The sequence below is a fragment of the Erpetoichthys calabaricus genome, chromosome 3 (genome assembly GCF_900747795.2).
Source record: "Erpetoichthys calabaricus chromosome 3, fErpCal1.3, whole genome shotgun sequence".
NCBI classification, from domain to species: Eukaryota; Metazoa; Chordata; class Cladistia; order Polypteriformes; family Polypteridae; genus Erpetoichthys; species Erpetoichthys calabaricus.
In genome coordinates, this window is record NC_041396.2 from 147,677,753 (window position 1) to 147,749,841 (window position 72,089).

The window sequence follows — 72,089 nt, forward strand, 5'->3', positions numbered from 1 at the left end:
CACACATTACTATATGGTGACTGATCTCAGGAGCTGTCGGGTGTATTAGAAGTTCACCCATAGCTCTTTTGACATTGTAATGTGTAGTTCCAGGTAGTTCTCCTTATACCTCGTGACAATTATTTCCATAACCTTTCTATACTCCTCCTTCTGTAGATGGAATACACTGGAATGGCACTGAGAGTAAAGAGAATGGAAGAGAGGGCAGTTTCCTGGTGTGACCCTCTGTTCCTGACCATCCTCTCTGACAAACAATCCTGGACCCCCACAAATTAAAGGAAGCCTTGTTAGCTTTTTGGCTGAAATAAATCAATGTTTTCAAACTATTAAGAGAAATTGCTTGATATGGAAGAAAATAAGACAATTGTACTAAGGATAATAAAATGCTAATGAGCTTCTACACTATGTTGCACAAAAATGGTGATTTAATTCTGTTAGTCAATGAATAGCCAAATGTTTTGAGATTTTTCTGGGTTTTTTTTGCATTCTGACTTTTCTGAGATTTTTATGGTAAGTTATGCCCGCTAATCATGGCTCAGGTAGTGGTGGCATGTTATTTATTAATTAGTAACTGAAAATAAGAATTTCACTCTATACACTTTTCACTCTGTACATGTGACTATTATGAATCTACAAACCTATAATTAAAGAGTCTCTGAAAAATTGTTTTGAAAGTGAAATCATGAATCCTTCATAAGCATGACTAGAATAGTGTCCAGTATTAAGGAAAATAGGTAACTAATTTTTATTTTTGATTATTTTGGACTGGTGGGCATTTGCTTCTTACACTTTATTTTTTGGAAACAGCTATAACAAATGGCCCCAGACTAGTTTAAGGCAAATTTGAAAGGGACATATGTTTTTCTTTCAACTAAACAATGTCAGGTTTTCATGAGCTGAAGACATTAGATTACCTGGATTGCCTAGAAAACATTATTAATAATAATACATTTGGATTTCTGTAATGAAAGTGGATTTTGACCCATTATTGGTGTGACTTTTTTTGCTAGTGTAAGTTAAAATGCAGTCAGTAAAGTAAACAACGTACTTGAGGACAGAGTTCAAGGCAGGTGTTATGTAATTGATTTCTTCTTTTTTGCTCACACAAATAACAGGAAGGATTATTCTTATCCATTAGGTTGATCGCTTTTAAAGCAAGAAATGTGAAGTGTTCTTTTGAATAATGGAAACACTACTTTATTAAAGCATATTCAGTCTACATTCTCATTTGTTGTTTAATTGAGTTTTGAAGGAAAGCTGCTCTGCTGAACACTGAGTAATATGATGGAAGGTGAAAATCATTCTTTGAGAATTTTATTGTAAGGAGTTTACATATATGAGAAAGTATGATAATTCCACTTATTCATCTATCCATCCCTTATTGAAACTAGCCAGTTTAGTTCAGTGAAGTGGGACTATCTCAGTCACACCAGCCACAAAGTAGGATGGGGTGTTGGTTCAGCTATACTCAAACACATAATCATTCTCAATCATTCACATACTAATCTAATATGCACATCTTTGGGATGTGACAGGAAACCAAATCAGAAAAATGCAAACAAACACTGGGAGAATGCACAAAGTTCACACAGACTGAAAATGGGACCGGGATTAAAACACAGGACACATTCAGGTGCGTCATCCGTACAGCCCAGTCCTTCAGGAAAACTGATTTTGACACTGTTGATTGCAACTTTAGTTGCTCATTAATAACAGAGTTTGCAGTGCCAAGGAAAATATGTCAGTCTGTTTTGTGCTCTGCTTTGCAGACAGTTTCAACATAGTGATTAAGATACTTCTGGGGATGGCATCTTCTGACTGTTTTCTGTTCCTTGTGACCTCTTGCTGAAAAAATAAACTGCATGCTGCTGAGAGCTTACTGTGATCCAGCAATTTATTATTTAAAGATCCAATAATGTATACTGGAAATTCAGAGGACAGAGAAATATTTGAATTGTATTTTGTTTTTACTCACACTTTTAGAGCTTGAACAGAAATTGGAAAATGTGAATAACTGTTGCATTGTATTGGAAAGATAATCCAAATCAAATCCCATATTGAATGTTTATTGTTCCTAAATTAATTTCATACCTCAAAACACATCTCAATCATTTCATACCTCAACACATGTCTCAAGGATAATTTGCCCTAAAGGCATTGTTACCCCTATTTATTGTGCAAGTTCTCCCAACTAAGTAATTATAGGTTATGGTCATTAAACCCAGAAGAGCTGAAGACATTAGATTACCTGATTTGCCCGTAGAACATTATTAATAACAATACATTTGGATTTCTGTAATGAAAGTAGATTTTGACCCATTATTGGTGTCACTTTTTAAAGTTAAGGATGGCTTAGACAGAATAGATACACATAAACACTGTAAAATGTAAATTATCATAATGGCCAGCAGCAGGCAAGGTGAAGGCTTCAAAAGGCCATAAACACAGTACCTATGAGAACTGCAAAGCTAAATTCTGAAAACTAAGATTAATTTGCTCCTTCAATGTCTAGTTAGAGCAAGGTGCTAAAATAACAGAGTGCCTCAGGAGGGGATTGAATGACCAGTTTCAAGGATTGTTTTTGAACTTTATTATTGTACATACTATGTTGTTTGCATTTGTTCGATTGTGTTCTGTTTTGATTTCCAAATTAAAGGATTTAAAAAATATTTGGGTGCCATGTTAACCAATCAAAAAGCTGAGCCCTAGCAAACAATTTAAAGAAAATGATTATTTCAAATTCAGCTGAAGAGTTTATCCAAGGTAACACACAAGATTAGGAAACTTCTCCAAAATGATCATACTGCACAACTTGCGCAAAACGTTCAATGAAAAAAAAATCTTACTGCCACACAATGATGACAATATCCATTATCTGGGACTACTTTTTGGTGTATGGACTTGGGCAGCTCACCATTTCTGAGAGAATTATGAAGTTAAAGATATGTCAAAATTACTTGAAGAAGAAATATCTGGGTTGCTATATGGGATTTGAAGCTAAGCTCCAAATGTGGCCTCCAGCAAAAGAATGATCCTAAACAGAAACTCACCAAAAAAGACACGAGGAAGGAAAATAATCATAGTTTGAAAGTGCAGTGTCAAAATCTAGAGCCCACACCGACAGAATTCTGTGGCAAGACCTGGAGAAGCCTGCTCAACAGTTATGTAAGGATAACTCCAAGCAAATGTGAAAGACTGATTAGACTATAGGAAATACAGTGCCTTTAGAAATTAAACAGTGTTATACTTTTACATATAAGAATAATTCTATATCTCTTGTTTTATAATGAATTAAACATTGTATATTTCCAAAATGTGCCATTTATTCAAGTTATATTCATTACATTATGGAAGATTATAATTTTTATCTAGGAAAAGTAATGAAGGCAAAAGACACAATATTTTGGCTGTATAGCCTTCCTCATGTATATGTAAGTTATAGATAGATAGATAGATAGATAGATAGATAGATAGATAGATAGATAGATAGATAGATAGATAGATAGATAGATAGATAGATAGATAGATAGATAGATAGATAGATAGATAGATACTTTATTAATCCCAAGGGGAAATTCACATACTCCAGCAGCAGCATACTAATAAAGAAAATATTAAATTAAAGAGTGATAACAATGCAGGTATACAGACAGACAATAACTTTGAATAATGTTAACGTTTACCCAACGGGTGGTATTGAAGAGTCGCATAGTGTGGGGGAGGAACGATCTCCTCAGTCTGTCAGTGGAGCAGGACAGTGAATCCTTTATAGTAGTAATTGAAATTGATATAAGCATGGCTGAAAAATTGAGATCACAAGTACAAGTGGCCAAAATAAGAACCCTGCAGAGGGTTGCATGGGTCATTATCCCTGATGGATTGAGGAGCTCCGTAATATGGAAGTGTGAGATGCCCCATACACTAGCACCTCTGCACACCTTCAAACTCCAGGGAACTCATAATTTACTCAGATGAACCAGTGGTCAAATAATGGCAGCACAGACTTCAAAGACAATGTTCAAAAAACAAATGCTCTTTATTTCTAGTGCTATTTAACAAAAATTCTAGTGTCATGCAAATAATCACAGTCCTTCCTTCAGCAATGACATAGAATATTTACAACAAATATCAAAATTTAAGTGATGGTAAATTAGTAACTATTAAAGAAAAGAAAAAAACAATCCCCATGATAGAGCCTATAAAAGAGGGTTGATTTAGAAATAACACCAGGCCGGGCAATGGCAAAAGAAGAGAAACAAACTGTTAAAACCTATGGTCAAATTCACAAAACTGTTTAATTTAAGTTGATGAATTAAATAAAACAAAAAAAAAAATCAGTGTTCAAATTGATACAAACATTTTAAAAATCTAAATTACTAAAAAAGACATTGAAGGAATACTCCACCCAAACATATGCTTTTATATATTACTTCACCTGTGTATTTTGTACTTGTAGTGATGGATGAGAAAAAAGTTTAATTTCATGTTTTTATCCAGAATGAAGAGAAAAAACTTTATGATAGAATGCAAACAAATAGTGACAAATGCCTCACAATGGCAAATGACTGAAAAATGTCCATGGAAAAAGTAAAAAAAATCTTACAGACAGAAGTTTATAGATAGATACACAAAGCTTTATTTGTTCCCACAGTGAAATTTGACTTTTTATAGAAGCTCTTTCGATAGATAGATAGATAGATAGATAGATAGATAGATAGATAGATAGATAGATAGATAGATAGATAGATAGATAGATAGATAGATAGATAGATCGATCATGGGATTGCCTTTTTAAATGTAAAGTTTCCCTTTCCCTGTCATTAGCTGGTTAAGAGTCTTGTGTTTAGACAGAATGAAGACCTAAAATGATTAACTACCACAATAAACATGACATACAAAAAGTAGTCCAAAATTTCCTTATGAAGCTGTATGACGAGCAAGCAGGTAGATACCATCATTTCTAAAGCTTCATAAGTTTATAAACAGTGCTCTTTATTATAACATTTCAGTACATTTCAACACAACCAAGAAAGCATGCAACCCACAGAAGTGCTCTCCATTTACTTCCAAATGTATCTCTTCAGAATTCCCCATCTGGTAATCTAAGAATAATTTTGAGTGTTTCCGACAGGCAAGCGTTATGACACAGAAAAACCACAAAGGGCTGGAGTTGTTTCTGTGCAGCTGTTAATTAGCAGAATATCATTACCACAGGTATACTAGTGTCTATAAGCAACACTTATGATGAAATACCGTATTACCCAGAAATATAACTCATATTTACTAGGATTACATGTTAGCAATGTCCATGTATGTACGAAAACCCTCTTCATCAGTATATCTTACAGAGTAGATTACTATCTAGTCTTCAGATAAAGAAAGTCACTACTGTACAGAATAGTAAAAACTCCAAACAATAAACAAAATCCTGAAGTACAACAACTTGCTATCTAGGATTAATTTCTGCCTTATAACTGATGCTGTCAGAATAGGATCCAGCCCAATGTAACTCTATAATTGGATTAATCATAATAATAACAATACTTTTATTTATATTAAAACTTTCTCATACTCTGTCTACTTTCCAATTTACCTTTCTCTGTTGTGCATCCAAAATATATTCAATTATTTCTATATGAATCCTTGGAAAAACAATACTTCAACACCTGTACACATGGGTGCAGGAGCCACATTGTGTATGCCACAAATCAGGATGAGTCCTGGTGAGAGAAGAACATAAACAACACTGCATTTTCTCTTTTCACTTTGGACTGAGTTGCAGACTGGCGCTAGTGTGTTTGTTGACTTTCTAAGCACCTGATGCCCTTTTTATCCATCCTGTATACGGCTGTGTTGTTTTTGGCATTTGTTTATCCAAAGCACCATGTCTCTCCTGGTTTATGATTGTTTGTCTCTTATTATTTGCTTCTCTGTGAAGGACTTGCATAAACAATTCTCTGAATGATGAAAGTTTTCACAGCCCCAGTTATTTTAAGTGATACCTTCTGGCATCTGTCATTTTTAGAGGCTCCTGTCTTTTAAAGAAACACCCCAGAAAAATGAGGGAAATGAGGAGGTATTCTGGCAATAATTAGGAGGTGTCTGGACTTTCCTTTGGCTTCTCTAATGCATGTTTCATCAGATAAAAACAAAGGCAATTTCTTTACGTCTCTCTGTGAACTGTAGAGGTGAGATATGCCTGCCTTTGGCATGATGTCCTGGATCCTTCTTCATTGTTTCCTCAACATCTTTTAGTGAGACCAGACATACTGTATAAAGTCTATTATTCTCCTTTCAGTGAGCTTGTCCAGGTAACAATGGCAATGGTAAACATGAGATCACTTTTAAACAAGACTTTTGTTCTGCACAAATGTTTTACATCTTGTGGATTCAACTTTTTACTTGTGATTGAGATTTGCCTCATGCCCAGTGAGTTTGCCTCCTTTTCTGATAAGTCTCCTACTGATGGTTGCTTTTATGGTTCTCCTAGGATTGGAGGGCATGATATAAGATCATTTACTCCTTTTAAGGATCATTTTAAATCCCCACAATTCCCTGTTGATTATTAAACAAGGTTTGGGAGACAATTTTAGGGATTGTCGAATGGTAAGCCCCCAGAGCTGAGGGCTGGTGTTGTAACCTAATACATCTCCTCTTATTTTGTTTGAAGATCCGATGACTGATGGCAGAAGTGATGTTATTTCTGGTTTCCAGTCACCTGAGTGCAGCTATTCCACCTTGCCTAACTATTAACCTGGTCCTTTTGGATAATGCTGCATGATATTCTGAGGCTATTCCATTGCGACAAGCCAATTCTAAGAACATCACATGGGAACTAATGGGTGTGTATGTGTGGGTTGGCATCCCGAAAGAGGTTGTCATAGACCAAGGGACACTTTTCACCTTGGAAATGGTCAGAGAAGCTGCTAAATTACTCAAAACTAAATTGAAAATCTCAGTATACCATACTGACGGTTTAGCAGAGTAGTTTAATCAGATGCTCAATCAAATGATATACAAGATGATCACCAAGGATGGAAGGAGCTGGGATCAGCTGTTCCTTCTGATGTTATTTGCATACCAGGAAGTACCACAAACCTATACAGGGTTCTGACCATTTGAATTATTAAATGAAAGGCAGCCCCGTGGTCTTTTGAACATTCTCAAAGAAGGTTGGATTAATGAGGCACTCCATTCCACTAATGTTCTTAAATATTTCACACAATTATGTGACAGATTTGACGAGATTCATCCTATTGTTAAAGAAAACATGGAATATGTGCAAGCAGTACAGGCCTGTCTGTATACAGTAACTATGGCCCTCCATGAGTTCAGTTCTGGTGATCGTATCATGGCACTCATTCCCACGTTGCATTCCAAATTGTTGGCACATAGGCAAGGACCCTACAACATTCAAGATAGGAGAGATTTGGTCAACTGCTTGGTGAAATAACTATATTGTTGCCCAAAAAATGAGTTTGCCACGTCAACTTACTAAAGCCATGAAAGGAATAGGATACCAATCCCCACAGTCAGTCACAGTCATTTTTTTTTTTGTCTGTAGGGAACAACTAAATTTCTGAACCAATCTGACATCCAAATAATGTTGGGAGATGGAATCAGCCATCTTGTCTCTACCACGAGCAGTGGATGGGAACCATAGGTGACCTCTCTGATTGCACATGACATTGTTACAGAGTCAGATAATGGAGAAAATAAAAAAACAGCCTTATTTTCTTTTTAGGACCACCTATGAGAGAGTAGCCAGAGATACACTAAAGAATACTAAAACTAAAGGAGGATTGAACTTTGCAAAATTTGAGGAATTAGCACTCTGAAAATATACATCAACGTACATTAAGTTGACACTGGATGGATAAAGCCAAGTAAATCATATTGCCAGATACATGATGGGGGAAAATGTCAGGAGGTGGGTCTCTATAAAACAACAAGCAAAAAGCCCACTGCCCTAGAAATACCCAAGCTATATTAAAAGGCAATAGAATTAATTAAAAAATAAAATAACAGGAGAAAGAAAAAAAACAACCTTTGGAGAGATTGGAAACAGTTGAAAAAATATATCAAAGGAAAACAAAAGGTAGTGAGGATTAAAGACTTGTTTTTGAAAAGATATGAGGATCTTTGGGAAACAATAACCAAAAAAAAGGCTTCCCAGGGAACGTTGTCAAATTAGTATGGCAGGCCTATCATAATACTCTGAACATAAATGAAAGATTGGCAAAAAGGAAGGCAAAAAAGTAACTGTATTCTTGAGGCTTCAGCTTGTTTAGCTTACAGTATTGTACTTCTGTTATTCTCAGGTCATCAGACACTGATACGTTTGTTGGCAACTTTTCAAAAACACACTGCTGGATGGAACTCAATTTTAAGGTTTAGTTTTCCCACTCTATAGTGGTCAATAAGAAGGTAAGGAAAAGGCAAATTGTGGAATGAAATTGTACCTTTCTTGCATATTCTTAGAAACAATCTTATAAGAGGTGTACTGTACAGTGACCATATCTCTGACAGTAAACAACAGAGGACAACAGAAAATGAAAACACATAGTTAAAAGGAAAAGGGTATTTAGTATTTTTCTCCAAAAAAAAAACATTGATTGCAGTAGAGGCAAAGATCCAAGAGTGGATGAGACTCAGCAATAAATGTCGAAGGTGCATTGGGGTATCTTTATATATAAAGAAAGGGAGAGCACCTCTGGACTCATGTCATGATGCCCTGTTCTGAAAGGGGACCATAGGGTGTGATCCAGTTACAGAAAGATCTCACTGCAAAACCTCCCAGGAAATCTTTTGTTAGTTGTGATAATTTGGAGCTAAAATTAAACTTCAGATGGAGTGAATGCCTTATCAAAGTGGCAGACATCAGACAAAGTCAGGTGAATGCAAATTTGGCAGCAGTTAAAATTCAGATATTGAACATCATGGCAAAAGGAGATAAAGACAATTAATTTCATAAAGTTAGACTTGAAACTCTGTCCAGAAGATTTCTAATTTTTTTTCACTGTCTTTTCTTTATTTCAGAACAAAGTTCAGATGCATCTTAATGTGAGTAGTCGTCATATTAACATGGCCACTATGTTGTCACGTTTACCACTTTTCAAGCAAACTCATAGTGTGGTATCAATCAGACACATAAAATGGACACATCCATGCAAGCAAATATTCAAAATTCTGCAAATGATGTAACGCAAAAGTAATACTCAAATAATAAAACAAAAAAATGTAATATTATTTGCAAAATCCTGATTCTGCTGTGTAACCAGCAGTCAGACCTTGAATTTCTGATTGGCTGGAAAAGGGGAATTAAGGTGCAGCTTAGACTTGGAAAACTAAATCCATTATTTTTTGATAAAGATTTTGAAATTTTTTACAATCTGACTTTGATTATGTTAACAGTTTGCAGGTATGTGCTGCTTTACTTTATTGAGCATAGGTACAGTAAGTATTGTGCAGTCATTTAGTATAGAAGATAGCTAAATCATTTTAAGAAAGGATATTAAAGAGAAGCAAAGCATTATATTTTGAAAAACTATTTCAGGGTAAGGTGCTGCTTTTATTTCTTTTATTTCAGTTGAATCATTTTTTTCCCAGTGAAGACAGTGTATAAAGAGCAATAAAAAAGAGAACAGAAAAAGAGTCTTATATAGTGTGTTGTTAGCTACGGTGTCTTGTGGTGCAGAATTAGCTGTCAGCATCACTATATGTGTGTACACATGCATTTGCCTGCCATAGGTTTTATCTAGTGGATGACAAATATGATTTATCCGAGAGATAAAAATGATGTAATTCTAAAATAAACTGCAATATTAAGGAGAAGTATCTTAAGTATTGCATTAAACATAGTAACATAGATAAACAAAATTAGCATGTCACATACTGCACAGTGCTTTTTAAGAACATTTCCCATAACTCATGAATAGACTAATTGACACAGTGGCCTTGCTTATTTTACAGTTTTTACCTCAGGAGTATCAAGTATGAGGTAATGTAACAATGGGATGTTGCACAGGATATACTGAAGAATAAGCTTTAGTCCCAAGAAAGACTGAATTGCCAGACTCATCACATCCTCAATCTAGGTCAATTGTGAATTGCTGACCTACAGGAACCTATCAACTCTTATCGTAAGAATGATTAAACAAGCACTTGTTGTCTTGTTAGTCTAACAAGATATTTTTCACACAGTGAAAATCCATGTCTGTGCAAGGATACTTTGCACTTAACAAACTGGTACTATTTAAGATCATTCATGAAAACTCAACACAAAAAAATTGGACTAATGAATTAGTCACAAAATAACTTTGCATTCATCCCCAAAAGAATTCTTTAGAAATTTACATTAAGTCACACTATTTTTTTTGTTCTTGTTTATATAAATCCTGTCTCAGGTTAATTGACTGCATTTATGATCATTGTTGTCTCACAGAGCAAACTTCTTACTGATTATTTTTAATATGTGTTACATTATTTAGGAATGTCCAGGACTGTCGCAGTTCAAATTGAGGCAATATGTCTATTAAAAACGCATGGAATATTTCTAGCTATATAAATGTAATGAATTATTATTATTTTTTTTTTTTCTTATAGTGCTCACAGAAATAATGAAAAACTAAATTAGCAGCACTTTTGTCAAACAGTCACCAAGGTCACTTTCTTGACTGTGATGCAAAGTAGAGAATACATCATTAATCAGACATACTGTAATATTCCTAATAAGGTATATAAAATAATATATTTTGTCTCTGTGTTCATTGTATGTTAAAATATATTTTTTAAATATATTTAGTTATATTCACTTATAAACAATCTTTATTACAATTAAGAAATGCAAAAAACAACAAAATCACTGTTTAGATCTAATAAAATATTAAGTTCTTTTTCTGTATTTTAAAAAATATGCTTCTTTTGTATTGGAAATATAACAGATGAATAGCATACGTGTGTCACTTTTATGGACTATTTTTGATTATTTTAAGCAATGTAAAATTCATATATACAAAATAGCAAAATATTTCCTTTACTAAAATAGCTAATTTCTCCTAATTTTGACCTCCTGTACACACATATGACCATGAAAATGAATTCTTAGCTCGTTTTTGAGATACAGAGAACACTGCTAGAGTATGTGAATTTCCCCTTGGGATTAATAAAGTATCTATCTATCTATCTATCTATCTATCTATCTATCTATCTATCTATCTATCTATCTATCTATCTATCTATCTATCTATCTATCTATCTATCTATCTATCTATCTATCTATCTATCTATCTATCTATCTATCTATCTATCTATCTATCTATCTAACATCATCTGATGGGATGATTTTGGTTGTATGTGTGATGTTTTTGCCCTCCCAGTATGACTGGGAACACTGCTGTTCAAGAGGACATGGCTCATTCTCGTATCCTACACATTTAGACATGCTTAGTTCAGTGTGTCGTGTCTCCTCTAATGTTGCAAGTAGTTTTTGAAGCTGCATGACATTATAGTACCAGTTCACACAGAAATGTGTAAATTGGGCTGACAGTTATTGTTATGATTGTTATGTGGTGACATTTGTCTCAGAGAAGTGATAAATACTTCCATTAATATAAAAAGTGTATATTTTATATTTTAGGTGTAAGTTTGAAGACAAAGTCAAGGCCTGGGTGCCTCATATTTGTTGTAAAACTTGTGTAGCAAATCACCATAGATGGCTGAGCTGAAAAGGATGCTCCATGCTATTTGCAGTGCCAATGATTTGGAGATAAACATGAAATGTATGGTACCACCTGTTCAGCAAGGAATATTAAAGAAGAAAAAGTGGAATATGAATGAGAAATATTTTTTTTGACAAGAGTAAAATATTTTTTCTGAGTGTATGGTATATCTGGGCTCAATGCATGTGGTATGACAAGAAAAAAATGTATAAAAGAAACAAAACATTTTTAAAATTTGTCAAGCTGTGTATCTAATTTAAATGTGAACATTCTTGAATGCTGGTAACTTATAATAATCAAATTTAGTGACACAGTTAAAATACATTTACTGAGGAATATAAACTGAATTATTTTCCTGATCTTGTTTTCACATTTATATTTGCATTACTTATTTAACATTGTTATAGTTATAGTGTCTTGATGGGAGTCGAATCAGTAGGCTTCGGTTAGATTGGTTTCTGAGTTAGATTGAGATACCTTCTGTTGTGTCACTTTTTGTTCTTGATGTTTGTGTTGATTTCATTAGGACAAATCTTTTTTTCTCTTTCCAAACAATGCTGTTGCACTCTCAGGTAAACTACAGCTTTCCTGTAACTCTGAGTGTAATGCAGTGGCTACAAAAGATCAAGAAAATGTAAATCTTATTAAATCACATATATTTGTACCTGCTTTGGAAAGATATAATTATATACACCTAGAATATATGCAGTTATATTATTTACAAAATTATTAAAATCTCAAGCAGTAGATGCGTGTCCCACTCACTCATTTCACTTGTAGAAGAAGGTAGTGATTTTCTGGCCAACACTTAAAATTTATTCCAGATTTTAATTTTTAAAATATAATAAGAATAAACAAATAATCCAGAGCTGAAGTCTGCATTTATTGTCAGCAAAATCTGTAAGACAAATGTTATTCTCTGATATTTCAGGGCTGACTGAATGTCTACTTCTAAACTTATTGCCTTTGTCCTGGTACTGGTTTAACCTTTGGACCAGCAGTAAACTTTTGCAATTTGAACTGATCCCACAAATTGACTGCTTCAGCTGCCTTGGACTATAAAAACCTTCTCATGCAGGAGTTACCCAGTCTCTTGAGCTAGTAAACCATAGCAGGAAGAAGACAGGAGCATTCATTGCTCCACCATGGGCAGTCAGAGGCTCTGGCTCCTGTTGCTCGTGAGCACCTGCGCCTTTGCACGTAAGACATTCAAAAATATATATATATTTATGTGACTAAATAGTTATACATATATAAAATGCATATATTTATACATGTATATCATTATGTATGTATGCATATGTACACACATATTTAATTATCTACAGTATATGCAGTGAGAGAAATACTATATATATATATATATATATATATATGAAGATATATGTGTCTATATTTATCTATAGCTATGTTATATATATGTATGCTATACTTTTTTCTTTTTATAAATTGTATATATATTTGCTTATTATTACAAGCAACATTTTATGTAAATGAGACATAATATTTAAACTCATAAATAACTATCTATATTTACAGAGATAGAAATAAAATATATATAAATTATTGTGTATTCTGTATACATGTATTTTATTTATATATATATATATATATATATATATATATATATATATATAGGAAAGCTATAAGACACACCTATTCTGTACATATGTATATATATATATATATATATATATATATATATATATGCAGGGTGATTCAAAATTATGTTAACATTTGAATGGCGGAAACAATTTATTGACAAAACATACTTAATATGTGCAAGATGATTTACAGGAATGTCTCAACCTGTTCGCCATCATGTTTTGTCCACAAAAATTGTATATAAGTATATACATAGCAGCACCACTAGTGTTAACATAATTTTGACTCACCCTATATATTTAAGTATGCTGAGTGTTCTGTAATTCTGCATCTTTAAATGATTATGGAAAAAATAGTAGATTGAAAAAGCAATTAATCAAAAATTAAAAATCAATTCATTATATTTGGTACAAAAATGGTAAACTAGTGTTTTAAATTACACAACGGAATGGCAGATAATATAACACTATTTTTTATACATCTCTGATTTCTTAGAGGTTTGATAATCTTTGATATGTAGCATTTGTGAAACCCAAAGCTAAAAATGCAGCTGTTATATGGGAATTGCTAAATCATCTATAAATTCACCCATAATTTTTTTTATAGTAACTATGTCATTATTTTCCAGAATTTATCTCTATATAACATTTAATCTCAAAAAACAACAGTCTTATGTATATAGTAAAAGAACAGCAAATCCAAAAATAAAATTACATTAATTGATGTATTTATAATATAAATCAGTATTTAATAGCAGTATGAGAAAATTAAAGTGGCAGTATCCATGTGACTTTTACCATAATAATAATAATTTTGAAATTCAGCTTTTAATGTAACAATCTAACATGAATGAACCTATAACATAAAGACATTATTTTGCTTTATAACATACTTCACACAAATTAGGACACATTCAGCTTTGGAGTGCTGCTCAGTGCTGATCTAGATGATTTCATTTAAATCTAATATAACAGGAATGTTTTTTACAATTGTTTACAGAACAAGGTGATGATGGGACAGAAGAACAAATTGCAGGAAGCTGTTTGAGTAAGTTTGTTTTGACACTTGGATAAAGAAACAAATTGAATACAGTAAAAGAATTTATTGAAAAACTAAACACACTGAAATTATTGGAAAAGTAAAAAAAAAATAGAAAGTTTAAAAAGTGAATGTTAGTATTGTCCTAGAAAGTTAGATTTTTAAATTTTTATAACTTAGCAAAGTAGGTCCTGTTTACTTAGTAGCTGGCAGAACACAATGTTCATTAAGCACAGTTCAAAGTTTCTATGTACAAATGGTGATTTGGAATCAAGGTTGTTTACTACAGATTTTCAGGAAATGTTTTGATCTAATTTGAGAACACTTCATGTGGGAAATGCGTGCCCCCTATTGGCAAAGAAAATGAATGTGTTGCAAACAGTGGGTAACCTTCAACAATTCTAACATGGTCTAGTGAACATGCATAAAAACATGTGACTTAAATTGTCAACTTCAGGGTTATAGAACATTAGAACAAGTTTGATAGGAACAGCTCAATCCCATTTACCTTATCTATCAAAAATAACATTGACTCCTTTTACACATTACAATAGGTAAATAACCAACAATCAATTTAACGTTTTGTTTATTGATATATAAATGTTCCAATTATGATATATGTTCTTTTCTTTTTCAGAGGATGGAACAAGGTTCAAGAATCTAAAAAAATATGTTTACCGCTACGAAGCTGAGAGTCTCAATGGTGTTGCTGGAACAGCAACACTGAGGAATGGCCCCAAAATCACTTGCAAGGTTAAGGAAAAACCCAATTATTATAAACAAATGCTTTTTCAGTGTTACCATAAATATATAAATATTCAGTATCTGCCTATCTATGATTCTCTTACATATGCATATACACTTGTAACTTGTAGTGTAGAAAAGGCAGGATTGTATTATGTAGGATTTTTCCACCATTCTCTTACATTGGAAACTGAGTGTGTGTATGCAATACACACAACAACTGAATAATTGCCTACTCAGACTAATGTAAGCTATTATAAAATAAGTGGAAAAAGTTGCATCCCAGTTTATGCTGTTTTTTTTCCTTATTGCATTTAAAGAAAAGAGACTTCATTAAGAAGAAAATGTAAAATTTTTGAAACAACAGAAACCTTAAGACCAATAAGAAACATTTAATTTATAACAATAGAAAATAATTTATTAGTTTCATTTATTGGTATTCAGGTTCAGTTGCAGATAATGTCATTGATAGTACAATAATTAAAAGTAAATGTACATAAGAAACGTGATAAAAGTAACAACTTTTTTTCTACCTCGTTACAAACCACTAATTAAAAATCTTTTGTAGGCACCTTTCATCCAAAAATAAAAATCACATTTAAATCTAACTTAATGTAGGCCAGGCCGTGTGGTGTAGTGGTTAAGGCTTGAGGGTCAGCATGTGACCCTGAGCAAGTCACTTGACCTGCCTAGGCTCTAATAGGAAAACTAAAAGAAATGGAACCAATTGTGTCATTAATGTTGTAAACTGCCTTGAATAAAGGCGTCAGCCAAATAAGTAAATGTAATGCTTTTTTGACAGTTATTTAATGTTCACTTAATATGAAAATCAGAGTACCTTTGCTTACCTTTAACATTCCTTTTCCAATTATAGGTTGAATTAGAAGTCCCTCAGTCATGCAGCTTCATCCTGCACTCAAAAGAGTGCACGCTGAGTGAAGTGGCTCTGATCAGTCCGGATGGCAAGCTTGTTTTCCGACAAGCGGCAAATTCAGATGACTTCAGGGATGCTATGGCTAAGTAAGTTCTTGTGTGGCTGTTTTTAGTGTATTTAACTCAACATAGTTGATGGATGTGGTAGTATTGGTCTATTTTTACTGGATTACAAATGTGCTTTAATATGATTGCACTTAAAACAAATAAAGCATTGTGATTATGATGGTAACTTGTAAAACCCAACATGACTATTATGTATTTGATGTTTGTTAACTGCCACGGTTTAATAAAAATCTTCCTCTTCCAGAAATACTCTAAAGTTCAGCATTCCAGATGGAAAACAAGTCTATCTGTACCCTAGCAGTGATGAGCCTACAAACATCCTAAACATCAAAAGGGGCATGATCACAGCTCTTATGGCACCAGTAGAATCAGAGAAGGAGACACAGACTGTATCAATGGTGAGTTTTTTGTGGATTATCAACTTCCATTTTCTCATGAATACATCTTGTAAAACTCTTTTTAACAAATGCTTATTGATCGATTAAATGTGAGAAGTATGACACTATGCATTCTTTTCCAAAAACAAACTTACCTTTGTTTTGAAAGTTTAGCTTTTAATTGCAATATTTAAAGTTATATATACAGGATTTTAAAGGTTGTCTCAGATTATTTAAAATTAATGTTAATCAGTTAATGTTTCCTAGTTTAATATACTGTTACTTTTAAACAAGATATGGTCATTTTATAAAAAAATTATATATCGCGACAAATTAATGACAGACTATTATTTCTTTTTTAGGACACAGTGTATGGGGCCTGTGAAGGAGAGATGACAGTTGTCAACAGAAAAGGGGACATTGCATCTGAAATTACTGTCACCAGGGACCTCTCTAGCTGTAAAAACTTCAGTCCCATGAGAGACTATGCAAGCCCCATTGCTCTGATTACTGGAATGGTAATGAAATACAATATATATGTTACTATGACAGGTCATAGCTACAGGTCCAATAATGTTTTTAAAGTGACTTTTATGGCAAACTTCAGTGTACTTATATTGCAACATTACATGAAAACAGCATCCTTTTGGTTATTGAAATGAGATTTACAGTTGACATTTTGGATTTCTGACTTAATTTTGTACCCATCATGAAATTCAAGTGTCTCAAATGTACAAAACAAAGTCATTTGACTGTGACTTGAATTGACTGAAGAAGATGAACACAGACCATGTTCAACTACTGTCCACTAATTATTTCATTTCTAGTGCTGATTCTTCTGACTTTTTTCCTCCCCTTAATTTAGAATGGAGGACCATAGAATGGGAGGAGTTTTTTATACTTTTGTTTTTCCCAAGTGATAATTATCAATTTAAATCTAGTCTAGGTGGCACCAGGCAGAAACCAGAGATCAAAACAATGGTGTTTTCTAAATTTTTCCCATATTTACAAAGATTTTCTCTAAGTACTCCCACATCTCAGTAACATACAGTTTAGGTTGATTAGTGACTCTAAAGTGGCCTGACATGATTAAGTATGCATGAGTGTTTGTAAATGTGTGCTGTCATTGACTATTCCCCCATGTAAAATCAGATTCCAGCATTCATCATAAACCCCTTTGTAACTGAGAAGACAACTTTGAATATTGGATGGATGAATAGGAATGCTTAAAGCACAGTACTGGAATCACAGTGTTTTATAGCAATTAATATATATATGACAGGTGCTATAACAGTAGAAAAAATATAAATGCTTGAACACACAAGACTAAAACAGATGATAAACTAAACACTGTTAACTGGGAGGAAAATATATTTACATTCTTCACATAAAGTTATACTTTATTAACTCCACGTATTATTTGCATAAAAAATTGCAATCCAAGAAGTAAAGCACAATGGATATTAACTGACTTTGTTTGAAAATGGCCATTTTATCAAGTCTGTCTTTTGATTATTTGCAGCATACACCTCTATCAACCTTGATCAGCAGCAGCCAATCCTGCAAATATGGGCTCGACTCTAAAAGGAAACATGTGCTTGATGCAGTTTGTAATGAAAAGCATGTCTTTCTGCCTTTTTCACAAAGGTCAGTCCATGTAATCATAATGGAGATTAATCTTTTGCTTAATTTAAGTCATTAAGTAGAAGGTATAATTTGTTAAATGTTTAAATCAATGTTTTTGTTTCTTTTACCTATTTTCCTTAAAAATCCAGCAATGAATATGGCATTACCTCTCAAGTAAAGCAGACTTTTAAATTTCAAGATTCGGGGAAGATCAACAACAGATACTTCGACCCAGGTAAAAACACAAACTGGACATTGAATAGGAACCAGGAGCTGAGAGGGGGAAACAAGTAAAACAAAACTAGTCAAATTAAAGGAATTTAAAATGTTTTAATTTTTGATTGAAAGTCTCCATTTTTAAGATAAAATATTTTTAATCAATGTTCAAGACAGTGAGACTTGCTTACAGGAAGTCAAGGTCTTTCAGAGTCCTCTTGTGCAAACTGAAATGCCTTCTAAATAGATGGTATTTTTGAATGCATTTCTCTGGGCATTACCCAATGTGCAGAATGGCTCAGAATGTATGACCTCAATCTTTTACCCTCTCTATGTCTTAATTCAGATGCTACTCAGTTAAAACCTCTAAAGATGGAAAGTACAAGGGAAGTATCCCCAAAACAGTCTGCTGAAACAGTCCTTAATGTCCTTCATGATGTGCGAGATTTGCCAGAGACCTCCCAAGGCCACCTGAGACCCAGTCTCTTCCAGAAAATTGTCACTGAACTACGAGGTCTGAACACCGAGACTATTGAAAGTATGGTTCCTAAGATGTCTGCAGCAGAAAGGTATAACCTAATAGGAACAATCAACAGGGAGGTTTGGGAGACTGAATAGTATTGACCAAATTTTTAAATCTCTATTCTATTCATTTCCTGAAACTGCTATTTAGCCATCATGCTTTTCTAACCAGGCCCAGGGATAGCTTATAGCATTTGAAGCAACTCATTGTCTGAAAATTTGTCAACATAGTTTGCCTTTCGCAAATAGCCAAATGCACTTAGAATATACAATTAAAGTAAATTAATTTCAGGGCATTTGTTGTACAAGTATCATGAATTATTGTTTTTTTATTCAGAATTAAATATTTAAATTGAATTTTAAGATATGTATACTTTCAACTGTTTAGCTAGGCGAGTCATTCATAACGAAAAATATGATTTTATTTATTCATGATGTGTCAACAGTAAATATTATTATTTTTCATTTTTGTCAGGACCATCATCACACAAGCACTTCTACAGTGTGGCACACCCGACTGCTTCAGTGGCATCCGCCAAGTCTTGACCACTTCCAAAGTTCCTGCTCCAGTGATTGACGCCATGGCATACAGCATTGGGCTTCTCCCTTCTCCCTGCACCCACCGCATCAGAGATCTGCTGAAAGTTGCCCAGTATCAGAAAAGCAGGGCCACATTCTATGCTCTCAGCAATTCAGTGAGAAGGTAATTATCTTCAAAACAGAAGTTAGGCCTTAGACCGAAAAAAAAAATGATTAATTTAGCAGCCTGAAAGTACTGAGAAATTAAGCAGCAAAACAGTAACATAAATGATCCCTTTGAACATCTTTGCTGTTTTACCATTCATAAGAATTGATGAAGCTTCTAACATAAGTATAACATTGGTAGTATGATGACAACATTTCAAGTTTGTAACCAGTTGTGCAATATAGTTAAGTGTATTATTCTTAGTTACTGATTCCATTATTTCTTTTTCGTTTAGGTTTTATGAGACTGAAAATGTTGTAACACCTGAAGTCACAGACACAGCTGAATTTATGACCTCTTTGCTGGGAAGTGACTGTTCTGGTGATGATGACAGCACCTTTTTGACTTTGAAGGTAATTTGTCATGATTTTGCATTTATCCATCGCAATTAGAAAAGCAAACATTAGTTGGGTTTGACCAGATATAATAGAATGCTGATTTATATACTGCACACCCCATTATACTGATAGATTGCAATTGTTAAATTATAGTAAACTTAATTTGTTTAAACTACCAAAATTGTGACAGATGATTTCCAGAGTAGTCAATATAGTCAGACCAAGAAATATTTTTTTCTAATGATTATTTTGTCTATTTGCCTATTTCTTCCATCCATCCATCCATTGTCTCCCGCTTATCCGAGGTCGGGTCGCGGGGGCAGCAGCTTGAGCAGAGATGCCCAGACTTCCCTCTCCCCGGCCACTTCTTCTAGCTCTTCCGGGAGAATCCCAAGGCGTTCCCAGGCCAGTCGAGAGACATAGTCCCTCCAGCGTGTCCTGGGTCTTCCCCGGGGCCTCCTCCCGGTTGGACGTGCCCGGAACACCTCACCAGGGAGGCGTCCAGGAGGCATCCTGATCAGATGCCCGAGCCACCTCATCTGACTCCTCTCGATGCGGAGGAGCAGCGGCTCTACTCTGAGCCCCTCCCGGATGACTGAGCTTCTCACCCTATCTTTAAGGGAAAGCCCAGACACCCTGCGGAGGAAACTCATTTCAGCCGCTTGTATTCGCGATCTCGTTCTTTCGGTCACTACCCATAGCTCATGACCATAGGTGAGGGTAGGAACATAGATCGACTGGTAAATTGAGAGCTTCGCCTTGTGGCTCAGCTCCTTTTTCACCACGACAGACCGATGCAATGCCCGCATTACTGCGGATGCCGCACCGATCCGCCTGTCGATCTCACGCTCCATTCTTCCCTCACTCGTGAACAAGACCCCGAGATACTTGAACTCCTCCACTTGGGGCAGGATCTCGCTACCAACCCTGAGAGGGCACTCCACCCTTTTCCGGCTGAGGACCATGGTCTCGGATTTGGAGGTGCTGATTCTCATCCCAGCCGCTTCACACTCGGCTGCGAACCGATCCAGAGAGAGCTGAAGATCACGGCCTGATGAAGCAAACAGGACAACATCATCTGCAAAAAGCAGTGACCCAATCCTGAGCCCACCAAACCGGACCCCCTCAACACCCTGGCTGCGCCTAGAAATTCTGTCCATAAAAGTTATGAACAGAATCGGTGACAAAGGGCAGCCCTGGCGGAGTCCAACTCTCACTGGAAACGGGTTTGACTTACTGCCGGCAATGCGGACCAAGCTCTGGCACCGATCGTACAGGGACTGAACAGCCCTTATCAGGGGGGCCGGTACCCCATACTCTCGGAGTACCCCCCACAGGATTCCCCGAGGGACACGGTCGAATGCCTTTTCTAAGTCCACAAAACACATGTAGACTGGTTGGGCAAACTCCCATGCACCCTCCAGGACCCTGCTAAGGGTATAGAGCTGGTCCACTGTTCCGCGACCAGGACGAAAACCACACTGTTCCTCCTGAATCCGAGGCTCGACTATCCGACGGACCCTCCTCTCCTCTGCCTATTTCTTATTTACTTTATTATCAATAATGATGGGAGAATAGTAACCAATATATTTTATGCTTAAAAGTGTGCGATTTCTTACCAAAACTGGCCATAGAATAGTTACACCTCATCCTCATGTTTAATGGAGTGTGAAATTCTTTATTTCTAATAAACCTTCCTGAAAAAGACATGTTGACCTTCAATGCCTTTTGGTTACTTGAATAGGCTCACATTTCTAATATAAAGGCTTAATGATAAGTCTAAAGAGAGGCTCATTAAAGATTAGTTTTGTTCTCTATATGAACTTTCTCAGGCAGCCCATTAATGAGTTGTTTATTACAGACTATTGGAAATATGGGAAAAGCAATGGAAAATGCCAACCCCAAGCTGAAATCCTCCCTCCTCAAGTGTGTGAAGAAGCAGTCCGCCTCTTTTCCTGTTCAACTGGCTGCAATTCAGGCTTTCAGAAAAATGACACTTTCTGATGAGGTAGGTAAAAATGGTGACTTGTTTACTTGTTCTCAGCTCTGTTAGACTTTGCCTACAATTGTGCAAGAGCAGCTAACACGATGTCCCTACAGATAACACTTTATGATAGTTTCAGAATATGCATGTTCTTTGATTAATATATTGTAAAGAGCAGCAAAATGGGTCAAAGCAAACAAAGATAATGATAGCGTTTACAAATTTTTTTTAACAGATACTCCACTTTTTCTTCCACAGCCTATGCTGTTTGTGTTAAGCTAAATGACCATTCTACATTCAAACAGTGTCAGTGTGAGTGTGTGTGAACGGGTCATGTCATGGACTAGTCCCATGCTCACTGTGGATTCCTTCTTTATAACCAACGCTGCCCCTTAGAATGTATGCTATGTTAGGAAAAAAAACATAAGCTTTTTAATGTTGTCAAATGTGTAAAGGCATATGCAGTGTTGGAAATATTTCATCTAGGTTAGGAGATATAACATTCTAAGTTGATCATGAGGAAGCACCACAATAACCAGCAACTTATACTTAATTAAATAAGACTTCAAGCTATAGACACAGATAAGAGGTGAGAACAATAGGAAGGCCCAATGTGGCATTGGCTATGCAGTTTTTGCATTTTTGTCTGGGCCCTGAAAATAAAGATCACAAAAACTGGCAGAATGCACTAACATCTTTTGTCTGCACTAGCTGTGCCTCCCTAATATGTTACGTTAATTGGCTACAATATACTTGAGTGAATGTGGATATGCTTCTTTGTATGTGTGACCAGTCCAGGCTAATATTCCACCTTGTATCCTGAGAATGAGGCACAAACAGCACAGGAACTTCAGGAAAAGCACATGTCTGTTACACTCATATTGTGTTGGTAAGCACGGTATTTAATGATCTGAGTTGTTTACTCATGGCATGAGCACTAACAAGTCCCTTTGAGCCATTCAAAAACTAGGCAAAGAGTCCAGTAAACACAATTAGAAAGATCCAGATTTTTCAGTGATCAAATAATTTTGAATTTAGAATTCTTCATTTAGATGTTATCTAATTATTGAAGTCGCCAAAATATTGTTTATTTTTTCTCAGGTCCGTAGCATCCTTCTTCAGACATTCCAGGACAGCAATGGGCAGGTCCAAAAACGTATTGCTGCATACCTTATGCTTATGAAGGACCCCTCATCTTCTGATCTTGCAAAAGTAGCCAGGATTCTTGTGAAAGAAAAGAACGACCAAGTCAGAAACTTTGTCGCTACCCACATCGCCAACATCTTGGAGTCCGATGTCCCATCTCTGCAACAGTAAGCTTAGTGTTAACACTTATATGTGAAAAATTCAAGCTAGTTTTGCATGCTGTGGTTATTATAACTTTTTTAACAGTAACTGAATACTGGAATATATTTATTATCTGTTATTCTCATGGACATTTACCTGAACACTGTATACACAATACTGAAATGTGTTTTTTTATGTTTATTTTTTATAACCTATTCTGATAATGTAATAGAATTAGAGTAGTTAACAAAAAGTATCGCTAATAATTTATTTTCACATAAAGTGGTGATGCAGTGGTAAGCACTGCTGCCTTACAGCTCAAGAGTCTGACATTTGAATTCAGGCTGACCTTCTGTCTGCTACATTTTATGTGCTTCCCCATGCCTCTGTCTTCTCTAAATTTCTACTCCCATAAGAAAGATATGATGTTAAATATAATTGGTAACTTTAAATTGACCCTATATAGTATATGTGAGTGCATGTTGATGCATTGTGTCCAAAACTGGAATAAATGGGATTAAAGAAATTAGGTGTTTACTTTTTTTCCCTTATTTATCACATGGTAATTCTACATTAAGTATTTCCTTGATCTCAATCTGCACTTCTGAAGTGATTCAGCATTGAAATGTAATGTAAAATGGCTTTACGTATAGATGATTTCGTTAATGATGACAACTGGCAGTCAGAACTGCAAGAGTTGATTAATTATATACAAGTTTATTAAGCCTCCTGTAGGAAAATATTTTTGATAGCATTGACTAATGAGCACATTTAAAATAGGGAAAACACTCAGGCATAAACAGATATTAAATTTAGTAGCTTTAACCTGCATTATTCCACCCTTTCATTTTGTTCTTTTCTAAAAATGCAGTGCCAGTCACAATTGCAACTCAATAGTTTTTTTTTTTTACATTGTTTTAATTTTGCCAAGTTATAACATAAGTCATACATTTTTTTGTTGAGACTCTACAAGGTATATTGCCCTTTAGTTTGAAAAGAAATTAAGAAAATAGGATTCTTCTGTGCGGTGGGCTGGCGCCCTGCCCGGGGCGCCCTGTGTTGGCTGGGATTGGCTCCAGCAGACCCCCGTGACCCTGTAGTTAGGATATAGCGGGTTAGATAATGGATGGATGGACAGATGAATTCTTCCGTTTCTGCCCATTTTTGCATAGGTTTCCTCACATGCTTTAAAGCCGTATTATAAGATTTATTTCAACTGCCTTTGTTGGTGTACATGAGTGTGTCCTATAATGGACTCTCTAGTTTCCTGACCTGTTCCATGGGCTTTGCATCAACATGACCCTCCACCAGAAAAAAATATTTCAGGTAGTGGATGGATGATTCAGCTAATCACCCTTTTCCGATAAGTAATTTTTCCATTATAGGGTCAGGGTGAACCAGAGCCTATTGCAATTGGTGCAAGGCAGAAATTAATTTTGGATGAGACATTAGCCCATTTGTAGGCCACACCTTGGACACATCCATAATCATTCATTCCAGGTCAACAGTTTCACCAGTTAACTTTACATGCATGTGTTTGAGATATGGAAAGTAACTATGGTTACCCAAGTATTAAATCCAGATTCCTGGAACAGTAAGGTAGCGATGCTGACTACTGAATCATCATGACACTAAAAAATTAATCATGTGTTTCAAAATTCAAGCAGTTAATACAATTATGGAACAGCTTTAACTTTAGTATATCACCTTTTCTAGGATGAAGACCAAAGTGGAAGAGAGCCTTAAAGGAGTCCAGGTGCCAGATGCCATGGACTTCAGAAAGTTCTCAGGCAACTATCATTCTGCTAAGAAGCTGTCCATTCCTTATATTGAGGATTATATGGAGGGAAGCATACAAGGAAATCTGATTTTTGATCCAAGCGGGTACATGCCAAGAGAAGCTATGCTGGAGACCACACTGACATTATTTGAAAAGACCTTTGATATTTTTGAGGTATAAACTAAATTAATTTTTCTTACCAATGATACATTTTAACACTATATTAATCAGAAATAGATTAAGCAAATACTGAAGACACAGTTCCTTATACAAATAAATGAAACAGATATCAACATATTAGTATCTGAAGCACATCCACCCACCATCTAATTCCCTTTTTACTCATGCTGCCATATAACTACACATCACATTCATTCTACTTCTGAATATTCTCAGTTCCCATATTTTAATGAGCTTCACAACAGTAATAAACGGTACCTCCTGGATGTCACAAAGCTCTGTCCCTACCTTACAAACTCAAACACTCTGTTGGAGACTCTGCACTGCACTCCACTAAATCTGGGCAGCTGACAAACTGGATATGAAAGCTGCAGGCATATATAGTAAATACACAGGCTGACACAAAGCTAAGCCAATCAGTGTTTACCATGTCTGGTAGAAGGAGACAACATACTGTATATTTTAAAGGCAGCTCCTAGAAGTCCTAGAACCTGCTTTAGGGTTGATTGAATCACAATAAAGATATTATTATTGATAAGTCAGGAAACAGTGTTATAATAAAGAATGAACTTTAATGTTGTCATGTACTGTAAAAATAGAAGAGACAGGCTGACCAGAACACAGGCAAGCAAAACTAAGAGATAATAACACATCTTATATTTATCTCTTGAATTCATACTCAGGCACTGCACAGAAAGAAAGTTAGGATTGGGAGACTTTGAGGAAACAAACACATGGAGGTTCAAAGGGTACAAAGGAACCCCACAGAGGCTCCCACCTCGAAAAAAAAAATTAAAAAAAAGCAAAATATTAGTGTAGGTCCTTTCAAAAATAATATTATGTTATGTATTCTGTTTAGATTGAACAAATCTATTTATGTCTCATAAAAGTGCTAATTTCTGATTTAGGTGTTTTTGTTATGCTTTATTTGTAGTTTGGCATTAATGGCAAAGACTTTGAACCCACTCTCGAGTCCCTCTTTGGAGAGAAAGGCTTCTTCCCCGACACTGTAATGAAGGCACTTTACTTGGCAGAAAAGAACCTGCCTGAAGTGGTAAATAGATGGTTTGGCACATCCAGTGAGGGCAGGATGAAAAGAGAGGTATCAAAAGCCTTTTTATTTACTTATTGCCCACAAGTGAAATGGTCATCATTATACACTATAAGTTAGGTGACTAATATTATTTTGTTTAAAATACAACAGATTCCCAAGGACATCATCACAGAGATCACCAACAATGCTCAAAAACTTATGGAAGACCTGAAATCCCAAAATGTACCTGAGACTACCGCCTACCTCAGAATTCTAGGAGCCGAGCTTGGATACATGAAGCTCAATGATTTTAAAACAGTGATGGAGACAATCATGAGTCTTGGCCAAGAACTTAAGGGTGTTCCAGATCAAGTAGGTTGAGAATTCTTAAAAAAAGAAAACAATGTAAAGTTTACTGAGTTTTTACAAAAAAAATTATTGCAGTTATTTAGGAGACATGACTTACTGTAAGTCAGAATGATTTTGTTCATGGTGTTATAGTATATAGACAAACTTAGCTAATTACTACTGCATATAAATCATTTAACTTGTCACTCTTTATTATAATATGCATCTACACTGTAAATTATATTATATTGATGTATATATTCCACACAAGTGAAAATGTGGGTTTAGACAGTGTTTTATAGTGCTGCATCATGAAAGCTACCCAGGTGTACTGTGGAAATAATAGTGTACTGCACCTGGGTCTGAACCTGAGAGAGAAAAGTTGTGCAGGTGGCCAGGACCTGTCTCAGGAAGACAAAAATACCTGGAGAAGTCGATGTAAAAGCAGCTCTGTGGTCGCTATGTTGCAAAAACAGCACTTAGAGAGCTTTGGATGTGTCTCCTGGCTCCTACAGTCCATCTGCCTAGGTTGTGTGATTGCCAGTAAGTCTCACAGAGCCAGTGGATAGTGGGTGAATGAGTTGCTTCTGAGGCAGTGAGTGGCGGACAAAGGGTGATGCCAGCAAGGTGCTCACTTGGTGCTGTGTCTGCGAACGCCAATCTCGGAGCTGCTTTTTTACTGGCTTCTCTGGTAGTCCCACCCCTTTGGACAGCTGACCATTTGTATGAGGTATATTGTATCTGAGGTTAGTAGAATAGTAGTATGCCTTTTTTGGTTATAAAAACTGTGCCACCCCAGGAAAAAGGATGGGAAACACTAGTTTAGAGTGTTAGGAACTGAATGGACACATATTAGAGAATGAAAACCGTGATTTTCTTCTCATTGGCTATCTTAGAGATTTATTAATGCAGCTATTAAAATAAAACCAGAAAAATAATGTCATGTTATAAAACTAAAAGTAGACCATAGTGGGATCAAGTTTGAATCCTCAATCAGTCTCTGTATGAGTTCATCTATTTTTCTCCTACATCCCAAAGTGGCATATATTAGGTGAAAATCATTGCAAATTTTGTGTTAGGTCTAAGTCATTTTGAATTGGTCCTCAGTGTGTGTAATGTGCTGTTTTCCCCAAAATGTTCTACTTTACGAGCATACTTTAACATTATGTGAAGATACACTAATACATATACAAATGCAATTGATAATACATTACAATATTATTATTTTTAGATTGATTAAAACACTTATCTCAGAAACGAGGGAATAGCTGCAAATCTCCAAAGCAGGACCTTTAACAAACAAGGATGGAACATTTTTATGCAGTAATTGGGGTTCTTGATTAACTTGAACTAATAAATACCTCACCATGTTAAGCTGTTACTTTTTACTTTTTCAAGATCATGAAGGCTGTCACATCTGGATCAGAAGCCGACCTTTTCATTCACTACCTGTTTATGGATAATGAGTTTTCACTTCCATCTGGTGCTGGTTTTCCATTGAAATTCTCTTTGTCTGGAGTTTTCACACCTGGAGCAAGAGCTGGTTTGAAAATTGATCCAAAAATGGTAAGTATCTTATCTAAACAGTCTTCTGAGAATTCAAAGTAATTTATTGATAAAGGATATCATTTACAATAATAATAATAATAATAAATAATTAGCTAACATAAAGTATTCATATCTGATATGTCTTACCTGTGAGGATTATTCTCATGAAAGAAAAAAAGAGTTTTCCTAGTTTGAAAATGTGTAATTTACAAATTATACAAATGTGTTTCTCTTTAAAGGGTCAGGTGACATTCAGGCCGTCTGCAACTGTGGAATTCATAACACGCATGGGAATTCACATCCCAGAATATGGCAAATCAGCAATTGAAATGCACTCCAATCTTCACCATGAGAGTGACCTCACTGCAAAGGTGTCCTTTAAAGGAACCCAGGTCCAGCTTAGCATTCCAACACCTCAGAAACCAATGCAACTCATTGCAATCAGGTAAATTCTTCTGGAATTGGAATTTATATTAAAAAGTTTCTATTGTAAGTTTTAAGAAGGGACAAATTCAATGCACATTTATTCGGGTGCTAGATTTTACCAAGCTTCTGTTTGCTCCTGAATGTTTAGCTTTGTCTTATAAATTGGGTTCTTTCACAATTAGATGAACAGTTAAATAGTTTGAATAATAGCTATTGACATGGGCTACATTACTTGGCAAAATTCCAGTTTCATATTTAAAGGACTGTAAAGGTGTGTACTGTAGTTCATTCTAATAATTACTATGTAACAGTAAACCAAAGGACCATGCTGTAAATATAATGTCTTGTAAGCTATTTAAATTGAGAAAACCCTAAGCATGGCATATGAAGCGTGACTCTCCAGAAATACTATGTTATACCCTACTCTACCACATTGTTGAGACTGTGCCTTTTACCATTTTATATTTCACCATGTTAGACACATTTCCTTTATGGAAATCAAACACACAATGTGTTCTCGGGTTTCTATGTACAAATTTCACAGTGATGGTCCCACTCAAAGCATCTTTAAACACTTACAAGCTGACGAAATCACAGGTACTGTAAAAAATTCAGCATGTCAGCAATCAGCATGGAGCTGGTATTCTTGATTGTCTCTGAGTTTACTTCTGTCTGATGAATTCATTTTTAATTTTGTGTGTTCAGGAATAGGGCTGGGTATGAGCACTGATGTCCCAATTTGATTCAATTTCTATTCACAATGTTCCAATTCGATATGAATTTTATCTTGATTGAATTAGCATGCACTGATACTGTATATTTGAAGTGGTGGCTTTTTTACAGATTACTTAACCATGAATAGAGAACATTAATATAATGTGACAGATTTCAGTAACACTTTACTTGAAGGGTGTCTACATAGTGACTTCATAATATATCCATAATCATGGAAGGATGTTTAAGAAGCTGCTGCAGGAATAAGCAACGACTAAGATACAGTTCCTGATTTTCAGGGGAAATATCAGAGAAAACTTCTTAATGTAGTTTCAACATACTTTTGACAGAGGTTGTTAGAGATTATGCAACTATAGCTCAGTATGAAAGTCTTTAATACATTGTATTTTCCAGAAGAAATACATTTCATATTTTTTCTTTCTTAAATTACAGCAACCGGTTACTCTCTGTGTCCTCAAGTCAAACTGAAACAGTTCCACCAATTGTGGAAGGGAGGGTGGATAAACAGTCATGCTACCCTGTGTTATATGGTCTACAATTCTGCAGTTCTGTACTTTACTCCAATGCCAGCACTACAAATGAAGCACCTTACTTTCCACTAACAGGTGAAACTAGGTATGTCATTGTGTTCATGTACTATGGTAAATTATTGATTTTATTTCAATGTGATTCATATCCCAAATGACAACATTATTTCCTAAATAGAATATGAGTTGGGTTTCCCCGTGTATGTGCTACTTTCACCTAAAGATCAATGCAATGCTTATGAATTGGATAATGGTGCTAAACTGCTCCCATATGCAATTGTACATCTTTATTTACATACACTCTGTGATGGAGAAGAAAACTGACATAGATCAGTACAGTTTTTCTATTCTTACAAATTGCACTATTGAATTAAGTAAAACAAGTAATTAGTTTGTGCTTTGTAGAAATTTATTTACAATAATGTAAAAGTCCTGGTAATTGTAAAATACAAAGTATTACATTGGATTAATGCTCTTTTTAGGTTTGCATTAGAGATCCGTCCTACAAATGAGGTTTCAGAATATTCTGCTACTCTTGGTTATGAATTGCTGAAGGAAGATCGTGACAAAGTGGATACTGTGAGATTTATTCTTAAAGCAGAGGGTATGTTCTTGCTGTTATTTAACTAAATTGTGTTATATAGCATACAACATACATTTTATGATTGTCTCGAAATATGTTTGTAATAATCAATTCTGCAGTGGTGAAGAAATAGGGTTCATTGAAAATTAATATTTTGCCTTATTCTTTGCAAAGGAACACCAGATTCAGAACTTGCAGCTACCCTGAAATTCAACAGAAATAAGATGACAGTGACCGGTGACCTTCAGATCCCAGATTGTGATGTTGAAGTTGGAGTGAATCTAGGGGTTAGTGAAGAAGGAATGATGAAGGGGAAAAGAACCTTTGTACTTAACCTTGGCCTTTCAAACAAAAAAAAAACTGAACTCAGCCTTGTTGGCCGTGCCAGGTAAATTATATTAAAAGGTGTTCCTTAGCCAAACCTTTTTCTTAAGGATCCATTTTTTGACATATTATTTTTTTTCTAACATTAGTTTTTTATTGTGAGGACTACAAAATAATATTTTATCCATATATTGTGTTTAATAATATCTATATAAATAAACAATGAATGTTTCAGCATTTTAATTTTTGAATAATGTGTTACCTTTGCAAAAACTTGATATGATTCATACTTACTTACGCCAGCTTTAAAGAGTCTATATGCTGAAATGTTCTAAATCAAAAAGATTAGAAACCATTTTCAATGTTTTATGTTTTAGATATAATGGGAAAAAAGAAGGAATGCTTTCAGCCCAGCTCACCATGCCTCGCCTGAAAGTTGATATTAAGAGCAGTGCCACCATTCAGTTTTCAGATGCATTAACTGTACAGCTCGAGGCATCCTCCAATTTTCCACATTCTTCTACTTTACAGAGTGTTGTCTTCAAATATGGTAGGCTTCTGTTGTTTCTTTGACTAATCACTTGTACGAATTTTAGCTATAATAAAATCAAAAATGTAATAGATATTCTCAGCATTTTTAAATATTTTGCATGTTTTGAAGGACAGTGTAAAATGTTGAACTTGATGTTTGTTTGGTTGATTCTCACATATTGCAATCGAAATCTGTGAATGTCTTAACATTGCTCTTGAAAGTATCAGACAAACATTTGAATTGACTTAGTGTTTTTGGTTTGATGATGTTCACAGCGTATGTGCAAATATATTTAAATAAGTGTTGAGAATGCCATAATGAGTGTAAATACATACAGCAGATGTGCTTGAGCACCATCCTTTACTGATAAATATATCTCCACCTTGGTTGACTGTGAATCCCTACATTTGGAATATACCTATCCATACTTTTATCTAATTCTGACACAACAATACTAGCAAATCATTCTTATTATTAAAAAACTATACTTTCTGTGTAAGTACATACACAGTTCATAACTATGCTATAAAACACAACACAAATACTTTTACAGTACATAAGTGGAACACTCCTATCTAATGCATTTGGAAATGTACAATAAACTTTATTTTTGGATTGCAGGCCAATCAGCCAGTTAACTTTTTCAATCTAGCCATTATTTATGAATATTAAATAATGCACAGAACTTTTTTATATAACATTTTATTTTAATTAAAATATTAGGAAAGTGAATGCATTCATTCATTGATCCATTCTCATACTTTTGCTTTTATAATTTGTACAGATAAAGATAAGGTTGAAGTTGAAACAAAATCTGATATAAAATCTAACCTAAAAGAACTCCTCCCAAATTTTGATAACTATCAAAGTACACTGCAGAAATATGCTGATGACATTCTGGACCAGAAGGTGGCCAAAACGGACATGAAACTTCGCCATATTGTCTCCAAATCTATTGAGGTGAGAAACAAAAAGTTTTTCCTAATAAAGACTTTGTAGTATAAGGATATAATTAATTGACATAGAAATTTAGATGTGTTTAGAGAATTACAGAGTGGAACCTCTGTCACCCAAATATTTTACCGAACTCTCCCAATTTGTAAAGGTTTGGAGAGCAGCAGGTGACCATAGCCCAGGTGTTAAAGTTCACACCACTTCACAGCTTTTTGTCCATATCTCCCAGTGAGATGATTTTAGGATCTGGGTATCCATGTGTGCTTCTTGCAAAACCCTCAACCTATTCAATAAGGTCATTTGATTAGTATCTCCTTTACTTAGCAAAGAAATTTCAGACCTAGATGATGATAATAGTTTCAGCCCACAGTCCAAACACATGCAAGTTAGGTGGACTGGTGATGGTAACCACCCTGTGATGGACTGATGCCCAAGGATTGTTCCTGCCTTGTGCCCAATGCTTGCTGGGATAGACTCCTCCTTCCCCACAACCCCACTCTGGATAAGAGGGTTTAGAAAATGAATGAATGGTGATGATACAATCAAAATTTCTCATAATTTATTTATTTAATCACTTACAGCAGGTAATATAAATACAATACATATGATAAAAAATGTAAAATAATTTCATTTTTATTTCTTCATTCAGCAATAGTAGAATAGATTAAGAATCTCAATCTACCGTTATACTATTACGCCATTTCCGGTTACACAATTGGATATTACAATTTATTCTTTTTATTAAGTAAAGTGCTCTTTCACTTTGTTGTTCTTTCCTTTTTTTGTCTCCTTGCGTATAGTGCTTTACCATACCTATTGCCATCTGTTCCTACATCTGTTCTACATCATAGAAATTTTAACGGTATTTCAGCACAGACTGATATTTTTATTCACTTTTACTTTGACTTTCTTCCATTTTATTCTTCCGTTTTAAATAAAATATTGTCATAATCTAATTACTTCCAAATAAGGATTTTCTGGTTTAGTCTTGGCGGCACGGTGGCGCAGTGGGTAGCGCTGCTGCCTCGCAGTTGGGAGACCTGGGGACCTGAGTTTGCTTCCCGGGTCCTCCCTGCGTGGAGTTTGCATGTTCTCCCCGTGTCTGCGTGGGTTTCCTCTGGGCGCTCCGGTTTCCTCCCACAGTCCAAAGACATGCTGGTTAGGTGGATTGGCGATTCTACATTGGCCCTAGTGTGTGCTGGGTGTGTTTGTGTGTGTCCTGCGGTGGGTTGGCACCCTGCCCGGGATTGTTTCCTGCCTTGTGCCCTGTGTTGGCTGGGATTGGCTCCAGCATACCCCCGTGACCCTGTGTTTGGATTCAGCGGGTTGGAAAATGGATGGATGGATGGATGGTTTAGTCTTCAAGGATCTTCTTCACCACTCAAGCTTGAATATGGTTCAGTTTTAGTTGTGGCAGATGGGCTGAAACAGAGTCAATGTTTTAACAATTGTAATGTAATATTCTCTTAAAAATTGTTTGCCTAAAGCGATGGTTAAGGTTAATAAGTTCTTTCACTGGTTGTTTAAAGCCATATAGATTTTCTTGCAAAGCTGTTTTGTTTACAAGATAATAGCATGCAAAATGTGTCAGACAAGAAAAGACACACTTACTTACTAAAACTTTAAACGTTTTTATGCCTCTTTTGGACATTTTTATGTTTTGTTACTTAAGCTTTATGACTTAAAAGTTAATTTCACATTCAACCAACTCTTTTCGTAGATGTTTCTGTTTAATACACTTCCTTTTTGTTTCCATAAGTGTGACTTAATGTTTTTGTTTTCAATTGACCAGGCAAGTAACATCTGGCTGGATAGAATTGCAAAAGAATATCCTTACGTTGAAAAGCTTCGAAGCAGGCGCAGTACTCAAGACTTGACTTTGCCTGAACTCCCAGAGCAACTATATCTAAAGACGTAAGAACCTAAAAAAATTATTTGTACTGTACATTAAGAAAAAAAAACTTCAAATAATAAACACTTTTTTCCTTTCTTTTCTAGTAACAGTTTATCAAGATACCAGTTCAATAAAGACAAGTTAACATTTAAGATCCCTTTGCCTTTTGGAGGTAAAACCTCAGAAGAGTTGAACATACCGGATTCCTTCTCTACACCTCCTGTAGTCATTCCAAACCTAGGAATTCGTATACCTGCAACAACAAGAAAGATTCCAGCCTTCAGTATTCCAGAAACATATGAAGTCAGCGTTCCTCTTCTTGGTGTTGCTGAGTTTTCCACTGCAGTAACCAGCAATGTTTACAACTGGAGTGCTTCCATAACTGGGGGAAATCAAACATTAGAAAGCCCATACTTATTTGCTAATTATGAAGTGAAAGCTAAATCTGTGGTTGATCTTCTTTCCTACAACATTAAAGGTAAAAATGCTATTTTTTTCATGTTTGTGAAAGAAACATATCTATCTGCAGAATATAAGGTTTAAAAATGATCTAAATTGCACATATGTAAAAATTGTATGGTACCATTGGGCCTCAGTTACACTCAGCAACAAAGTGGAAAAGAAAAAAATCTTCTAGATGACCTTATTTATTCTTAATATTAAATAAAATGTGTTTTGGATTTAACATAAGCATGAAGTAATTTAGATTGTACCAGTAATTCTTAAGGATTGTAGTTCTTAAAAATGGTAAAAGATGTCTGAAAGTGTATAACTTTGCAGGTTGTTTCTATAGACCAGTGGTTTTCAAGTTCAGTCCTGGGGGCTGTTCATAATCAATTTCACTATCAATTCATCATTTTTACTTTTGATTGTTTAATGAGCTACCCTTCTTTATTCTCTTACTCTTTGCCATTTTCATTTAATTCATTCAGATCTGCAGTGTTTGCTCCCCTAACTGACTGTTACTGACCAACACTGACAACAATGAATGCTGCAGGGGAGCAAATATCTGTGCCATATTCACTTGTCTGGTAATTTATAAGAAATGTTTCTTAATGAGCAGACATGTGAAAATGACATGGAAGTCATCTCTCCTTTTTAGTATTCAATGTTACTTTCAGCCATGTCTGCACTGCTCATTGGTAATGATCAGCATTTGGATGCAATTACAGAAATGCACCCTACAGAAGGTTAATTAGAAAGAAAACAGCAAAAGAAATGTAAGCATTTAAAGCAATGGTGAAGGATACAAATATTTATGAATTTCCTAGAAATACTAACAATAAGAATAACATAATGATTTTGAAATTACCTAGAAAAAAACCCCACATCTATGGCACAGTTGGTTGTAAAATGAGCAATTTAATCACATTTATTATATGATTTAATTATTAATTATGTACTTGTGTGTTTTTTCCATAGGTGCTGGATTAGTCCAGTTCACCACAGATTCTGCTACCTACTCTATAAATGGATCGCTACATCATGGGCTACTTGATGCATCCTTTAGTTACATCGAATTTTCTACATCAGTCCCAGAGTACAGTGGAACAAACAACTTTAATTTTGAAGCATCAAGCATTCTGGGTGTGAGAACATCAGGGTCCTCAAATGGCAAATTGACCATAAAGGAAAATATTTTTGTGTATGAAGAGATAACAGATGGCAAACTGATGGTTGGAGAATTATATGGCAAAGTCATGTGCAACTCTCGGTATACATTTGATAAAAACACCCTTGACGTTAGAGGAGAAACAACCACAAACCTTGATTCTTCTCTGTTGTTGGGAAGTAATAGGTTAGCTATAAATAATATAAATGGACAATTTTCAATAAAATCTGCAACAGACATTTCCAATGGTGCTCTGCAACACGTTGGTGAAATAAACTTCCAAAATGGCCAGCTGCTCTTAAAATCAGATTCAAGAGGAAATTATTATCGTATATCTGGCAACAACAAAATTGATATAGCTTTGTCTTATCAAGCAGCAACACTAAGAGCTGAAACTCAAGCAGAATATTATGGAAATCGTTGGTATCTTCTTACAACTGGTGCAGTTAATGAAAATGGCATAGAGATGAATGCAGACGGACGTTTCAATGTTGATTCAGGCAGAGGTGCTCATAAGGCTACTGCTGCGCTTAATCAAAATGGCTTGGTTACTAGTGCAACAACTAACATTCAGTGTGGAATTGTGACATTTGAGGAGCAGTTTAATTCAAGAATTGATGCTTCTGGTGCAACACTCAGCTTATTTTCAAAAGGTAGCTCCTCTGGTAACACAATAGAACTTTCAGTTGATGGAAAGATGTTGTCAACAGAAATATCCATGAACACTGTACATAAGATTAACATTATGGATGTAAGCAGCAGGAACCTAGTGAACATGAAAGTGAATAAGGAAGGATTGGCATTTTCAAACAGCATGATGGGATCATATAACAAAATGAAGATTGAACATACACATACCCTCAACATTGCACTGTGGACAATTGCTTTCAGATCAAAAACAGACAACTTGTTTGGCCCTGCTAATGCCTATAAACATGATGTTAATTTTAATATCAAGCCTTTCGTAGTTTCACTGACTGTGAACAATGATCTAAAGCTGCTTGGGGCTGACCTAAACAATGATGGTCAATTTAAACTTGAGCCTTACAAGCTGAGTCTTACTGGAAATATGAAAGGAGCTTATGGGAAAGATCAAGAGGTGAAGCATACATACAAAATCACTTATGCTGAACTCACTGGTCTTTGGGAAGCTAGTACCACTGGCAGAGTCCAAGGAGCGCAACTCTCCAATGTTGCCAAGCTTGAGGTTGCTGGACTTTCAGGCAAATTCAACAGTGACACTCGACTAACATCTAAAGCTCTCCGTTTTGAAAATGTTATACGTACACTTTTCCTGCCATTCACTATTTCTGTTGATGCTATCACTAATGGTGATGGAAGCCTATATCTATACGGCGATCACAATGGAAATTTATACAGTAAATTCCTAATGAAGGCTGAACCTTTGGCTTTCACCTATTCACATGACTACAGGGGATCAACAACACATAAGCTTGAAAATCGTTTGTCAGCAAACACACTGCTTGAAAATAAATTGACTGGACTGTTTACTCCATCAGAGCAGACAGGCCTTTGGAAGATGAAAACACAGTTAAACAATCACATCTACAGTCAAGATATTACAGCTTATAATAATCCAGAAAAGGCAGGTGTGGAACTTAGTGGTCAAATTTCAACTGACATTCTCAACAAGTTCACAGAATCTAATAGATTTGCCCGTGATCTAAGTGGCCAGCCTCAAGAATTTGTCATCTCCGGTTTCCTGAAATATGATAAAAACAAGGACATGCACACATTTGAGCTTCCATTTCTAGAAAGTCTTCCTGCATTATTTGATCAAATAAAAGCAACCCTTGTCACAGCTCTTGAATCTCTGCAGAAATACCTGAAAAGTCTGAATATCAATGAAGTATTGAAAAAGTACAGAAACAATATGGATAAGCTTCCACAACAGCTGAATGACTATGTCAATAGCATCGATTTGGAAAGAAAGGTTCAGGAAGCTAAAGAGCAGTTGATGGCCTTCACTAAAGAATATGCTGTCACTGTTGAAGACCTTGAGAAAAATCTGGAAAATATCAAGAATGTGTATAAAGATGCTCTAACTAAGCTTCAAAAGTTTTTAGAAAGCCTTAAAGTGAAGCTAAAAGAAGGCTATAAAGATCTGATTCCATATTTTGAAAATGTCAGCAAAGAAATGTTGAAACAACTGAAGGCATATGACCAGCAATATGAGATCACTAAAACAACCCTAAACAGTATAAATGCTATTCAAGATATCATTCAAAAGTATGACCTGGAAAAACTGAAAAGTAGCAGTGCTGCCTGGCTTCAAAACCTAGATGCTAAATATCAGATAAAAGCAGAGTTTTACCAGTTGCTAGAAAATTTGAAACGCCTAATTCAAAACTTTGATGCCCAGAAAACACTGGATGACCTTAAATCACTGATCAAGTCAATGAACATCGAGAAAGCTATTGATGGTTTAAAAATTTCTTTTGATATGGAAGAAGTAAAGAAAATGTTGGATGCTGTCAAAGACATGCTTTTAAATGCAATAGAGGATTATGAAATTACTGAAAAAATCAACAGTGCCTTTGTGAAAATTCAGCAGCTCCTTGTTAAATATGAAGTGGAGCAAAAATTGAAAACCCTTATGGACAAAGCCGTGCTTCTTGCTGAACAGTACAAAATAAAGGAAACTGTGCAGTCAGCAGTGAACTCCCTAAAACGCATTAATATTAAATCCACTATTGATGCAATAATGCAATACTTGGAGAACACTATTAAATGGCTAAAAGAGAGAGACTACAAACAGTTTATTGACCAGCTTAATTCATATATTGATGTCCTTCTAAAGAGTATTAGAGCATTTGACTATAACAAGTTTGTTGATGACACAAATAAAAAAATTAGTGACGCAACAAGGTACATGAATGAACAGATCAAAACTTTGGAGATACCGCAGAAGATTGAAGCTTCAAGGCAGTTTGTGAAGAATGTCCAAGCAGCAGCTTATTCCCAATTGGAACAAATATCAGATACTAGAATTGCAGAAATAATTAACTGGTTGAGGGATCTCTTGGATTCAACAGCTTTTTCAGAAATTAAAAAAAGAACACAGGAGTACTTGGAAGATCTTCGGCACAGAATAAGTACAATGGACATTCAGAAAGAGCTTAAGTATTATTTACAACGGGCAAGTGAACTATACAACAGGATGGTAAACTACCTTGCAGATCAGTGGGATGTGGCTCAGAAAACCTTCAAGGACCTAGCAGAGCAATACAATGCACAGAATCTTTTAAGCAATATCAAGAAAGCTATTGAAGAGGGTTTCACTTTTCCAGAAATGCAGATTGGCTCGATTAGAATTCCTGCATTTGAAATTAGTCTCAATGCCCTGAAGAGAGCAGAATTCCTGACACCTGAATTTATTCTACCATTTACAAATCTACGTGTACCATCTGTGAAATTCAACCTACTAAAGCTAGGAGATATCCAAATTCCAATGAAATTTACAATTCCTCCGTTTACAGTTTTGGACACTTACGAAGTCTCCTCATACACTATTGATCTGAATGAGATTAAAAGGGAAATTATTAAAATCCTGGAGCGCATCAGCAATTTTCGTCTTAATTTACCTGAACCCGAAGCTTATTTCAAAGACCTTAAGCTAGCCTATTTATCTGATATGCCTGAATTAACGTTTCCAGAGATAAGGCTTTCTGAAATAAGTTTTCCTGAGTTAACAATTCCAAAATTGGACCTGAATGGCTTTAGCTTTTCGGAGCTTCAGATTCCTGAATTCCATTTACCTAGTATACCCCATGACGTAAGTGTTCCTGTTTTTGGCAAACTATATGGTGAATTCAAAATTAAATCTCCTGTGTACTCCCTTACAACAAGTGCACAAGTCTGGAATTCCACAACAAATCTCAGAAATCCTGAGTTTGTTGCCTCAGTTACCTCTCAAGCCACATCTACGTTTAATTACTTAGCTTTCACTTTGGATGCTAATGCTCGCCTTTCTGCTCCTAAAATGAAGAGCCTCCAGCTAACGGACACCATTAAGGTCAACCACAAAGCCTTCTCATTTGATCACAATGGTGCTTTAAGTTTTCTGGGCGCATCCGTGGAGGGCACAAGTGAAACAACAGCAAAAGCAACTACTAAAGCCTACACTGCTGAAGCAAACAGCAAATCTCGTCTCAAAATGCAGAGTGGAATTGAATTTGAAACACAGTCCCGCTACTCACATAATTTAAACCTCCCTGAAGCAGATCTATCTAGCCAGACCTCTCTGCAGCAAAACACCCTTATTCGTTTGGAATCTGGAATTATTTCTTTGAAAACTGTTAATACTGGAAGTGGAAAATGGTCAGTTCAGGACTTCTCAGATGATTTTACACACAATAGTGACTTTGACTTTAACATTAATATTCAGCAAGCCAAGCTTTCATTCACTAGTCAGACCAACAGCAAATACCTGAAGATGAAGAATGCTCTTTCCGCTGAATCAGTCATTCTGAGTCATGCAAACTTTGATTTTAGAACAGAAGTAGAAGCACCTCAGATTAAGAGTGGTGTTTTGGAGGTGAGTGCAAAAGCACTGGCATCAGACCTGAGGCTAGAAGTGAAAGCAAATCACAATACTGAGCTAAATGGAAGAGCGACAGGAAAAATCATCAATTCGTTCAATTTCCTGGCACAGCCATTTGAAATTTCCCTAACTTTCAACAACAATGCAAATACAAAAATCAGTTTTCCATTGAAGCTTACTGGCAAAATTGACCTTCAGAACAACTATGAGCTCACCCTAAACTCAGGAGTTCAGCAGTTTATTTGGATAGCTGGAGCTCGTTTTAACCAGTACAGATATTTTCACAATGTTACTATCAGCAACAATGAAAACAATGTTGGGGTCTTTTTGGCAATGAATGGTGAAGGAAACCTTGAATTTTTAAATGTTCCTATCAGCATTCCTGATATTACAGTTCCATATATTTCTGTCACTATTCCAGCAGTTCATGATGTCTCCTTGTGGCAGGACATGGGTTTAAAGGATTATCTGTTGTCTCCAAAGCAGTCTTTTGACTTAATATTTAAGGTTCAGTATGAAAAGAATAAGGATGTGCATTCAATCCCAGTTAACTTGGAACCACTCTATAAAATGATAAATGATGAGATCAAAGCTTTCAACTATAAGTTTGAAGTTGGCAGAGACAAAGCAGTCAAATTTATGACAGATTCATACAACCAAGCCAAAGAGCAGTATGACAGATTTAAAATAGATACATCTGCCAACAGGCTTCCCAGAATCTTCAAAATTCCAGGATATACAGTGCCAGTACTGAATATTGAAGTTTCTCAATTTACTGCTGAGTTGCCGGCTTTTAGTTTTATCATACCCAAGGAAGTAAAGACTCCTAGCCTGACAGTGCCAATGATTGGATTCTCCATGCCATCGTATACCCTTGTCCTTCCCTCTTTGGAACTTCCGATTCTTCATGTACCGGCAACGCTACGTAAATTAGCACCTCCTAAATTCAAACTTCCCCGCTTACAAAATTCTATTACAATACCAGCCATGGGAAACCTTACTTATGATTTTGCATTAAAATCAACAGTGATAACTGTAAATGCCAATGCAGGACTTTATAATCAGTCTGACATCATTGGTCGTTTAGGGTTTTCTTCATCTTCTGCTTTTGATATCCTGAACTTCAAACTTGAGGGCACAACAGGCCTAACAAGGAAAAGGGGTCTTAAACTGGCCACTGCCTTATCTGCAACCCACAACAATATTGCTGGTACGCATGACAGTACGGTTAGCCTTACAAAGAAAAGCATGGAGGCCACAGTAACCACCAATGTTCAAGTTAAGCTACCTATGCTCAATATCGAATTCAACCAGGATCTTAATGGAAACAGCAAGTCTAAACCTAATGTAGCTTCAAAGATTAATGTTAAATATAATTTCAATGTACCTCAAATCGATACCAAAGGTGAAGGAATAATTGAACACAATCTTGCACTAGAAGGGCTCACTTCATACATCTCTCTGGAATCTTCAACCAAAGGTAAAATTGATGGAACCTACACAAAGATGAACAAAATATCTGGAAACTTCAATAATGAGGCAAACACCTACTTGAATTCAAATGGTCTACGGTCAACCATGAAGACTGAAGGAAAACTGAAAGCTGATTCCAATAAGAAAAGAATTCTAAACTTTGAATTAAATGAAAATGTGGCCCTTGAGGCATCACTACGCCGCATATATGCATTGTTGAACTACTCTTCCAATAATGAGGCCACATGTAGCAGGTTCAACACCAAGGGACAACATTTCGCCAGGGCAACATTTGAACTGATTCCTTCCAGCCTAGCAGCTCATGTGCAAATTGATATTTCCCAACCTAACAGCTATTTCCAAGAATCAAATTTCTTCCAGTCTGTAATATTGAATGTCAACCCAGATCTTCAGAAGATTAGTTGGAATGGCAAGGAACAAATGGTATTCAATATTCTGACACATGATGTGAGTCTGTCAAATGATAAAAAAGAGATACATGTTGATGCAAGTGGGTCTGTTCAAGGCCATGCATCATTCCTTGGAACAATTATATTCCCAGTTTATCATAAGAGCTTGTGGAGCATCTTGAAATTTGACCTTACAACCAGTGAAGAGAAGCTGCAATACCTGAATGCTTCCACATCTCTCATATACACAAAGAATAATGATGGTTATTTCTTCCCCCTACCAATCAGTGTTTTGCCTGATGGTATTACACTTAATATTCCTGAGGTGACTCTTCAAGTTCCAAAATGGATTAAAAAACTGCCTCAGAAGATAAGAGAGATTGACATTCCCACTGAAAATTTTAAAATCCCAGACAAAGTGTCAGTGCCATCAGTTATAGAGATACCATCTTTTAAAGTTCCCTTCACAACTCTGCAGATGCCACAATATACCATTGATTTCAAGAAGATGAAACTTCCTAAGAAGATAAGCACACTGTCTTTTGATGTGATTCTGCCATATATGCCAAAAATTAAATTTCCTAAAGTTGACATTGCCACACGGTACCTTCAAGATTTAGAAACCAAGTTACCTCAACTGTCAGTGAAGGTCCCTGACTTTGCTGTTGGAATCTCTTCATTCACTCTTCCAAAATCATTCAGTATTGGCAGTCGTACAATTCAGCTAGATAATGCAGTGAATCAAATTGCCAACTTTGATCTGCCCACAATCACAATCCCTGAGCAGAAAATTGATATTCCAGAAATTTCAATTGCTTTACCTGCTGGACTTGCCATTCCTGTATTCGGAACGCTTTTTGCCAGTGTTGAAGTTGCCTCACCCATTTATAACATGTCCTGGACTGCAAGCCTAGCAAATAAAACTTCAGTCATGGAGTCTTCAATCAAATCTACATGCAATTCAACACTAATGTTCCTGGAATATGACCTTGAAGGTAAGAAGATTATTCAATCATAAGTACAGGGTGTTGGAAATATGGCCAATCTCAGCATTAATTGCAGTGGAATTGTTCATGATGAAAGTATTCATCCTACAAAGTAATTCATTTTGTACTTAATTACTTTAGACGTTATGTTGAACTTTATATTGATCTTTATATTTTTTGCAAGAATTATTTGGATGTTCAGTGTCCATTAATCTGACAATATGCTCATTCATTATTCATATTAGCAATTTAGTAAACATATTATAACCCCAGAAACATAGTATTCTAATGACCAAATATCAATTTTTAAATTTTCATATGATGCTATTACCATGCTAGATTTTTTCATATTATAAAAAATGTTATTAGTAGAAAACAATTGCTTTTCTTATCCTGTTTAGTCCAATACAAATATGTAGGGTTAGCTGTCTAACCAGGAAGTGTCAATCAACATTTTAAATCTTAAGATAGCATACTCCATTCATTTCAATCTGCACATCTCATGCAAGGTAGGAGCCTATACAAGAAAAAGTATACAACAAATAACAGAAATATAATATTACCAAGATTGGCTTGTCCCTTAGCACTTTCTGCAGGCCATCTTCCTCCTGGAAAGAAACCCCTTATGCTCAGAGTCCCAGTGATAAGTGGGCCATTGTTATTACTGCATTGAATAAGGCTTGCGTGTTGACCATTGTAAACAATCAATTAAGAACATAAAATATGAAGATTACCATTTGACTGTTAATATTGTAGGTAATTTATTGATGTATTTAGTTATCTTGGATGTTTTTCCTTTATATGTTTTATAATTATATGTTCATTATGTGTTATTGTAAATTTTGTGCATTATTGACACTTTTTAATATAGTAAAATTATTATTTATGACAGCATCCACAACTGCCAGTTATGAAAATGAGATTTTAAACCTAATTGGAAAATGCACCTTCGCCCACAGTGACTTCAGCATTGATGGAAAACATCAGTATGCCATTCCGAATCGGTGAGGTTCTGTTTAATTTGCTTTGTGCTTGATTTGCAGACAAAATAGTTAAAAAAATGAAATGTGCTTGCAATCTGCTTTATATATTACTCTTCATACAGAACAATACCAAACAGCATTTAAGATTAATACATTCTAAAATAAATATGGCACGATGTATAGCACAATAACTTAATTGGTACAGTATGTGACTTATTATCTTTCACTTTTTTTCAGAATGAAACGACAAGCAAATCCAAATTCAAGGTACAATACTGTTTACATAACACATATTCTGAATTTGTATTTGTGATATAAATTAGTTCATAGATCAATCTTGCCAGTACTTATTCACTTTCTTTGCTAAAATACTTTTTCCATTTTTAGTGGGACCCAACACACAATGAGTATTGACATCAAAAGCCCAACATTTACTGATGTCAGTGTCAGGTATGAAGGCAGGAGTGATATCATTACAGCCTCAGTTTCTTCCCCATCTTCTGGATTCCTGGGTTTGCTTCTGGAGAAGAGAGTACCTGAAACTATCCATGGAAGAGTATATGGCCGTTATCCTGTGAGTTTTTAAATTGAATTTTGAATTCGGAAATAAAGGCATATTTTTAATATTTTGGTGATATTGTGAATCATCAATCAGATTAATCAATACATTATCTATCTATCTATCTATCTATCTATCTATCTATCTATCTATCTATCTATCTATCTATCTATCTATCTATCTATCTATCTATCTATCTATCTATCTATCTATCTATCTATCTATCATTGTGTTTTATCATGGAAAGTTTCTGGGGTTTGCTATGTTCTCAATCCCAACTGGCCTGGAAGGAGACACAGCCCATAGCCGCAATATACTTGCAACCTTGGTCTAAATGGATTTGCTTTGCACCGACACATGGCTGATACTATATTTCTCTTTCCCTATTAGAGGATGTCTTCTCCTTATTTATTTACACCCCAGGAGGTAGAACACAGCAAATATTAAATGCTAGCAAGGGGAACAAGCAATTGATAGTTTTTAACATTCTTAAACATTCTTACTGCACTAAAAAGTGAAAGAAAATAAAAAGGTAAATGGTTGTAGCAAATCAATAAATACAAGCTGGAATATTTTAGGAGTTGTCATAGGTAATGCTGGCCAACATACCAAATGTGTTTGGGATTTAGTCTCCTGAGGTGATATTTCTGAGTCTTACTTTTATGGTTCTCCCTTCTTCTCCTTCTTCCTGATTCTTCTTCTTCATGCTTGAAACTGACTTTTTACAGCTTGTCAGGGCCAAAGTGAAATCCTAGACCTCCTCTGTCCAAAATCATTTTGACAGACCATCTTAGTACATGTTCACAATGCGTGCATGAACAAAGGTAACCAATGGTTCAAGAGCTTCACTTTTACGCATGTGGAAAGTCCAGAAAATTACTATTTTACCATTTAATATTCTGCCCTTTTCACCTTGCTAGGCTGCATTTTTGCAGTGGCAAGTTTCATTATTGCTAGTTTAAACTTCTGCATGCTGCCTCTACTAGTGTTGGATCAGTACTAAAATTTTGACTTTGGTATTAATATGAAGTAAATAATGGATAACTACCAGCAGCTTCTTCTTTCTTCCAGCCCACAAACACATGCACCTCCCTGCTCGAACACACAATCACACACCCCCACAAATCATTATGAGCAATGAGCATCCCCTCTGGAGTTTCCAGTGTGTTTATATAAATATTAAGTTAAATTACATTGAAAAGTGGGTTGTGAGACGGGTTGGGTTGTCCATTTACACTAATATATATTTGAGTTTGAGGTGCTTGTAGAGTACTGTTTAATTCCATTAAGGAACATTAATAAAATGCCTGTACCATACCAATTTAAACATTGGGTTTTTAGTTACTTTTTCACTACTGGCATACTGTGCAACTCAACTTTCTACTAACACTTCCTCTTTTATTCAGTCAGCTAAATTGTGCATTACAGTTTAAGCATACCATTTTAAATATCTTTGAAATATTGTCTATAATCCTTCTTAACACTTTAAAGTGCATGAAATGTAACATGTAACATGAGAATATCACCATCATCTACACACTGTGTTTGCACTTTCAGGGTACGATATTTTCTTTGTTATTAACTCACATTGTATTTTTGTGTATTTTTGCACAGTCCTCTAATGCAGATGTGGTAATGCTGGATGGTGAAATGACTCTTCAGACCCCAGAAGACTTGAAAATGCATGTAACTTGGAATGCTGATGCTGCAAATGATGTGCTCACAGGACTCAAAGAAAGAATACCTCGAATGACTTCTTCAGTGTATAACTGTGTCAACAAATACCACCGTCAGCAACTTGGACTAGATATTAATCATGCATCTGCTAAGGTGAAGGACAGCATGCAGGGTGCCATCGGTTCTCTCCATAATAAGGTCATGTCTTCACTTGATGTTATAAATGACGAGCTTCAGAAGACCATGAAATCAGCCACTTCAAACTACATCCAAATGAAAGACGAGACAAATAAACTCTACAAAAGAGCAGTTTACAATATGAATCAAATTGATCTGCAAGACCTGAGACTCCGATTTTATGATTCCACCAGTGAAATGGTCAGACTATACCAGATCAAGATAAGGGAGTTGATTGATGCTGCTATAAAATTCCTGAAGGTGACAAAATTCCAGATTCCTGGTTTCAATGAGAAATACACTGGGCAAGAACTTTTCAACAAAGCCCCTTATATGATTGACCAGATGCTGCGGCAAATTTCCCTCGAGAGGCATTTTGAAGCGCTTGTGAAATATATTGAAGGTGTGGAATTTGAAATTCCTGGTACAGACATAATCATACGAGGTAAAGTTTTGACAGACAGCATTAAACAGTTTCTCAGACAAGTCCAGGATTATGTGATTGAACAAGCAAGAAAGCTCAGAAATGTCAATCTTGAAAAACAGTTTCAAAAGCTAAAAGACTGTGTGCAGTCCTGTACTCAGAAAATTGAGGAAATGATTCAGTACATGAGATCGAAATCTCTTCAAGACATCCAAGACCAATTTCAGGGAATGTACAATGATGCCATCAACTCGCCAACAGCGGAGCAAATTATAGAGGTCCTAGAAAACATGAAACTGTACTTTACCGACTTCTACAACTTTTCCAAGACAGGACTCGTGTACATTTTAGAGAATCTTGAGAAAGCCAGTTTTTATCTGAAGTCACTGAGAGAAGAATATCTTGATGCCAACATGGTTGGTTGGACAGTCAAGTATTACGAAATTGAAGAAAAGATCATCAATTCATTACAGAAGTCTTTGGAATATGTGAAGGAGGAAGGACCAAAGTATATTGAGCAGGTTGCACAATACACCACAAATTTCATTGACCAGATAAAGAGGTTCATCCTTGAACATGGCAACGAGTACTTCAACTATGCCAAAGACCTCTTAGACACAGGACACCAAGGAAAGCAGCTGATTACTGATTTGTCTGATACTGTTCAAAAGAATATCAGCCAGTATATGAATTTATTCAAACGATATTCATATTATTATAGCAATCAAGCAAAGCAGCAACTACAAGAAGCATATGATAGTCTCTCTTTGGATCGCATTACCTCCGAAATCCAAAACATCATTGACCTTATAATTGAAAAGTACACATATGTGTACCAGGTCCTTCTCAATCATCTTGAAGACCTCAAAAATGATATGAAGCCATACATTAAAGTGCATGAAGAAGACATTAGGATTGATATCCCACTTCCTTTTCTTTGGGAATCCTTTGACAGTCTACCCAAAAGTAAAGATCGATGAGTCCGTGAAAAATATCTGTGTAATTTGGAAGGCAAACAACAAGTGCTGATGGCTGTTTTATACATAATGGACATTTATTTTAAAATTGTAAGCAGTATTTCATGCTGTATTTAAAGTTCTTAACATTCAGCAGCAGGTACAAGGTAAAACGAAAAAGTTGTTTTTTCCCCCCTTTTTTAAATGATAAGTAAATCACTAGGTTTATTTTAAATGTACTGAATGTTTAAATAAAATAAAATTCTTTATTAAACTTTTGGTTCATCTATGTGCCTTTTTTAATAGTAACTAAATTATCAAAGCAAAACATATGGGACTGATATCAAATATATTTAGAAAATTAACAGATTTATTTGTGCCATATTTATTGTAATTTACTCCTTTCTTTAAAATAGACAAAAACACCTTTATGGTCAGTGCTGTGAAAAAACAGGATCTAAGCAGAAAACAGAGCAGATTACTGTATAAAGGAAAGACATTAAAATTTGCAAACATTAATTAACCCAGCAGCATCTCTAAGATCTTGGAGGAAACCTACATGAACACAAGGAAGACATGGAAACATCGAAAAGAAAGGCTTCAGCCACACATCAAACTAGGGTCCAAGCACAGTCATGTCCTAATGCACCACCATACTGTCTGTTTAGTTTTCACTTCTAAAGTACTGTTACACTTTTGGGCATTGCAATGGTGCAATGGGGAGAATCACAAGAGGAACTTGCATTTCTCCAGACTAGCGTATCTTCTATGTTTGATTTCCACACCCACATTCAAAAAGCATCTTTTTAAGATAATTTGCAATACTAAACTAACAACAAATTTGTTTGTATTCAATTATGGAATGTAAATGCATAATACTCTTTCCAGAGTAAAGTCTTGACCCAAATATATTGCTATAAGAGATTCTGATTCCTTAGGGTGTGGATCTTGAGTAACGAAGCAAGTGGCCAAGGGAATCAAAATGGCACATTTGTAACTTAGCATCTGAAAGAAAAGCTATCACACATTGTATAATTTTCACATAACTGTCAAACCAGAAAGCTTGGTGATCAATCAGTTATGAACAGGATCTGCATTGCATTCAGTTACACAAGTTTTAAACGCAGTACGCTTAGTAACAAATCTTAATAACAAATCTTTTCTTCATGTTTACAGCCATCCAAAAGACTAAATCCAAATGAATCTTAACCAGATGACCTAAGGAGCACTTCTATATCCCATGCTGCTACCACTGTTGTATTTAGCAGAAACAATATCTGCAATACACCATGCTGTTACACTCTCTCTTGCTTACATTTGTAGTTTTGAACATAAAGCACCCTCCTAGTAACATCATAGCTATCCAAGGTTGCTTCCAAAAAGCAAAACAACTCATCTCTGCACATGGGTTCAAATTCCTAGCATCATATTTACAGCTCAGATGCAGAATGGGCCCACAAACAATCCAAATGCTTACCCTGTGTATTAGGAAATTCTTGTTATCTGCAGAAGCATTAACATCATTTCACCCACCCAAGCTTAACACTGAACAATAGCATAACAATATAATGAAAAAGAATGCATTGAAATTTTGGTCAAATGTATTATACATAAAATGCTTAGAAATGGCACAATGCTTTTAAAGTAAAAGTCTATTCATTTTATGAAACCACTTACTTTGTCAAGGATACAGGGTGCCCGACTTTCTTCCGACAGCACAAGACATAAGCTAGGAATCAGCCACGTGCAGAATGCTGGTCCACTGTAGCACACATTGTCACTCACTTGTTATAGGCCAACATAGAGTGTGACAGATAGGCTTTATTGTATGAGATGGATATTTATTTGCAGCAGGACTGTACAAAAGTAAAACTTTTCCCCACAGATATAATAAAACAAGCCAAGAAGCTAGAAATGATACTGTAGCAAGAACACGACTTAGAGGCACCATGCAGGATGATCAGCTTCTGCCCTTAGAAAATCGCTGTAGCGAATATGGAAGGGAAATGCATTACTGAATAACTTCATTACTTTGCATAAAGCTTTATTATTATGAAGGTTAACGATATTTGAGGGAAACAGGTATGCTGGTGACCCACTACATGAGAGGACCTCAAGGGTGAGCTGAGAACACATTCTGATGGACCTAATACCATTCAAGTAAACAACCTATACCCTAAGGAGCTTCATTGACAGCAAAATACTAATAAAGGAAGGATGAGCCTCTAAAAGACACCTGATTGATTTTTGCGTATGGATTAACCAATCAAGCTATTGTTTTGTAACACATGTCAAATTTACATCCGGGGGCAGGCAATGCCACAATTCAACAAAACTGTTAAAAAAATAATAAATCAAGGGCTTGATAGGACAGACAGTGACAAACAATAGATGCCCCTTTATACAAATATTTGACAAACATTGGGCCTGGTATATAAACGGTGCACACGCACAAAAATGTTGCAAACACCCTTTTCCATGCACCCTTTGAGATGCATAAAAACTAAACTTGGCGTAAAGCCTCACACATTTTCATGGCAGCCTGACACCATGCATATACAAGTTTATACTCGGTTCTGCAAACTGGGGGCACCAGCCTCAAAGTGTGCTACTGTTTCTGTGGTCTGCCATTCTTTCTTCAAAAAATACACCAAAATTAATTTCATATTGTTTACAATTTAATTCGGGCGGCACGGTGGCGCAGTGGGTAGCGCTGCTGCCTCGCAGTTGGGAGACCTGGGGACCCGGGTTCGCTTCCCGGGTCCTCCCTGCGTGGAGTTTGCATGTTCTCCCCGTGTCTGCGTGGGTTTCCTCCGGGCGCTCCGGTTTCCTCCCACAGTCCAAAGACATGCAGGTTAAGTGGATTGGCAATTCTAAATTGGCCCTAGTGTGTGCTTGGTGTGTGGGTGTGTTTGTGTGTGTCCTGCGGTGGGTTGGCACCCTGCCCAGGCTTGGTTCCCTGCCTTGTGCCCTGTGTTGGCTGGGATTGGCTCCAGCAGACCCCCGTGACCCTGTGTTCGGATTCAGCGGGTTGGAAAATGGATGGATGGATGGATTTAATTCACTTGCAATCATTGTATAACAATATAATGGTGCACGGAATGGCTAAACTATTCCAAATACCATAGCTTCTTTAATGTTGGCAGACATTGCAAAGACTTTATGATCAATTCCCTTTGAACCACCCCTTAATATTCAACCCCTTACACCCATCTGCCAGCTGTATAGGATTGTATTATCTGTTTGTCACTCAGATGTATAAGATTTCCTTACACTGTGGTTGGATTAGGAAACATCAAAGCGCAACTTGCAGCAATGAGCCAGGTTTCCAAATGTAATTGGAGTGGTCAGCTGCAGGCACATTGCTATTGCAACGGCACTGGACATCAGCCAGAGATGAATCACCAAAAGAATGAGCTGACATTACATCTTCTATAGCATCTATAGCATTCTATAGCAGTCCTTTTAAAGACAGCAAGTCACCTCAAAGAGCCATGTAAACAGCAAAGAATCGATCCATTGTGGCACTTGGTGCCAGTGCTACACTATAAAGGTGCCTTCAGAGAATGAATTTGCTTATGTAAATAGAATACATTTCCACTCTATTAATGTGCTGCTCTATAGTTCATAGAAAGTGTGTCGCATTGTGCAAGCATGTAGCGTGTGCTGCATAATGTGGCACACAATCGTGGCTTGCACATACCTGAAGAGATGCGGTATGATGAACCTGACCCTGACCCGCCAAATGATCAGCCAAATCAGACAGCATTACAACTTTGTTTGAATGTAATTAGCAGAATGTAAAAACAGGTAATGAGAGGAAACATTTATTTTTTAACCAATTAATTAAATTAGTTGTCAATATCACATAGTACAGCCCTTATATTCATTAGTTCATTGGCCACATCTCTTACAGCATCCACTACTGGATTTTGTGACTCCATAAAAGCATCAGTCAGCACGTAGCTAAACAGTCGCAAAGCGTTTTCCAAGGCAGAGGTGTGTGTGTGTAGCAACCGCCAGAAGATGTGCTGGACACAGCAGTACCATCACCGCCTGACCATCTTACGGGGGTCATCTTTTGTAATATTGTCTGAAACAGAATAAACAGACAGTGGGCTGCAACTCGCTTTTCACGTTGACTTTGATATCTGACTACTTTTTTATTTCAGGAGCTGTGTGACTTTCTGAACTTCAACTTTTGAGTGTCTATGCCCCTCTGTATCACTCCATCAACTTCCTTTTGTTGCTTGTACCACTGCTTAAGATACCAAATAGTATGTTTTTCCTTCCCTCCACTTCACATTCGATGAAATTCTTCTGTTTTACATGTGCTTCTGCCATTGTCTTTTAACAAAACGGAAAGGCCTGTTTATATTCATTTGCTTATTAAAATATGAAAAATTCTGGGAGGAGTCAGGATGGGGCTGTAGGCGTGTGCACATGCGTTAAATTTCATGTTCATTGGGATTTATAAAGGGGAAGTTTTATATTGTAAGGTTTCTAAACTCATTTGGGACTCACCTCCAACTGGACGACATGCCGAAGAACGTCCCGAAACATGATCACCGCATCTATGGAAGACAGTTGCTGGGGCAATCGCGGGTTCCCAACGCGGAAATGGCTAACAGTTAAAGCAGATCCGAGTCGATCGCAGTCACAGTATAAACACTTGCCATCAATAGATGATGCAAGGAACATTATATATGTAGGGAACAGGATTACTTGGCCACTTACCTGGCCACAACCCTGCTTGATTGCTCTGTCTGTGTTTAGGAGAATGGTAGATCCCAATGCAATAAATAACCGTGCTGTTCCTGTTTCAAGCTGAATAAACTTGGTTTTGCTAAAGTACTGAGACTCAGCTTCGTGTTTTGGGGTGCAAGACAGGGACTGACATGTCATAATATATATATGCATCTAGAAGTCCACAAAGGGAGAAGATGAGTCACATATCTTAAAATAGTTTTGTGTTCCTAAGCTTTTGACGACCTACCAGGTGTCATCATCAGAGGAAAATGATTAGACATTCAGGAATCAAAGGCAATATATAGTAAATGAGGACGGGGAAGTGTAGGTGGGTGTAAGGGGGTGAATAATAAGGTGTGATTCAGAGGGAGTTGATCATAAAGTCTTTGTTAATATGTGGATGCTTTTTCTTTTTAAGCCTGCATATGCTGGGTTTATATCCCAGAGTCTGTTAATGATGTGTTTGTTTGATAGCCACGATTCAGCCAGCTCTCTGTCACTTTTAACATTAGCCTTGAATCTTACTAGCACTGCGCCCCAGTTAAACGTGTGTCTGGTTGAACCTGTATGTGCATATATCAGAGACCGTGGGTCCTTCCATCTGACAGCATTGTGATGCTCTTGTATACACGTTGAGAATGTTTTTGATGTTTGCACCACATACAGTATAGAAGGTGGGCATGTGCTGCATGGATTACTGTATGCTGGTTCCTTGTCTTAGCTGCTGATTTCCTGCTTTTGGCATTAAAAAGAACTCTCTGCAGAGTGTTTGCCAGTTTTTTTTTTTTGATGCCTGATCTGGATAGGATGTGTGCTATACTTTATGATACACCACGATGATAAGGAAAGCTGTGCCAGGTGGAATGGGGGTTCAGCTTGGAGTCAATTGTTCACTGAGGTCTGTGGTGTCTCCTACTGTATGTAATCATTGTTGGTATCCATTTGATGTGGACAGATGGAAAAGAGTCTTTCATTCATTTTCATTTCGTTCATATTACAATGGGTGTAAATTCTTCTGTACAATGTCTTAAAATAACTCCCTCTATATGATGAGGTCGGATTACTAGAAAAATTGTAATATTTTATCGGCATAACATTCCTTGCAATAAACACACATAATTAAAATGGCTTCGCTACCTCTTTCAATGGAGATGTTCATGAAATTGATACATTGGTTCATTTCTCTTCCAATGTGAACTGGATTGCAGGAAACATTGAGTTGATGTGGCTGTTGAATTCAATTAGCTGGACACTTTTTAATATGACAAATGTAAAACATAGAGTATCCAAAAAGTTAGAGCCACACTTTCGAATCGCTGCATAACCAGTTCAGCTAAGAGTCTTAATAATGGAGATCCCATTGGCATGCCCTCTTCCTGTCTGTAGTATTTTCCATTAAAATGTAAGTGAGTTTTCTGGCAAAGTGATATTAAATGCAATATGCCCTTCATGGGCAGCCATCCCTCATTTGTGCCATTATGCTGGGGTCATTGTTTAGTTTCGTTTGTAAAGTCTCTCTGGTCAGGTGAATTGGAGTCATGGTATATATCAATATCACACCAAACAAGACCATGATTTCATCATCAGCGATGCATATATTCTTCAGGAGCTGTAATGCCATCATCCTGTTTATATAGATTAGCTGTGCTACCCATCTAATATGGGTTGAAATCTAAATAATCAACACAGACCTCAGCATTAACATCTTCTTCTTCTTTTGGCTGCTCCCGTTAGGGGTTGCCACAGTGGATCATCTTCTTTCATGTCTTTCTGTCCTCTGCATCTTGCTCTGTTACAACCATCACCTGCATGTCCTCTCTCACCACATCCATAAACCTTAACTTCATCTGTCTGTCACAAATTACTCCTGACACTCCTCTCCACCCATTCCACCCTGCCTGCACTCTCTTTTTCACCTCTCTTACACAATCCCCATTTCTCTGTACTGTTGATCCCAAGTATTTAAACTCATCCACCTTTGCCAACTCTACTCCCTGCATCCTCACCATTCCACTGACCTCCCTCTCATTTACACACATTTTCTGTCTTGTTCCAACTGATCTTCATTCCTCTCTTCTCTAGAGCATATCTCCACCTCTCCACGGTCTCCTCAACCTGCTCCTTACTATCACTACAGATCAAAATGTCATCAGCAAACATCATAGTCCACGGGGACTCTTATCTAATCTCATCTGTCAACCTGTCCATCACCATTGCAAATAAGAAAGGGCGCAGAGCCATCCCTGATGTAATCCCACCTCCAACTTCCGTCCCTCCTACCGCAGACCTCTCCACTGTCACACTTCCCTTGTACATATCCTGTACAACTCTTACGTACTTTTCTGCCACTCCCGACTTCCTCATACAATGCCACAGTTCCTCTTGAGGCACCCTGTCATATGCTTTCTCCAGGTCCACAAAGACGCAATGCAACTCCTTCTGGCCTTCTCTAAACTTTTCCATCAACATCCTCAAAGCAAACATTTCATCTGTGGTGCTCGTTCTTGACATGAAACCATACTGCTGCTCACTAATCATCACATCACTTCTTAGCCTAGCTTTCACTACTCTTTCCCATAACTTCATGCTGTGGCTCATCAATTTTATTCCCCTGTAGTTACTACAGTCCTGCACATCCCCCTTATTCTTAAATATCGGCACCATTACACTTCTTCTCCACTCCTCAGGCATTCTCTCACTTTCCAAGATTCCATTAAACAATCTGGTTAAAAACTCCAATGCCATCTCTTCTAAACATCTCCATGCTTCCATAGGTATGTCATCTGGACCAACGGCCTTTCCATTTTTCATCCTCTTCATAGCTGTCCTTACTTCCTCCTTGCTAATCCGTTGCACTTCCTGATTCACTATCTCCACATCATCCAACCTCTTCTCTCTCTCGTTCTCTTTATTCATCAGCCTCTCAAAGTACTCTTTCCATCTGCTCAACACACTCTCCTCGCTTGTGAGTATGTTTCCATCTGTATCCTTTACCACCCTAACCTGCTGCACATCTTTCCCAGCTCAGTCCCTCTGTCTAGCAAATCGGTACAGGTCCTTTTCTCCCTCCTTAGTGTCCAACCTCTCATACAACTCATCATATGCTTTTTCTTTAGCCTTCGCCACCTCTCTCTTCACCTTGTGTCTTACCTCCTTGTACTCTTGTCTACTTTCTACATCTCTCTGACTATCCCACTTCTTCTTTGCCATCCTCTTCCTCTGTATACCCTCCTGTATTTCCTCATTCCACCACTAGGTTTCCTTTTCCTCCTTCCTCTTTCCAGATATTACGCCAAGCACCCTTCTTGCTGTCACCCTTACTACATCTGCTGTAGTTTCCCAGCTGTCTGGTAACACTTCACTGCCACCCAGTGCCTGTCTCACCTCCTCCCTAAACTCAACCTTGCAGTCTTCCTATTTCAATTTCCATCATTTGATTCTTGGCTCTGCCCTCACTCTCTTCCTCTTTTTGATCTCCAATGTCATCCTACAGACCACCATCCTATGCTGCTTAACTACACTTTCCCCTGCCACCACTTTGCAGTCTTCAATCTCCTTCAGATCAACTTTTCTGCATAGGATGTAATCTACCTGTGTGCATCTTCCTCCACTCTTGTACATAACCCTATATTCCTCCCTCTTCTTAAAATACGTATTCACCACAGCCATGTCCATCTTTTTGGCAAAATCCACTATCCTCTGACTTTCTTCACTCCTCTCCTTGACAACATATCTACCCATCACCTCCTTGATTCCACTGTTCCCTTCACCGACATGCCCATTGAAATCCGCTCCAATCACCAATTTCTGTCCCTTAGGTACACTGTTCATCACTTCATCCAACTCACTCCAAAAATCTTCTTTCTCACCCATTGCACACCCAACTTGTGGTGCATATGCACTAACAACATTCATCATCACACCTCCAATTTCCAGCTTCATAATCATTACTCTGCCTGCCACTATTTTCACCTCCAAAACACTCTTGACATACTGTTCCTTCAGAATAACTCCTATCCCATTTCTCCTCTCATCCACACCATGATAGAACAATTTGAATCCACCTCCAATCCACCTGGCCTTACTGCCCTTCCATTTAGTCTCTTACACGCACAATATATCAACCTTCCTTCTCTCCATCATATCTGCTAACTCTCTCCCCTTACCAGTCATACTGCCAACATTCAAAGTTCCTACCCTCAGTTCCACTTTCTTTACTTTCCTCCTCTCCTCCTGCCTCCAGACACGTCTCCCCCATATTCTTCTCCTTCTTCTTCTTCGGCCAACAGCAGCCCAATTTTCGCCAGCACCCTGTTGGCTAACAGTACTGGTGGCAGTCTTCGGGCTCGACCGATCCGGTATGGAAATTTGTATTGTTGTCTGCATATTGATTTGGCAAAATTTTACACCGGATGCCCTTCCTGACGTAACCCTCCCCATTTATCTGGGCTTGGGACCGGCACAAAGAGACACACTGGTTTGACCTCAGCATTAACAAAAGAAAGAAAAAAAAATATAGTGATTTGTAGTGGGTGTAGCAGCACCCAAAACTCCAGACACAATTGCTCAGACACAGTCCCAGGTTCTTTACTTTTATTTAATAGATAGATAGATAGATAGATAGATAGATAGATAGATAGATAGATAGATAGATAGATAGATAGATAGATAGATAGATAGATAGATAGATAGATAGATAGATAGATAGATAGATAGATAGATAGATAGATAGATAGATAGATAGATAGATAGATATTTTTATTTATTTTTTTTTTTGCAAGCAGATCTCAGCACAGTAAAGCACAGCAATACAATCCTTCTTGTTCTCTCTCTTTCAGACCACGCGGGCTATTGTCATCCAGCTCCTCTACTGACTGAGACTCTCTGACCTGGAAATACTTCCGGTGTCAGGACATTGTTTATAACAAGCACTCCTGGGTCAGGCAGAAACCCCACATAGTAGGTACTGCTAATCCCTGCAGCAGCCCCTGAAGGAACCCACGGAACCCAAAAGAACTGCCCTGCAAGACTACAGTTCCCAGCAAACCCTATGGGTGGTCATATGGGTACCGTAGTGCATGGACGCTACCATCTAGCACAGGGCTATTCAATTACAAATTCAGTTGGGCCAGATTTACAAACCAAGAAAATTAGCTGGGCCAGACATTTTCAACAGCTGGTAAGCAGCAGGTAATAACAAATTTTAAACCAGCATAAATGAAAGTATTAAAAAACAAGTTATGTTTATTCATTGTTTCCCTTTTAAATTTGGTCACATCTGACACAAGCACTTCAAAAAATGCATAAAAAACAATAAAAAGCTATAATTAAACAGAATCTGAGGTAGTACCAATACTTATTTCCACTTTTGAAATAAAAAAATAAACATTTTGGTCAAATCAGACCTAGGCATATCTCAAAGTGAATAAAAACAAAATAGTGCACAGTATTCCCGATAACATTTATTTCCCTTTTGAAATATAATAAATATTTTGGTCATATACTGTATGACTCAGGCACATCACAAAGTACATTTAACAGAATAAAAAAGAACTATCAATTATATCAAAGCTATCAGTGTGCAAATCCATTACAAGTGATAACAGTGACTAACACACATTAATATGTCAACTGCACACTGAGGGAACAAAGGTTAATTTTAAATCATAACATGTGTTATTAGCAGTGCCTTTTTTCTAAAAAAAAAAATAAGGTGGAAGTATGCATATGTTGCATTTGGATGAAGTTTGAGGTACTATGAAGGTATATAGAGGCCGAGTCCTAGCACTACATGTTTTGTGTATTTGGTGAAAAAATATAATGTTTAAAATTTGAAATTGATAAATTGTCAAGTATGATAGTGATTCTTTACCTTTATATAGTGCTTTACTCACTACTGAAAGCACTCTGCAAACAGGGAGGACCTACGATTTTCTTATTCACTTCATTTATACCACTGCACTGTATGATATTGTGCTTGATAGTTTAAAATTACAAACACAGAATTTCCAAAGTTGAAAAATATTAACAGCAAGTTAATAACGAGCTCTTCATTCTACAAAAAAAGTTGTTATTTAGTCCAGCAAAACCATCAGTGCTGAATTTGAAAGTTTAAAAGAAAATTCCAACATTTTTGCATGTTTTCATTAAATTCAGTCTTTCTAATTCATTCTTTGCATTGGGTGTCAATGGCTGATCATCATCCCCGTAAACGCCATGAATCCGCAGGACTGAAGTGAGTGAGTGGAGGGCCAACCAATCGTATGAAGAGAAGTGCGGAGAGACAGTGCATATCAGTAACGAGATTCTCATTGGAGTGATAATTACATTTATTTGCAAGAACCCATGTTTTCACACACTTGATGAAAATGGAATACAACTAAGACTCAGCACACAATTGATTATAGAATAATTTAATATGTAGTTGATGCCACAAGCAGCTGTCGTGGCTTGTGTGCAAAAAAATTAATGTATCTTAGACAAAATCCACCACTTCTAGATACACAACAATGTGCTGCATTGTGGATTGAATGTTGCTAGTTTGCATTCATAGTATGTACTGTACTACTGTAGGAATTTATGTAGGAATTTCTGAAGGTTTGGTGAGTGGTGTCCATCATAATATATATATATAATATATATATATATATATATATATATATATATATATATATATATATATATAGTGAAACCCTTGGCGTGTACAGCCTCCCTATCCCCGACACAGAAAGGCAGGACACTATTTTGCCACACAGCACACGGTTTATTTGCATAGTCCAGCACACAAAGCTCACAAAGCACAGCACAGTCCCTTTTGCTGCCAGACCTTCTGCCTCCACTCATCCTCAAGAGCTTCGTCCACTTCCTCCCGACTCAGGATCTTTTTATAGGGCACCCAGAAGGAGTCCAGGAGCCCAACGAGCTTCTTAGAGGCAGCACTTCTGGGTGTGGAGAAAGTGCTGCTAAATAGGGGCCTGTAAATGTCCAGGCGCCCCCTGGTGGTGGCCACGGGCCCCTGCAGGGTTGAGCTTCCATGCTCATAACCCATGGCCCTGCTGTAAGCCAAGGGGGCTGCCCTCTGTTGGTCCAGGGAGAAATGCTTTTGAAAATACTCTCTACCCCAGTCCTTACATACTGACTGCTTTCCAGCCAGGGAAGGGTTCTGGCCATCCCCCACTATATACTGTCACGCACAAGCGCATGGGGAGCAGCTTAAGGAACCGACGCGCACAGTGACAAGTTGTGCCAGGGGACAATGGCGGGGTACTAACCTCTCTTTCTTTATTTTCTCAGAAAAAACGAAGCATGATTTTACCCGGACGCCTAAGGAAACGAGCCACTTCCCTTTCTACCATCTGGTCCCCTTCTGATGATGTCATTTTCCCAGCACAATTTTTTCCCAGCATCTCATCGATTCAGTTCCAGTCCCACCCTATAAATTGTCCATCTGCCAACCTTCATGTGTCTGTTGTAATTGGAAAAAGTACACTGACTTTTTTTGTTTACAGTATACGGGGCTAAAAACCCCAAACCTTTATGATTGTTTGTGGTTTCTTACTATATATATATATACATATACATATATATATATATATATATATATATATATATATATATATATATATATATATATATATATATATATATATATATTGTCACAGGAGGCTAGGGGTGGTACTTATGCCTTCCCCAGACCACATGGGGGCGACCGCCCTGGTGGCTTTGGAGACCATGGGAACTGAGCTTGGAAGCTAAACCCTATAGGGGCCCATGGTCACCACCAGGGGGTGCTCCAATGCCTGGAAGTGCTGGGGGGAAGACGACCAGGGACATCCAGAGTGCTTCCAGGTGCGCAGCCGGTACTTCCGCCACACTGGGGAGTGCCGGTGGAAGATTATCTGGGGGCACCTGGAGCACATCCAGGTGATTATAAAAGGGGCCGCCTCCCTCCGTTCAGTGGCTGGAGTCGGGTGGAAGAAGGACGGAGCTCAAAGGAGTGGAGGCGGTGAAGAAAGGCATTGTAGTGAAGAGGCCCGGATTTTGGGGTGATTGGTGCTGCGGCATTGAGTTTGTGTGTGTTTCATTTGTAATAATTGTAAATAAACGTGTGTGGGTTGAAATCAATCATGTTTACCTGTCTGTGTCCGGGCTGTTCCCCACAATATATATATCCATCCATTCATTATCCAACCCGCTATATCCTAACTACAGGGTCATGGGGGTCTGCTGGAGCCAATCCCAGCCAACACAGGGTGCAAGGCAGGAACAATATATATATAATTTCTGAATTTCGGATTCTAATTACACTGTATGAAGTCATTCCTGTATATACTGTATAAATTCTAAGTCTGAATATATAAAGCCATTCCTGAATATGTATAAGTATAGACTTGACTTTATATATTCAGAAATTACTTTTGATATGACTCCTGTTTGGGCAATCGCAGGGCTGCATGGGAGTTATAGTTCTGGTGGCTAGCTTTGTTGGGGTCGTCTTGTGCTTTTAGAAAGGGCTGCTGGGGGCAGTCTCCCCTGACAGAGAAAGGTTCTTTCTGACATGGAAGTCATTCTTATTGCAATGGAAATACTCCCTGGTCCAGGTTGAAAAGGAGCTGCTCCACCTTCCCAGGGAGGTCAGAGTCGGGAGATAAGTCAGGCAAAGCTCACGAAGCTCATCTGGGCAAAGCTCACCTGGGAGGAGTGGAGGAGGAAAGAGTTGTGTTCTTGAACTTGTGGACTGATGGAAGAAAGAGACCTGTATAAGATGTCTATAAAAATAAAACTATTAATTTGCACCTGGAACTGCATCCATGAAGTTGTGTCAAGGTTTTGGAGCTGTGAGACACCCCCTACTGGTCACTCTGTATATATGTGTCAGACAGCAGCTCTGAATCACAATAACACATCACAATCTTCCTGTATCTCTCTCCGTGTCTCTGAAACTCATATTACTTCTAACAGCCAGTGAAGCAAGGCATCAGCGTTATTGCCCTAAAATAAGTCTTTTTCTAATTTGATACACTTAAATCAATAATGCCATTCTAAAGCTATGATGATGCCAATCACTGAAACTGTTTTGTTCAACTTCAAGAAGCCAACACTAGTCCTGGGACAATCTGATGCAAGACAAAGATTCAGTGATGAGGAGCCACAAGAGACCTTCACTCACATACACACATTAGCCCATAATGGGCCACTAAATTTACTAAATTTGAACATAGCTTATAATGCAGCATTTGACTCTGCTTGGTTTAATCACTTATAAATTTTATGACTGCATTAAAAAAGACTGAGAATAGTATAAACCACTCTTATTATGAGAAGTATCACAGATTCAGTAAAGCTGTTGTTCTGTTGGTCACAATAAAATGATAGTTAATAATATTTACCATTTTGTATTTATAAACACTACTTCTTTATCCTATAGAGTTTATGCAAAATGTCTAAACACTCATTATAAAATGTTGCAGATTTTATTGGTATTTGGTGTTTATTTAAGGAAAAGGGTAACTGAAGACTTTCAGGGGTGAGGCTTTTGTTTCCCAAACTACACACTCCTCCTCTTGTGCAGGTGTGCATTTGGGCCTTCCCCTTCTTTTGGTCTCCTGATTAGATCCAGTTCGCCATTTTCTCTCAAGACAGTAACAGGCCCCTTTGTATGAAATCTGCAGTTTCTTAGCAATCTGTCATACGGAATAACCTTCATTCTGCAAAAATAAGCTGACATGTTTCTTGAAAAAGCTGTTTCATGTTGGCCATTTTGAACCCAGATCTGAACTTTAGGAATGCCAGAATGTTGTACTCCAAGTAAACAGGATAACAGGTTCCAGCTGTGTTAATGCAATTACAAAGGTTTCTCTAATAACCATAATAAACCAATTAGGATTTAAAATGATAAATTAAGTATATGCTCTGGGAGTCATTCATTAAGACACTGAAGAAATGGCTGCTGAAAATGGGGCTTTAAAGTCATACGTGAAAATAAATTAAAAATCAGTCTTTTCAAGCAATAATAGCCATTATAAACACTATAGTAATATTGTGGCTGTATTTTAAATCAATTTAAAGGAATATTGATTAAAAGAGATCTCAATTTAAATGAAAAACCTATGTATGTGCAGACTTTGACTGGTAGTGCATTTGTTGAGCTATTATTTTATTAGCTTTTTTCTCCACATTCATAACAAGAGTAAGGGGACTTAAGGATTAATCACTCTGTTTCTTTGTAGTTATAAGATTTAATTCAATTTGAAGATACCAACAATTTTTTTAATAGTGGAGGTATGTAGAGTATATCCAGGATGTTAAGACATTGGCTGCCACCATCGAAGAGGTAAATGATTTTAAGAATGTATTATTAATTGCCAAAGTCAAAACCTTTGTTTAGATCACGTTAAAAAGAGTTTATCTATAATATAAAAGTAATCAAATGAGTTTTATAGTTTAGCAAAAAAAGAGCAGAAAAAGAAACATCACAGTGCCTGTCAGGAGAATCAAAGGAGCAGACGTTACAGGAATTAATGAGAAACAGGACCCATCTTGTGACCCTCCAGTGGAGTGAGGTGTGATTGTAGATGAACTGCAGCTGAAAGAACTGATGGTTGTTTTACCTGAGAGACATACATACTGTAGCAGAATGGAAAGGCCCAACATACTATATGTCTGTTTTATACTTGAACAGGTCATTAGTCAAAACAGAAGCAAGAGGAACAAGCTTAAAAGAGGATTTGCAAAGTAACAAACAGAAGGCATTGACAGGATCTCTAATGGAAGGGACAGAAATTAGAAAGAGATGTAAAGGATGCAATGAACGTTTACGCTGTTAGATTTAAGAGCAGACTGAAGCTGAACCTAAAAGAATAATGAGGTGCAGGGAAGATTAAAGTGCTCACATAGTTCTACAAGTGTGTACAGACCACAGCCATTAAAAATATCACAGACATACAGACTGAGAATACTTGTAGAGACAAAGGTGGGATAGGTGTGTCAAACCAAACGGGTTAATAAAGTGTATAAATGATTTATCAGGCTACTTCAAGTTGTATTTCAACCAAGTACCAAGTGTTTGAATAGTGTATGTCATAACTTGGTGAAAGACCTTTTAAGAATGATAGAGAAAAAAATGCTGTGTAGTTTATGAGAAAAAGCTGGTAAGTACTGTATAGTTTAGCAGTGATAAGGTTCTAAGATGAGAATGGAGAGGCCAGTCAGACAGATCTATTTCAAATAAATCAATCTATTATATAATAAAACACTAAGGTCTGAATGTGTTCAGTCCCTCAAAGCAACCTAATTGGTCAATTTGGCTTTGGTGTGATTTGTAAATTTGGCTTTAGGGATGTGATTGAAAGAGAAATTGCTAATGTGACACTCACAAGGAGGAGAAAAGTTGCCTTCAAGAACAAGAAGTATAAAACTGGACAGGAGGGAAGAAAGACGCCTCAAAAATAATGACAGAGTCTGAGAAGGAGGCTTTACGGGAACACACTTGAGAGAAGAAGCACCAGTGAAGACAGGTTCAGATACACATGGATACCTAGGAAAGGCACTGAAAGTACACAAAGGGAAAAATATAGGAAATATTTTGAATTAATTTTTTACCTGTCTTCGCCAAGTAGCTTGGTTTGTTAATACCTAAATCAGGAATATAAGATGGGGAGAAGAGGGTTCCATAGAGCTAAAGTGTTGAAGTAAGGCTATATATACTTATTTTGATTGCTGCACTGTAATCAGAGAAGAAAAGGAAAAATAAAGATGAGAAGAATAATATAGTTATAGGAGGAAATTAAATTTTATAAGTATAGGACATCAGTCATCAGATATGTAAATAATTGACTGTATATCAGTATGATAGCACACTCTAACACAGAGGGGTGGTGGGTGTACTTTGTATCCACTGACAGGTAAATACCACTAAATGGACAATCCTGACAGAAGACTCTTAAAGACATTTTGCCTGTAAAAATTATGTGGGTATGAGGATTGAGCTTAAATTATATTAATAAAAATATATCCAAATACCATTGATCTTAAGAAATCCCAAAGCAGACAGTCAATGACTTATTCCGCATTTTCAGGTAAAAGAACAACAGACCTGCCTCAATAAGTCAAAGCAACCGGTTTAAATTATTTCTGTGAAGATGATCTGTCCTGGAAGGAGCAAATTAAATAAGCTTTTCTAATCATTTTTTTCCAATGATGAAACATTCGTATTCATAACAGAGAGGGACTATAATTCTGGTACAGTGCAGGATCCTTGCCATACACACATAACAGGGTGATCTTGACCAAGTTTTCAATAAGGTTATCACAGCTGAGAACATGCATGTGAAGCAAGAGCAACTTCACAGAACTGAACATGATCATGGCTACTTCAGCTGTCAACATTCCTCGCATTGGTACAGTAAAACATTTTGTATAGCTGAATCAACAGGAAACGTGAATTTCTCTGAAAGTGAAATTCAACTTTTTTTCTGTATAAGAAAATTTTATTTGGTTTCATAGATAAGATCTGGGAGTTATATTTCTGACCATCCACAAGGGGGTGCAATTGTTCCAAAGATAAAGGCTTCACTTCATGTAAGGAACCTTATATATATACTGCCAAAGTGCGTACACGTGATAAGTCCAAATTAGGGCAAAACACATGTTGTGTACTCTTTGTATTATTTGTATAACATATCTATGATCTGCTTCTTGCAACTGAGAGGTCGTGGCAGATGTCTGCCAACTGACCGAACAACCACAAGCATTACCTGGTAGGTAACCACCCAATTAATCACATTGTGATTCAGACCTAAGACTATACTATATATATACAGTATAACTAACCAAATATACATTATGACCAACACCCTCTGAACTCCACCTTATTAAATCCACCCTTTCCTCATTTGATATATATTGTATTTGGTTCCTGTTTTTCTAATCATTTTCCTTTAATGATGGGGTTCAAAGCTTTGGAATTAAAAATTGCTATAAGATATGTGACTCATCTTCTCCCTTTGTGGATTTCTAGCTACAAATATGCAAACTGTATCATAGACCTTTACTAATATAGATAGATAGATAGATAGATAGATAGATAGATAGATAGATAGATAGATAGATAGATAGATAGATAGATAGATAGATAGATAGATAGATAGACCAGTATGACATATTGCATATTTAATTGTGGTTCTCTATATCATGTTCTCAACTACAAATTCTTATTGCGTCTTCATGAAAATAACGCCATTAGCATGTTATCTTTGCTTAACATGTAAAATAGTAAAATCATTCTATAGCTATTTCACTTTTGATTTGATAGACAATGCGAGTGGGGCAGTTGCAGTGGGCCTATGGAGACTGCATGTTTGTTGCTTTGTAAGGCTTTATTTGGCATTAGAATTAAAATGTTAATGGTGTTACCCACAACTCTATAAATCTTAATTATGACAATTGGCCATTTATGTACTTTGGCACCACTCTGTTGTCGGGACCTCTCTCCTGCATATGGAAAAGTCATCTCAGATAAGGAAGCGTTGAAATCATCAGATGGAAAGATTCTCTCATCAGACTGGATGACCAGCACAGAAAACCCAGGAGCGGATATGTGGCCAGTTGGCCAAGGACTGTGACTTTATTTTTGACTTTCTCTTGTACAATTTAAATCTCCACAGTTATCAACTGGCCATAGGTCATCAGTTAGTTAATGGACAAATATTGTTGTTTTCCATTTGTGATTAATCAGTTTTTACCTTGTTCTTTGCCTGTTTTAACAAATCTGCATTTACATGTGTACCAGTTCTGTATTTAGCAATTAGAATAATCAATACTTGCATCTTAGCACTCTGCGCCTACACTCAGTGAAGAGCACTATATTAAAAATAACGTATCATTGTTGTATTGTGTTATATGCTTGATGTATCTCGCTGAGGGTGGCCATTTTTTAATTATATTTAATTTAATCTCACTTGACTGATACGTAATTTAATTTTTGCACTCAGGCCTATCAAATTCTTTTCTTATAGCTTTATACTAAATTCCTGGAATGATAAACTTAAGACAAGGATTACTTGATGAGCAGACATGGGATTGAGTCACAGACATTATATAGATTAAAGACCATTTTAGGGATGCCCATTGTTCTTTTTGTTATGTTATATTATTTTATATATATATATATATATATATATATATATATATATATATATATATATATATATAAACAAGCAAAACAAAAGAAGAGCAGGAGAAGTTAGGGTTGAACACATTATTGTCAATAAAATTGTCTGAAACACCAAAAGTGCTCTGTTAATAGTTTCACTCAAGTATAAATTAATTTCTCTTAGACTGAGTTTCTAGTTGTGGGAATCTGCAAAATATAATCCTGTTTAATGATGGCTGCATCAATATGCTTTAGAGCATGTGCTTATAAAAATGTGTATGCAGAGGTCAGAAACCATCTATCAAAAACTCAAAGAGATTTGTTTATACTTCAAACAAATAAAGTTACAAATAAAAGAAAAAATGTATTTCGCTTACCTGAAAGTAGAAAATGAGAACCTGTGTTGTACCATTTAATGAAGAACTAGGCAGGAGTAACAGCTTTGGATCACTCTAAAAAAATATTTTTGATTCAGGTATTGTGTTTTTTAGGTACTTTTTCATGATAACTAACCTTAAAAATGTATAGGAAAGTGAAAAAAGGAAACAATGATATAAAGAATTAGTGGGTATCTTTTTCATAACATTATTTAAAAATACATGATAAAAATATATGATTGAAGTCAGCTTCTAGTAATAGTAAAACTGTTTTTATTTTAATTTAAACAGGGGTACATGTGGGCAGAGCTGTGCAAAGCTGTTTGTCAATTCAATTCAATTTACTGCAATAAAGTGCAGTCCACTTATAAGCTCAGAAAAAATTACACAGCTACAAATGTCATTTATTTACTGTAGATAAAACCTAAAAATACATGCAACAATATTACAGAACTAAAGTGTTGAACACAAACCATCATGAAAGATATAAATAGACATGTTCATACACAAAGACAGATCTAAAGTGCTTTTTTTTTCCTAGTACACTGAACATGGCTGCCTCACGCAAAGACTTTAAGATGAACGAGTTGCACGTGATGGGTCTTCTTGTTCAGTTTATTATATTCAACACAAAATCGGTATGGTTCATTGGGCTTTGGCACGAGAACCACAAGACTAGCCCGTGGCAAGGTGGAAAACTCAATCACCCCTTATATCTGGCCAACCCATTCCCATTACTTTTTTCAGAGGTAACACTCTATACGCCCTGTGGTGATACCTGTGTGGTATCAGTCTTCAATTCTTGGTTTGATCTTCCCCTGAACGTACAGGACATGGTCTAATCACATGCTGCCAATCCTATATGCCAGGGATTGAGAGAGGATTCAGGGAGAGGACTTACTGTGTCAAAAACATCAAAAATTCCAAACATCACAATGCAGGGCAGCTGCCAAGCATTACTAGAGGCAATCTGCAAGTCACGTAATGATAATTTAAACAGAACACCATGAAAATGGGTCCATCAACCTTTCTAAGAATGCCTCAGTTTCATTTTCAGAAGAGGCACATTGATTAAAATGATATTGACACAAAATGTCTTAACAGGACACCAAGAAGAAGTGAAAGAATTAACAACAGGTAGTCAAAATGATTGTTACAAATATTAAAATACCATCCCTCCACCTTCTAAACCCACTTATCGAGAGCAGTCAGATCTGATTCCAGCAAGCATCAGGCAAGAGGCTGGAACAAACAGGACATGGTGCCAGCCTTTTGCAGGGTGAACAAACACACACACACGAGGGCCAATTTAGCCTTACCAATTCACCTTAACTGCATGTCTTTGGACATTGGGAGGAAACCAGAGCTAAGGAGGAAATACATAGACAAGAGGAGAACGTGTAAATTCCATGTAGGAAGAACTTAGCACACAGACCCCATCCTCTTTAATATGAAGCAGCAGCCTAACTGCTGCACCACCCCAATAAAATACCACACAATTCATTTGGCAATTTTAACATTACAGCTTTCACCCAGAACACACCAGTCAGTCACTGAGTAGACATAAATCACGTGTGCACAGGGGAAACTAGCTACTAAATGTGAGTGCTGTAAAATCAGAACTCGCTTCAGCACAACTGTCGTCTGAGGCAACCTTTCCATTAACCCACCCCTTGACCCAAGGTTTAAGAGATTATTATATGGCGTTCTCCTCCTCATCTGCCTGTCAACATTTCAGTGTAGAGATGGGTGTATTTTTGTCACAAGCTGCTACTTTGTATGTTCACATTTAAAAGCTAATCTTGCTACTGTAACGGTCTTTGGTAAGCCAGTTCTACATCTGTCTTCTTGTTTTAGGAAAATGTTTAAATGTTGTAGGTTGGCTTTTTCATAACGTTTAGAAACAGATTACAGTGATCAATAAGTAACATGAATTAGAGAAGCATTCTGTGAACCAATGTTTCAGATGTTGTGTCTTTATCAGGTTAGTAAAACATCTAACAGCTTAATTATACGATAAAAGAAGCATTTTTCTTTGGTGAACACTTTAGTCATTAACACCACCAAACATTTTGTATTGCTAGGGTTATTTTCTTAAATGAAGTTTTAATCTAAATTAACAGTTATCAGCTCTCTGCCAATGAGAAAACACAAGCAGAGCCAGACATAGGATTAAGAATCACAATTATGAAGATTTTTAGAGTTTATGTCTCAAAGCAGAAACTGCATTGTTTTAAAGTAAAAAATGGTAACATTCCCTTTTGCAAGCCCTTACTGTGTGATTTAGTCAGATGCGTTTTGTATTTTCAGCCAGCTGGTTGTGCTGTTGACACGGAATCGGCTCTGTGCTGACTTTTATCTCCTGCGGTTTTCCTTGAGATACATGAATAGTGTTTTCTGCTTTCCATTATGTCCATTACATTCTCTTCAGTTATTTTCCCTGGATACCTGGTAGGAAACTGTACCCCCCTGATATTTCATATATTTTCCACAACCTACTATAACAAATGTTGCTAAGGGAGCGACTGCCACCTGTTAAGAATCCGAGGTCTACTGATGCAGTGAAGTGTGCTGTTTTCCCACAATAGTATTTTAAAAGGTTATAAATCATTTGTGCATAACAGACAGAACATTAGGTCACCTGTCACACGTACAAGAATAATCCTTTTTGATATGAGTGAAACCCACACGAAAAGAGCCCACCAATATCAAATCTATTGATGAGACTGATCCCTTCTCTACTAATGAAATTTTTTTTTCTCAGCGACTTAGCACTTAATAAAGTGTGCCACACATCTGCTAGAGGCAATTTTTTGAGATAAAGTGCTGCAGCTCAGGTCCAAAGCGAATTGACATAAAATTTAAATGGCTCCCTGCAGGGACACAGTTAGGTTCCGAATTAGAAAAAAAAAAGTTGCATAATAAGCATGTGAAAATGGACATTAATAAACACCAAAGACAATGCAATGTTACTTTTGTCTGTATTAGACTGTAAGCAATTGAAGCACTTCTTAAAACCCAGCAAATTTATCTCTTATAAACCAAAGACTACTGTATTATTTTGTTCGATTTGACGTATCTTGTAATAATATTCCACCATAACAATAGATGATATGGGATTAGACACGACTTTGTGCACATTAAAGAAAGATAATAAATTTCAGTCAAATTTATGTCCAACATTTCTCATTTAAATTAATGCCCTCATGATTTTTAGACCACATTGTATCTGAATAATTTTTTTTCAGAATTGTGAGTGCAGAATACCCCAAAACATTTATTTAATTTACTTGTTGGGAAAAATATGTGGTGATTTCTTATGTTTTCCCAAAAGCCCATGCCTCATATATATCTTGGGCTTAATGTTTACTACTATTAAGTGTACTGCCCTTAAATGTCGGAAATTTATTAGGATGGAAGAAGTACATTCCTACATGAAGTTTCACTTACAATATCATTTATCGTACTGCAATTTTTGTGGTTAATTATTTATGTTTGTTTACTTCATTTCCCCCATCTCTTTATAGTCCCATGGTTGTGTGAGAATATGTTTAGCCAAATGGATTTTTTGAATTATTGCATATTGTGGACGCTGAATTTGGTCAAGGAGTTGGCAAAATAGAACACAATTGAGCATTTCATACACCTAAAGCACTTTTCTAAACTTAAGTTATAAAAATTACTGATCAAACTAAAGTAAAAACAAATAAAAACAGAAATCAGACATGTGATTAAAAATTTTAAACACATTAAAGGCTTTTTATTAATACAGTATAATGCCATTTAAACAGTAAAATATCCTTATTTTGTGTACACCTGTTTGTCTTACATGTTCAGTTCAAATGCTTATATACCTAATATCTTTTGGTAAAATTAATTATTTATAGTATTAACATAACATTCTTAAACTAACTCAACTCAGTTTTGGGGGCAAGGCAAGAATGAACTTTGTCTCTCATGGCCCTCTCATGCACATACTTACAGGGGGAGAGTTTGGAAACTCACATTAACCTAAAACATGCGTTTATGGGAGGTAGTAAAAATATATCAAAGTACCTCTGCAGACTCATGGGAATTCCACACAGAAAGTGATAGGATGGGGGATTCAAATCCAGTAACCCAACTGCTAACCACTTCAGCTCCATGCTGCTACAATTTAGTATGATTAATTCTTGTAAAGTACATTTTCACCTCCACCTACAAATATCTAACCATACCATTCTCAAACCTTAAGCAAGTCAGGATTGCAGGAGCCAGAGCCTGTGGCACCAATGGGCACAAGCAAGGAACCAGTCATGAAAAGGGTGCCAGGGCATTGCAGGTTCACTCATGTGCACAAACACACTCACATATGGCCAATTTGGACTCACTAATTAACTTGATCTGCACGTCTTTTTGGTAATGGATGGAAAATCAGAGCACCCAGAGCAGAATCTGCATTACGATATACAGTGTAGTAAAATAAAACATGTTACATGCAACAAAAGCACAAAAATATCACAATGACAAATACAGAAACACTATTAAAGTTGTACATATAAGAGTCAAGTGAAGAACTTTGTTTCTTGGCACAGAAACAATTGTCTTGATCTTAACATCAGCAAAACCAAGGAACTAGCTATTGACTTTCATCTCACCAAAACAGCTTCAATGTCCAATCACTATTCAAGGAATGGATGTAGAGGTAATGCACTCCTGCAAGTACTTGGGGTCCACATTAATGACAAGTTGAAATGGTCTTGGAACACAGAGAACTTATATAAGAAACAACAGAGTGGGCTCTTTGTTTCTTAGGAGACTGCATTCTTTTGATGTGGGTAGTGACATCCATCATGTCTTCTATAACTCTGTGATGGCCAGTGCAATTTTCTGCACTGTGGTCTACTGGGGTGTTAACATCACTTAAAGGGAGGCCCACCGAATCA

General features: G+C 36.5%; 1 protein-coding gene across 1 annotated transcript; it reads left to right on the forward strand.

The window, feature by feature from the left end:
* Positions 1-12,780: 12,780 nt before the first annotated feature.
* Positions 12,781-48,160, forward strand: apoba (apolipoprotein Ba). The gene is made up of 30 exons (XM_028791345.2): positions 12,781-12,920; positions 14,325-14,372; positions 15,001-15,116; positions 15,982-16,127; positions 16,351-16,504; positions 16,846-17,001; positions 18,006-18,130; positions 18,259-18,344; positions 18,672-18,894; positions 19,323-19,550; positions 19,828-19,945; positions 21,792-21,938; positions 23,016-23,227; positions 24,918-25,155; positions 26,096-26,263; positions 26,366-26,566; positions 27,941-28,108; positions 28,330-28,535; positions 29,684-29,866; positions 30,261-30,382; positions 30,536-30,749; positions 31,063-31,235; positions 32,002-32,177; positions 33,964-34,085; positions 34,170-34,543; positions 35,488-43,119; positions 44,003-44,114; positions 44,331-44,360; positions 44,481-44,667; positions 46,267-48,160. Exons 1-30 carry the CDS (start codon positions 12,866-12,868, stop codon positions 47,908-47,910), a joined length of 13,764 nt encoding a protein of 4,587 aa, XP_028647178.1. The 5' UTR covers positions 12,781-12,865; the 3' UTR covers positions 47,911-48,160.
* Positions 48,161-72,089: the final 23,929 nt, after the last annotated feature.

Coding starts and splice junctions, on each gene's coding strand:
- apoba (XM_028791345.2), top strand. CDS start 12,866: ATGGGCAGTCAGAGGCTCTGGCTCCTGTTGCTCGTGAGCACCTGCGCC. Junction 31,236..32,001: donor GAGTGTTGTCTTCAAATATG/GTAGGCTTCTGT, acceptor TAATTTGTACAG/ATAAAGATAAGGTTGAAGTT. Junction 32,178..33,963: donor TTGTCTCCAAATCTATTGAG/GTGAGAAACAAA, acceptor TCAATTGACCAG/GCAAGTAACATCTGGCTGGA.